The 72,089-nt window shown below is 41.5% G+C and overlaps 2 protein-coding genes across 2 annotated transcripts in view; one reads left to right on the top strand and one right to left on the bottom strand.

The window, feature by feature from the left end:
* Positions 1-17,571: 17,571 nt before the first annotated feature.
* LOC139383157 (solute carrier organic anion transporter family member 1C1-like) lies at positions 17,572-50,955 on the top strand. The gene is made up of 15 exons (XM_071127522.1): positions 17,572-17,635; positions 21,000-21,173; positions 35,258-35,399; positions 35,978-36,110; positions 36,682-36,803; positions 37,696-37,842; positions 37,987-38,085; positions 38,543-38,797; positions 39,437-39,601; positions 45,356-45,551; positions 45,816-45,981; positions 47,192-47,382; positions 47,584-47,648; positions 47,730-47,847; positions 50,721-50,955. The coding sequence occupies exons 2-15, from the start codon at positions 21,015-21,017 to the stop codon at positions 50,953-50,955; spliced, it is 2,193 nt and encodes a 730-aa protein (XP_070983623.1). The 5' UTR covers positions 17,572-17,635; positions 21,000-21,014.
* Positions 50,956-62,511: 11,556 nt separating this feature from the next.
* LOC139383147 (B cell receptor associated protein 29) overlaps positions 62,512-72,089 on the bottom strand; it is a 9,970-nt gene continuing 392 nt past the window's right edge. Inside the window, 7 exon segments of the mRNA XM_071127509.1 lie at positions 62,512-63,170; positions 64,709-64,809; positions 67,595-67,691; positions 68,016-68,151; positions 68,516-68,663; positions 69,594-69,694; positions 71,256-71,364. Coding sequence (XP_070983610.1) covers positions 63,132-63,170; positions 64,709-64,809; positions 67,595-67,691; positions 68,016-68,151; positions 68,516-68,663; positions 69,594-69,694; positions 71,256-71,364 — 731 coding nt within the window. The 3' untranslated portion in view covers positions 62,512-63,131.

The raw sequence follows: 72,089 nt of genomic DNA, 5'->3' as shown, positions 1-72,089 counted from the left end.
AGCACCATCCTCTACTAACTGAGTTACAGACTACAAGCACCATGCTCTACTATCTGAGTTACGGACTACAAACACCATGCTCTACTAACTGAGTTACAGACTACAAGCACCATGCTCTACTATCTGAGTTACGGACTACAAACACCATGCTCTACTATCTGAGTTACAGACTACAAGAACCATGCTCTACTAACTGAGTTACAGACTACAAACACCATGCTCTACTAACTGAGTTACGGACTACAAGCACCATGCTCTACTATCTGAGTTACAGACTACAAGCACCATGCTCTACTAACTGAGTTACAGACTACAAGCACCATCCTCTACTATCTGAGTTACAGACTACAAGCACCATGCTCTACTAACTGAGTTACAGACTACAAGCACCATCCTCTACTAACTGAGTTACAGACTACAAGCACCATGCTCTACTAACTGAGTTACAGACTACAAGCACCATACTGAAGCACCATCCTCTACTATCTGAGTTACAGACTACAAGCACCATCCTCTACTAACTGAGTTACAGACTACAAGCACCATCCTCTACTATCTGAGTTACAGACTACAAGCACCATGCTCTACTAACTGAGTTACAGACTACAAGCACCATCCTCTACTAACTGAGTTACAGACTACAAGCACCATGCTCTACTATCTGAGTTATGGCCTACAAACACCATGCTCTACTATCTGAGTTACAGACTACAAGCACCATGCTCTACTAACTGAGTTACAGACTACAAGCACCATCCTCTACTATCTGAGTTACGGACTACAAACACCATGCTCTACTAACTGAGTTACAGACTACAAGCACCATGCTCTACTAAATGAGTTATGGACTACAAGCACCATGCTCTACTAACTGAGTTACAGACTACAAGCACCATGCTCTACTAACTGAGTTACAGACTACAAGCACCATGCTCTACTAACTGAGTTACAGACTACAAGCACCATGCTCTACTAACTGAGTTACAGACTACAAGCACCATGCTCTACTAACTGAGTTACAGACTACAAGCACCATGCTCTACTAACTGAGTTACAGACTACAAGCACCATGCTCTACTATCTGAGTTACAGACTTCAAGCACCATGCTCTACTATCTGAGTTACAGACTACAAGCACCATGCTCTACTAACTGAGTTATGGACTACAAACACCATGCTCTTTTAACTGAGTTATGGACTACAAACACCATGCTCTACTAACTGAGTTACAGACTACAAACACCATGCTCTACTATCTGAGTTATGGACTACAAACACCATGCTCTTTTAACTGAGTTATGGACTACAAACACCATGCTCTACTAACTGAGTTACAGACTACAAGCACCATGCTCTACTAACTGAGTTATGGACTACAAGCACCATGCTCTACTATCTGAGTTACAGACTACAAGCACCATGCTCTACTAACTGAGTTACAGACTAAAAGCACCATGCTCTACTAACTGAGTTATGGACCACAAGCACCATGCTCTACTAACTGAGTTATGGACCACAAGCACCATGCTCTACTAACTGAGTTATGGACTACAAACACCATGCTCTACTAACTGAGTTACAGACTACAAGCACCATGCTCTACTAACTGAGTTATGGACTACAAGCACCATGCTCTACTATCTGAGTTACGGACTACAAGCACCATGCTCTACAAACTGAGTTATGGACTACAAACACCATGCTCTACTAACTGAGTTATGGACTACAAACACCATGCTCTACTAACTGAGTTACGGACTACAAGCACCATGCTCTACTATCTGAGATACAGACTACAAGCACCATGCTCTACTATCTGAGATACAGACTACAAGCACCATGCTCTACTAACTGAGTTACAGACTACAAGCACCATGCTCTACTAACTGAGATACAGACTACAAGCACCATGCTCTACTAACTGAGTTATGGACCACAAGCACCATGCTCTACTATCTGAGTTATGGACCACAAGCGCCATGCTCTACTAACTGAGTTATGGACTACAAGCACCATGCTCTACTATCTGAGTTACAGACTACAAGCACCATGCTCTACTAACTGAGTTACAGACTACAAGCACCATGCTCTACTAACTGAGTTATGGACTACAAACACCATGCTCTACTAACTGAGTTATGGACCACAAGCACCATGCTCTACTAACTGAGTTATGGACTACAAGCACCATGCTCTACTAACTGAGTTACAGACTACAAGCATCATGCTCTACTAACTGAGTTATGGACTACAAACACCATGCTCTACTAACTGAGTTACAGACTACAAGCACCATGCTCTACTAACTGAGTTATGGACTACAAACACCATGCTCTACTAACTGAGTTATGGACTACAAACACCATGCTCTACTAACTGAGTTATGGACTACAAACACCATCCTCTACTAACTGAGTTATGGAATACAAACACCATGCTCTACTATCTGAGTTATGGACTACAAGCACCATGCTCTACTATCTGAGTTACAGACTACAAACACCATGCTCTACTATCTGAGTTACAGACTACAAGCACCATGCTCTACTAACTGAGTTACAGACTACAAGCACCATGCTCTACTAACTGAGTTATGGACTACAAGCACCATGCTCTACTAACTGAGTTATGGACCACAAGCACCATGCTCTACTAACTGAGTTATGGACTACAAACACCATGCTCTACTAACTGAGTTATGGACTACAAACACCATGCTCTACTATCTGAGTTATGGACTACAAGCACCATGCTCTACTAACTGAGTTACAGACTACAAGCACCATGCTCTACTATCTGAGTTACAGACTACAAGCACCATGCTCTACTATCTGAGTTACAGACTACAAGCACCATGCACTACTAACTGAGTTACAGACTACAAGCACCATGCTCTACTATCTGAGTTACAGACTACAAGCACCATGCTCTACTAACTGAGTTACAGACTACAAGCACCATACTCTAATATCTGAGTTATGGACTACAAGCACCATGCTCTACTAACTGAGTTACAGACTACAAGCACCATGCTCTACTATCTGAGTTACAGACTACAAGCACCATGCTCTACTATCTGAGTTATGGACTACAAGCACCATGCTCTACTAACTGAGTTATGGACTACAAGCACCTTGCTCTACTATCTGAGTTACAGACTACAAGCACCATGCTCTACTATCTGAGTTACAGACTACAAACACCATGCTCTACTAACTGAGTTACGGACTACAAGCACCATGCTCTACTATCTGAGATACAGACTACAAGCACCATGCTCTACTAACTGAGTTACAGACTACAAGCACCATGCTCTACTAACTGAGATACAGACTACAAGCACCATGCTCTACTAACTGAGTTATGGACCACAAGCACCATGCTCTACTATCTGAGTTATGGACCACAAGCGCCATGCTCTACTAACTGAGTTATGGACTACACCAGCACCATTATGGACCACAAGCGCCATGCTCTACTAACTGAGTTATGGACTACAAGCACCATGCTCTACTATCTGAGTTACAGACTACAAGCACCATGCTCTACTAACTGAGTTACAGACTACAAGCACCATGCTCTACTAACTGAGTTATGGACTACAAACACCATGCTCTACTAACTGAGTTATGGACCACAAGCACCATGCTCTACTAACTGAGTTATGGACTACAAGCACCATGCTCTACTAACTGAGTTACAGACTACAAGCATCATGCTCTACTAACTGAGTTATGGACTACAAACACCATGCTCTACTAACTGAGTTACAGACTACAAGCACCATGCTCTACTAACTGAGTTATGGACTACAAACACCATGCTCTACTAACTGAGTTATGGACTATAAACACCATGCTCTACTAACTGAGTTATGGACTACAAACACCATCCTCTACTAACTGAGTTATGGACTACAAGCACCATGCTCTACTATCTGAGTTACAGACTACAAACACCATGCTCTACTATCTGAGTTACAGACTACAAGCACCATGCTCTACTAACTGAGTTACAGACTACAAGCACCATGCTCTACTAACTGAGTTATGGACTACAAGCACCATGCTCTACTAACTGAGTTATGGACCACAAGCACCATGCTCTACTAACTGAGTTATGGACTACAAACACCATGCTCTACTAACTGAGTTACAGACTACAAGCACCATGCTCTACTATCTGAGTTATGGACTACAAGCACCATGCTCTACTAACTGAGTTACAGACTACAAGCACCATGCTCTACTATCTGAGTTACAGACTACAAGCACCATGCTCTACTATCTGAGTTACAGACTACAAGCACCATGCTCTACTAACTGAGTTACAGACTACAAGCACCATGCTCTACTATCTGAGTTATGGACTACAAGCACCATGCTCTACTAACTGAGTTACAGACTACAAGCACCATGCTCTACTATCTGAGTTACAGACTACAAGCACCATGCTCTACTATCTGAGTTATGGACTACAAGCACCATGCTCTACTAACTGAGTTATGGACTACAAGCACCATGCTCTACTATCTGAGTTACAGACTACAAGCACCATGCTCTACTATCTGAGTTACAGACTACAAGCACCATGCTCTACTAACTGAGTTATTGACTACAAGCACCATGCTCTACTAACTGAGTTACAGACTACAAGCACCATGCTCTACTAACTGAGTTATTGACTACAAGCACCATGCTCTACTAACTGAGTTACAGACTACAAGCACCATGCTCTACTAACTGAGATACAGACTACAAGCACCATGCTCTACTAACTGAGTTATGGACTACAAGCACCATGCTCTACTATCTGAGTTATGGACTACAAACACCATGCTCTACTAACTGAGTTACAGACTACAAGCACCATGCTCTACTATCTGAGTTACAGACTACAAGCACCATGCTCTACTATCTGAGTTATGGACTACAAGCACCATGCTCTACTAACTGAGTTACAGACTACAAGCACCATGCTCTACTATCTGAGTTACAGACTACAAGCACCATGCTCTACTATCTGAGTTATGGACTACAATCACCATGCTCTACTAACTGAGTTATGGACTACAAGCACCATGCTCTACTATCTGAGTTACAGACTACAAGCACCATGCTCTACTATCTGAGTTACAGACTACAAACACCATGCTCTACTAACTGAGTTACGGACTACAAGCACCATGCTCTACTATCTGAGATACAGACTACAAGCACCATGCTCTACTAACTGAGTTACAGACTACAAGCACCATGCTCTACTAACTGAGATACAGACTACAAGCACCATGCTCTACTAACTGAGTTATGGACCACAAGCACCATGCTCTACTATCTGAGTTATGGACCACAAGCGCCATGCTCTACTAACTGAGTTATGGACTACAAGCACCATGCTCTACTATCTGAGTTACAGACTACAAGCACCATGCTCTACTAACTGAGTTACAGACTACAAGCACCATGCTCTACTAACTGAGTTATGGACTACAAACACCATGCTCTACTAACTGAGTTATGGACCACAAGCACCATGCTCTACTAACTGAGTTATGGACTACAAGCACCATGCTCTACTAACTGAGTTACAGACTACAAGCATCATGCTCTACTAACTGAGTTATGGACTACAAACACCATGCTCTACTAACTGAGTTACAGACTACAAGCACCATGCTCTACTAACTGAGTTATGGACTACAAACACTATGCTCTACTAACTGAGTTATGGACTACAAACACCATGCTCTACTAACTGAGTTATGGACTACAAACACCATCCTCTACTAACTGAGTTATGGAATACAAACACCATGCTCTACTATCTGAGTTATGGACTACAAGCACCATGCTCTACTAACTGAGTTACAGACTACAAGCACCATGCTCTACTAACTGAGTTATGGACTACAAACACCATGCTCTACTAACTGAGTTATGGACCACAAGCACCATGCTCTACTAACTGAGTTATGGACTACAAGCACCATGCTCTACTAACTGAGTTACAGACTACAAGCATCATGCTCTACTAACTGAGTTATGGACTACAAACACCATGCTCTACTAACTGAGTTACAGACTACAAGCACCATGCTCTACTAACTGAGTTATGGACTACAAACACTATGCTCTACTAACTGAGTTATGGACTACAAACACCATGCTCTACTAACTGAGTTATGGACTACAAACACCATCCTCTACTAACTGAGTTATGGAATACAAACACCATGCTCTACTATCTGAGTTATGGACTACAAGCACCATGCTCTACTATCTGAGTTACAGACTACAAACACCATGCTCTACTATCTGAGTTACAGACTACAAGCACCATGCTCTACTAACTGAGTTACAGACTACAAGCACCATGCTCTACTAACTGAGTTATGGACTACAAGCACCATGCTCTACTAACTGAGTTATGGACCACAAGCACCATGCTCTACTAACTGAGTTATGGACTACAAACACCATGCTCTACTAACTGAGTTATGGACTACAAACACCATGCTCTACTATCTGAGTTATGGACTACAAGCACCATGCTCTACTAACTGAGTTACAGACTACAAGCACCATGCTCTACTATCTGAGTTACAGACTACAAGCACCATGCTCTACTATCTGAGTTACAGACTACAAGCACCATGCTCTACTAACTGAGTTACAGACTACAAGCACCATGCTCTACTATCTGAGTTATGGACTACAAGCACCATGCTCTACTAACTGAGTTACAGACTACAAGCACCATGCTCTACTATCTGAGTTACAGACTACAAGCACCATGCTCTACTATCTGAGTTATGGACTACAAGCACCATGCTCTACTAACTGAGTTATGGACTACAAGCACCATGCTCTACTATCTGAGTTACAGACTACAAGCACCATGCTCTACTATCTGAGTTACAGACTACAAACACCATGCTCTACTAACTGAGTTATTGACTACAAGCACCATGCTCTACTAACTGAGTTACAGACTACAAGCACCATGCTCTACTAACTGAGTTATTGACTACAAGCACCATGCTCTACTAACTGAGTTACAGACTACAAGCACCATGCTCTACTAACTGAGTTATTGACTACAAGCACCATGCTCTACTAACTGAGTTACAGACTACAAGCACCATGCTCTACTAACTGAGATACAGACTACAAGCACCATGCTCTATTAACTGAGTTATGGACTACAAGCACCATGCTCTACTAACTGAGTTATGGACTACAAACACCATGCTCTACTAACTGAGTTACAGACTACAAGCACCATGCTCTACTATCTGAGTTACAGACTACAAGCACCATGCTCTACTATCTGAGTTATGGACTACAAACACCATGCTCTACTAACTGAGTTACAGACTACAAGCACCATGCTCTACTAACTGAGTTACAGACTACAAGCACCATGCTCTACTATCTGAGTTACAGACTACAAACACCATGCTCTACTAACTGAGTTACAGACTACAAGCACCATGCTCTACTAACTGAGTTACGGAGGACCACAAGTTAAGTTCCTCTTATACCTTAAACGTGTAATAATGTTGGACAACACTTAAAGTTACCCTTAAACCTATTCATTGCTGTGATTTAAGGTAAATAATTGTACTAAAGTTCTAATTTCCAAAGGACCATGGTTATACTCATGTGGCATATTTTATCTATCAGACCCCCCCAAAAAATCTCTCTCTCTCTCTCTCTCTCTCTCTCTCTCTCTCTCTCTCTCTCTCTCTCTCTCTCTCTCTCTCTCTCTCTCTCTCTCTCTCTCAATATGGATCAGTATATTAACAACATTATCAGTCCTTCCTCTCTCACAATAGGCGATCGATCATCACAGTTGATGATCGTGAGTGGTCGTGCCCAAGCTAGGTTTATTTAAAATTCACCTTAAATAGCAAAAACAGAAAACATCCTGGATGTAATGTGAAGCCATAATGTAATGTATATTCAGTACTGTAAGCTCTATATGTCATGCAGGCTTGGTATCTATCTCCATGGCAACAGGAAAACATGGGACATCAAGGATTGATCACCCAGTGAGGTACATACAGGACGAATTCCATCACTGGACCGCTCTGTTAGAATCTGTGTTAGATGTCTCACTAAATTTACCCCATATCATACTGTAATATTAATTTATTTGAATAGTCTTATGTATATCATTCAATCTGTATAGCAATGAAATAGTTCAGTTTTAAAATTGAGTGATGAAAATAAGAAATGTAACTGTACCCCTCATCACTGTCAAACGCTCCATAAAATACTTCTGCGAGCAGGCCTTTCTAATCGACCTGGCCCGAGTATCCTGGAAGGATATTGATCTCATCCCGTCAGTCGAGGATGCCTGGTCATTCTTTAAAAGTAATTTCCTCACCATCTTAAATAAGCATGCCCCTTTCAAAAAATGTAGAACTAATAACAGATATAGCCCTTGGTTCACTCCTGACCTGACTGCCCTTGACCAGCACAAAAACATCCTGTGGCGTTCTGCACTAGCATCGAATAGTCCCCACAATATGCAACTTTTCAGGGAAGTCAGGAACCAATACACACAGTCAGTTAGGAAAGCAAAGGCTAGCTTTTTCAAACAGAAATGTGCATCTTGTAGCTCTAACTACAAAAGGTTTTGGGACACTGGAAAGTAAAGACAATAAGAGTACCTCCTCCCAGATCCCCACTCTATCGAGGCTAGGAAACTCTGTCACTACCGATAAATCCACGATAATCGATCATTTCAATAAATATTTCTCTGGAAAGGTTGAAACAGAATACGGAACAAGCTAAACTGTGGTTGCGACAAACTGACTATGTGTGTTTAACTCTGCCTGTAAACACGCTGGATGATTCAGAATCCATTGAAGAGCTTGAACGATGAATTGACGAGAGATACTTACGAACTCAAAGAAACATGTCGCTGGTTTCGGAGGATTCAAGCATTGTTAAGGACAACAAACCCAATCAACAAAACAAAACAAAACCAGGTTGGCCAATAGGTATCAACGATGGAACCAAACCGTCCCCTAGTAAGAGGGCGCGTGTGGCGAGTGGGGAGAGGTTTACTGATATGGATGTTGACTTGTTAAAATCCATCAATGAAAGGCTTGCCAAACTTGATATCATGGATATATTACGAGAGGACATTAATGCATTATGTGCCCGTCTAGTATTTAGCCAACGTCAGATTGATGATCTAAGGAAAGAGAACACTGCGCTGGAAGGTACTGTAGACTCTTCATGGCAATGTGGAGGTGGTGCAAAGGGAGAACAAACAACTTATTAAAGAAACCTTGCTTGATGTGCAGTGTTGATCAATGCGGGACAATCTAATATTCTCAGGGATACCGGAGAAGGACAACCGCAGAGGCTGTGAGGACACAGTCCGAGACTTTATGTCAACTCAACTGAAACTGCCCACGGATGTTGTGCGTAACGCCACTTTCTCCAGAGTCCATAGAATAGGCAAGGCCTCTGGGAAATAGGCCACAGGCTATTATTGCATGTTTTGATAAATTTAAGCAAAAGGAAATGACGAAGAACACGGGGAGAGAACTCAGAAACACTGATTTTGGAATGAATGATCACTTCCCCACCGAGATCAATGAAAGGAGAAAAAAAAACTCTATCCCATCATGAAGGAAAAGTGTTGCCTGAATCAACGAGTCTCCATGGTGATGGATAAACTTTATATCAACGGGCAACTGTATCGGGACTCTGGAGTAACTCCCTGGCTATTTTAATGTAATGTTCAAATCTGAGTTTGTGTGTTGTAGTGTATCGTGACAACTTCAACTATAATGAATACATGACCTATTGATCTCCACTATAATGAATACATGACCTATTGATCTCCACTATAATGAATACATACTCTATTGATCTCCACTATAATGAATACATACTCTATTGATCTCCACTATAATGAATACATGACCTATTGATCTCCACTATAATGAATACATACTCTATTGATCTCCACTATAATGAATACATGACCTATTGATCTCCACTATAATGAATACATGACCTATTGATCTCCACTATAATGAATACATACTCTATTGATCTCCACTATAATGAATACATGACCTATTGATCTCCACTATAATGAATACATGACCTATTGATCTCCACTATAATGAATACATACTCTATTGATCTCCACTATAATGAATACATGCCCTATTGATCTCCACTATAATGAATACATGCCCTATTGATCTCCACTATAATGAATACATGCTCTATTGATCTCCAGTATAATGAATACATGACCTATTGATCTCCACTATAATGAATACATGCTCTATTGATCTCCACTATAATGAATACATGCCCTATTGATCTCCACTATAATGAATACATGCCCTATTGAGCTCCTCTTGATAAGGAAAGGGTTGCATATAGCTCAGATGAATGTATGTAGCCTTCCTAAGAAAATACATGAGGTTTTTAACTTGGTCAACATAAATATTCATATTTTGTCTTTGACCGAAACGCATTTAGATGCATCTGTAAATGATGGGCAAATGAACATTCATGGATATAGTCTACTTAGAAGGGACAGGAATCATAGATATAGTCTACTTAGAAGGGACATGAATCACAGATATAGTCTACTGAGAAGGGACAGGAATCATAGATATAGTCTACTTAGAAGGGACAGGAATCACAGATATAGTCTACTGAGAAGGGACAGGAATCATAGATATAGTCTACTTAGAAGGAACAGGAATCATAGATATAGTCTACTAAGAAGGGACAGGAACCCTAGATATAGTCTACTTAGAAGGGACAGGAATCATAGATATAGTCTACTGAGAAGGGACAGGAATCATAGATATAGTCTACTTAGAAGGGACAGGAATCATAGATATAGTCTACTTAGAAGGGACAGGAACCATAGATATAATCTACTTAGAAAGGACAGGAATCATAGATATAGTCCAATTAGAAGGGACAGGAATCATAGATATAGTCTACTTAGAAGGGACAGTAACCATAGATATAATCTACTTAGAAAGGACAGGAATCATAGATATAGTCCAATTAGAAGGGACAGGAATCATAGATATAGTCTACTTAGAAGGGACAGGAACCATATATATAATCTACTTAGAAAGGACAGGAATCATAGATATAGTCTACTTAGAAGGGACAGGAACCATAGATATAATCTACTTAGAAAGGACAGGAATCATAGATATAGTCCAATTAGAAGGGACAGGAATCATAGATATAGTCTACTTAGAAGGGACAGGAATAGGAATAGTGGGGGTAGCACTGTACATTCAGAATCATATACCTTTTAAGAGGAGGGGTGACCTTAATGTAGGTCAAATAGAGGCACTATGGACTCAAGTACATCTGCCTCACCAGGCACCCATATTGGTAGGATGTGTGTACTCCTAGCTCTAAGGTGTCCTATTTGGATGACGTATGTACTGGGTTTGACCAGGCCACAGATAGCAACAGAGATGTATTTATCTTGGGTGATTTTAATATAAATTGGAAGGATCACAATAATTTGAATAGATCAAAATTGATAAGATATGCCAAGAACTGTGGTTTGAAACAAATGGTTGCATTGAACCCAACATTGATCCCAACTTAAGCAGACACATGCATTGATCTGATTTTCTGTAATATACCATTGCAATGCTTAAAAGCCAGATCAATGCCAGTGGGCTGGACAGACCATAATATTGTGACCATAACCATGAACACCAAGGTTCCAAAGAAACCCCCTAGGATTGTGGTCAAGAGAAATTTTCAAACATTTAATCATGAGTTATTTCTAAATGATTTGGCTGCTGTACCCTGGGATCTGATTTATCTAGAGGATGATTTAAATCACGCTACAGAATGTTTTATTGATTTGCTCACTGAGGTAATGGACCATCATGCCCCTATAAGAAAGAGAACAGTTGGTGCCCGTCCATCTCCATGGATTGATGATGAACTGGGTGAGGCTTTTTCTCAAAGAAATATGGCAAAAGTCTTAGCAGCCAAGTCAAAATTAGAAATTGATGAACAGAATTATAGAACATTACGTAATTATGCAGTTAAATTGAATCGAAGGAAAAAAAAAGTAATTTTACAACAATGCTTTTATTGATTGTAAAAATGATTGTAAAAAGGTATGGAACACAGTTAAGGGCTTACTTGGTACATCTATCTCATCATGCCCATCTAGTGTGGAGGTTGGCGGGAGAATGATAACAAAACCAGTTGATATTGCCAATCATTTTGCAGATGATTTTACAAAGAAAATTCATTTACTGAGCAACAATGTAAACATACATTCTTCCAAACAAGCTATTGTCCAATGGATTGATGATCATATTACGAGCAATAAGATCTGCTCTTTTAGTCTACAAACGGTGTCAGTGGAGGAGGTGTTAAACCCATTGAAGTCATTACGTGATGGTAAATCTACAGGTTATGGTCTTATGGACAATGTTTTACTTCGCTGTGCTGCTCCCCAGATTGCAGTTCCACTGAGATACATATTTAATTGGTCACTGGAAAAGGGGGTGTTTGCAAATGTATGAAAGCATGCGAAACTGTGCCCTATTCCGGGAGACTGCAAAGAACCCATTACTCCTGCCAATAGTCAACCAATTAGTCTACTCCCTACACTCAGTAAGATATTGGAGGGTATTGTGAGTTGACAAATATGGGAGTACATGGAAAAGAATGATCTGATTACAGCCAATCAGCATGCTTATTGCAAAAACTATTCCACTACCACAGCATTGGTTGACATGACTGACCAGTGGCTCAATTCTATGGATAATGGCAGGTTTGTGGGTGTACTATTTTTAGATTGCAGTGCAGCATTTGATTTAGAGGATCATGAAATAAATTAATACATTATGGTTTTAAGGAGGTAGCATTGAATTGGGTACAGTCATATCTAACTGACAGGAAACAGTCCACCTATACAATATCAATGGTTAATTTTCTTCCCCTCATGTGTTAAACTGTGGAATACCGCAGGGCAGCTGCCTTGGGCCACGTCTTTATTTAATATATACCAACAACCTTCCCTATGCCTTAGCTGAAACTCAAGCTACTATATTTGCTGATGATACTACAATTTATGCAGCAAGACAATCGGTTCAACAGGTACAGCAAGCTTTACAAGGAGATTTGAAGAATATCAGGGAGTGGGTTTGCCAGAACAAACTTGTTTTAAACACCAAGAAAACCAAAGTTATGTTGGTCTGTTCCACTGGGGAAATGCCAAAACAGTTAAGTATAGGAGGAGTACAAATTGAGGAAGTGGCAGAAACCAAACTATTGGGAGTGCAGCTAGACAACTGCTTATCATGGTCGTCTCAAATAACTAATCTATGTATTAATTGAGAGTCAGGTGAACTACTGTTCTGTGGTCTGGGGAAATGCATCATCAAGTGAAGTTAGGAGACTGCAGATTGCACAGAACAAAGCAGCAAGGATTGTTTTAAGGTGGAGATATGGTCATTCTGTTGCAGTCATGCGCAGTGTTCTTGGTTGGTCATCAATCAACAAGATAATTGAAAAAAACATGCTTATTTTATTTCATAATATACATAATTTAAAACGGCCAAGTTCTATTCACAATGGTATTCAGTTGGTAAGAGACAGACATTCAGTAAATACTAGGAATAGATTGTCCACCATCTATGCGTTATCCAGACAGAAAAGAGAAATAGGCAAAAGAGCATTTTGATTTAGAGCAAAAAAGATATGGAATAAATGAACTGAGCAAACCAGAAACCTTTCAATATATAAATTTAAACATTATTTTACATAGAAATGTTGTCAGTCTATAGTAGATGAACAATCAATATTTTTTAGATTGAGTATTTATTGGGTCATTATGTTAGTAATAGTGTGTTATATTATTTTTTTTACCATTATTTAACTAGGCAAGTCAGTTAAGAACAAATTCTTATTTGGGTTAACAGTGGGTTAACTGCCTGTTCAGGGGCAGAACAACATATTTGTACATTGTCAGCTGGGGGATTTGAACTTTCAACCTTCCGGTTCCTAGTCCAGCACTCTAACCACTACGCTACCCTGCCACTCCAAAAAATGTGAAAATGTGTTCGTATTATAAATGGTATTTTAATGTTTAAGGATTCTTGGAAAATTGGTCCAAATGGTGACTAAAATCTCTACGCCTGGCCATGCTTTCCTCCTGGCTACCCCATCCCCGGCCAACAGCTCTGCATCCCCCGCAGCTACTTGGGCAAGCATCCCCAGCTTCTCCTTCACCCAAATCCAGATAGCAGATGTTCTGAAAGAGCTGCAAATCCTGGACCCGTATAAATCAGCTGGGCTAGACAATCTGGACCCTCTCTTTCTGAAATTATCCGCCAAAAATTGTTGCAACCCCTACTACTAGTCTGTTCAACCTCTCTTTCGTATCGTCCGAGATTCCTAAAGATTGGAAAGTTGCCAAAGGGGGTGACACTCTAGACCCAAACTGTTACAGACCTATATCTATCCTACCCTGTCTTTCTAAGGTCTTCGAAAGCCAAGTTAATAAACAGATCACTGACCATTTCGAGTCCCACCGTACCTTCTCCGCTGTGCTTTCCGGTTTCCGAGCTGGTCACAGGTGCACCTCAGCAAAGCTCAAAGTACTAAACTATATCATAACCACCATCAATAAAAGACAGTACTGTGCAGCCGTCTTCATCGACCTGGCCAAGGCTTTCGACTCTGTCAATCACCGTATTCTTGTCGGCACACTCAACAGCCTTGGTTTCTCAAATGACTGCCTCGCATGGTTCACCAACTACTTCTCAGACAGAGTTCAGTGTGTCAAATCGGAGGACCTGTTGTCCGAACCTCTGGCAGTCTCTATGGGGGTACCACACGGTTCAATTTTTGGGCCGACTCTTTTCTCTGTATACATCAATGATGTCGCTCTTGCTGCGGGTGATTCCTTGATCCACCTCTACGCACTGTGTTAACAAACTTCCAAATAAGCGTCAATGCCATAAAACACTCCTTCTGTGGCCTCCAACTGCTCTTAAACGCTAGTAAAACTAAATGCATGCTTTTCAACCGATCGCTTCCCACGCCCACCCGACTAGCATCACTTCTCTGGACAGTTCTGACTTAGAATATGTGGACAACTACAAATACCTAGGTATCTGGCTAGACTGTAATCGCTCCTTCCAGACTCACATTAAGCATCTCCAATCCAAAATTAAATCTAGAATCCGCTTCCTATTTCACAACCAAGCCTCCTTCACTCACGCTTCCAAACATACCCTCGTAAAACGGACTATCCTACCGATCCTCGACTTTGGCGATGTCATTTACAAAATAGCCTCCAACACTCTACTCAGGAAACTGAATGCAGTCTATCACAGTGCCATCCGTTTTGACACCAAAGCCCCATATACCACAAACCACTGTGACCTGTATGCTCTCGTTGGCTGGTCCTCGCTACATATTCGTCGCCAGACCCACTGGCTCCAGGTCATCTCTAAGTCTTTGCTAGGTAAAGCTCCGCCTTATCTCAGCTCACTGGTCACCATAACAACACCCACCCATAGCACACGCTCCAGCAGGTATATCTCACTGGTCATCCCCAAAACCAACACCTCCTTTGGCCGCCTTTCCTTACAGTTCTCTGCTGCCAATGACTGGAACGAATTGCAAAAATCGATGAAGTTGGAGACTTATATATCTCCCTCACTAACTTTAAGCATCAGCAATCTAAGCAGCTTACCGATCGCTGCAGCTGTACACAGCCCATCTGTAAATAGTCCAACCAACTACCTCATCCCCATATTGTTTTTATTTACTTTTTTGGTTCTTTTGCACTCCAGTATTTCTACTTCCACATCATCATCTGCACATCTATCATGTTCATTTTCTAAATTGTAATTACCTCGCTAGTATTGCTTATCTATTGCCTTACCTCCTTATGCCATTTCCACACTGTATATAGATTTTTCTATTGTGTTATTGACTGTACTTTTGTTTATGTGTAACTCTGTGTTGTTGTTTTTTGTCACACTGCTTTGCTTTATCTTGGCCAGGTCGCAGTTGTAAATGAGAACTTGTTCTCAACTGGCCAACCTGGTTAAATAAAGGTGAAATAAAAAATTAAGCTATGCTGCCAGTGTGTGGAATATTCACACCATGATAGAAGCAGAATTTTAAAGCCATAGGAATTACCAAGGGTCATTAAGTGTGCCCAATTAGTTTCAATTAGGCTTATTTTAAAGATGTGGCATGGGAACCATTTCAGGGTTAAACAGCCAGGTAACACCAGATCCAATATTATTTTATTTAACTAGACAGGTCAGTTTAGAACTAATTCTTATTTACAATGAAGGCCTACCAGAGAACAGTTAGTTAACTGCCTTGTTCAGTGGCAGAATGACAGATGGTCAGCTCAGGAATTCAATCCAGCAACCTTTCGGGTACTGGCCTATTGCTCGAACCACTGAGCTACCTGCCGCCCAAATAACTATTCCAGGTCCCTAGAATGTCCGGTGAGCGCTATTCCCATCAAGTAAGCTCGTGGCTTCCTAAGGCGTGCTACGGCTTGCTAAACCACGAGCTCTGGCTCAGAGGATCGCAGTTTCAATCCCAGTGGTGGGCAATTTAAAAAATCATAATTATATCCCAAACATTAACCTTTACCTTAACCAGTCGGAATTAATGCCTAAACTTAACCTTAAAAACTCGATGTTTGTGGACAAACGTCGAATGTTGCAGTAATACAATGAGATATTGTTGGCCTAACAGGTGCAAGTTTGAATAGTTATTGACACTGTATATCCCTGCGGGTAGAAGTGCTGTAAAACTGTTACAAACTCATATGGTACATATTAGGTACATATTAGGCATGTATAAATATAAACAAGTATAAATATGTTATACTTTACTGTTTTGAATTGTAACATGTTTCACATCAACATGTGAACCTGAGAAAGAAAATATGTTATGGCTTGTTATGTCGCAAAAAAAACTGTTTATGAGACGTGATCACCTGCAGCTAAATGAATGATTCACAGTACTTAGAGATTTGCTGATCATCACGTCATCAACCTCCCATCATCACGTTCCACACTCATCATCTGCCATCTAAGACATCTAAGGCTTATCTATTTTTTCTCTCTTTCGATGTTTAGGCTATTCCGATTTACCACACATGATATACTTTCCCTGCGTTAGCGGTGATGCTCTATAGCCTAGATTTAATGAACGGCTAAAATAATGGCATGAATTAAGTGTGCTTTTCTATAGTTCTACTCAGACGCGCATCACGTGTTTCGGTTCAATTCTCAGCGGTTTCCATGAACTGAACTATAGGCTTCAAGTGCTCAGATTGCTCCAATTCTCCGGGTATGTGGTCGATTGTCAAAGCCGGACTGAAATCCACAACCAAAAAAATGAAAATTCTTAGAAATTGATTGATTTGATTATTGAAGAAAGCGATATTGCTATTGGACAATAAAGAATATGGAAAACTGAAAAGTGGAAGCGGGGGTTCGTTCGGGCAAGGGTTCTGCTACGAAGAAGTTTCAGAGCGGATATAACGTCGACACGTCAAAGCTCTGCAGCCTCTGAGCTCCTTCAGTTCAGAAAAAAATACTTGGGTAAGTAGGAATCAATTACATATATTTATTGGCTATGGCAACATATTTAGCCTAAAGCCACAGTCCCTGAGATTTCCAGTGTATGAAAACATTAAAAAAAACGAATAACATATTAGGTTATATTATATTTTATCATGGTGGACTGTTAACCAATTATCTTTAGATCCTTTAAAAAAATTATGATGCTCTCGTCAAATGTCACTGCTTGAGAAATAGAGATCACAGACAATGTAGGAAGTGCAGCATTGCTGTGGCAACAGTTACATGTGACAATGTCATTGACTTTGTTTTGTTGTTCTCCCCTTTCTGAACGCCATACATACTGTGTGTTTATCCTGACACACAGAGTTTCTCTTGCAATGAAAAATCTGAAGAAAAAAACGACATCATATTCAGTATTTACAATGATTAAATGTGGACACTGGCGCATAAGGAGAAATGTGTAGCCTGTTGGACATTATTGGACAAAAGTACTGCTGCATCCACAGATTAGTTTAGGATCACTTGTAGGCCTGACTATTTTGTATTTTTTTGTAAAGGTTATTAGGCAAACAGTCTATAATGTTATTAGCTAAGATATGACCTATCAGATTGTCTATAATCAGAGACATTACCTTTAGCCGACCTACTGAGTAAATTACCTATTAATTAGACACTTGGGTTGCTGAGAGAGAGTGAGAGAGAGATGCGGAGAGAGAGAGGGAGAGAGAAAGAGAGAGATGGGGAGAGAGAGAAAGAGAGAGATATGGGGGAGAAAGAGAGAATAAGAAAATAATAAGATAATTACTTGACACATTGGAAAGAATTAACAAAAAAACAGAGCAAACTAGAATACAACATTGTGATACTCCCATATTTATTGGGTGAAATATAATTGTGTGCAATCATAGCAGCAATATTTGTGATCTGTTGCCACAAGAAAAGGACAATCAGTGAAGAACAAACACCATTGTAAATACAACCCATATTTATGTTAGTTTATTTTCACTTTTGTACTTTAACCATTTGTACATCGTTACAACACTATATATAGACATAATATGACATTTGAAATGTCTTTATTCTTTGGGAACTTGTGTGTAATGATTACTGTTCATTTTTTTTGTTTATTTCACTACAATTTATAATTTCTTGCACTTGTTTTAGTAATGTAAACATATGTTTCCCATGCTAATAAAGCCCCTTAAATTGAATTGGAATTGAGAGAGAGAGAGAGACAGAGAGAGACAGAGAGTGACAGACAGACAGACAGACAGACAGAGAGAGAGAGAAAGAGGGGGGGGGGGAGAGGGAGAGAGAGAGAGAGAGAGAGGGAGAGAGAGAGATAGAGAGAGGGAGGGAGGGAGATTGGTAGCGAGAGAGATAATGAGAGAGAAAGAGATTGGTAGAGGGAGAGAGAGATGGGGAGAGAGAGAGATGGGGAAGAGAGAGAGATGGTGAAGAGAGAGAGAGAAAGAAAGAAAGAAAGACAGAAAGAAAGAAAGAGAGAGAGCTCTCTGTCTTCTGTGTGCATTGTGTAATTCAGTCATAGTGTACCGTGTCATTCAGCTAGTTAGTTAAAGTGTGCCTGTGGTCTGTACTGGGATCAGAGACGGATGGTCTGTTTTACACCTTGACTGAGATTCATTCATGAAACCAAGTGATGAAAATTTCATTTTATTCACACAATGTAACATAAAAATAAAAAAAACTACGTTGACCCATTCTGTTCAAGAGTTGTTCAATTATTCAACTTTGAACATATTGGTTTCACTAGGCTGTTTGTGCAATTCTTTTGTCAAGATAATCCATCCAATTATCAAATCCAATTACCAAACTTTGGGCAGCAGGTAGCCTGGTGGTTAGACCGTTGGACTAGTAACCGAAAGGTTGCTAGGTCAAATTCCTGAGCTGACAAGGTACAAATCTGTCTCTCTTCCCCTGAACAAGGCAGTTGAGCCACTATTCCTAGGGGGTCATTGAAAATTAGATGTTGTTCTTAACTGACTTGCCTAGTTAAAATAACTAAAGAAACATTCAGCTACATGTATATGTGATTATTATTGAGCCTACATCTTGATTTATCAAGGAAACCATCACTTTTGATTTCTGTCAGCCCCCTCGTAGAATAGATCATGTTTAACATTTGGATGCCCAATGTTGTTATGAATGAACAATTAGGCTATCAAACAATGATAAATCATTGGATAATCAGATGAAGCCATAATAAAGGGTTATGAATTCAAGTAACACGTAAACAGTAGGCTATAGGCCCTTTTAGGCTATCTGTACTTTCTGTCTGTTTGCTCCAGTTAGAAAACAAAGGGTGCGTTGTTTACCGTGAGAAACCACTTGTGGCTTACACACATGATGTTTCGCCATCTCTTCTGTTACATGATTCAGTTGTTCAATAAGTTGTTCAGAAAATCCCCCTAAACATTTATACCACCAAGTTGCCACTGTCTTTTGATATTAGATTGTTTTGGTCAAACTTTGAAAGCTAAAGTAATATGTTAGCGACCTTGTAAACAAACGCAGCGCCATTTTGGTGGAAGTTGTGCTACTGTACCCTTGACTGGAGACGGCGTTTCCGGCAGAGAGAAAAGGGACATAGGCCTACAACTTGAGGCTTTTCTCATTTGGGCAAAAGTCTGTCCTCCGTCCTCCATCCTCTCTCCTCCGTGACCCAAAAGTCTGTCCACCGTCTTCCATCCTCTCCCCTCCGTGACCCCAACAGTCTGTCCTCCGTCCCCCATCCTCTCTCTTCCGTGACCCAAAAGTCTGTCCTCCGTCCTCCATCCTCTCTCCTCCGTGACCCAACAGTCTGTCCTCCGTCCTCCATCCTCTCTCCTCCGTGACCCAACAGTCTGTCCTCCGTCCTCCATCCTCTCTCCTCCGTGACCCAAAGTCTGTCCTCCGTCCTCCAGTCTGTCCTCCGTCCTCCATCCTCTCTCCTCCGTGACCCAAAAGTCTGTCCTCCGTCCTCCATCCTCCCTCCTCCGTGACCCAACAGTCTGTCCTCCGTCCTCCATCCTCTCTCCTCCGTGACCCAAAAGTCTGTCCTCCGTCCTCCATCCTCTCTCCTCCATGACCCCAAAAGTCTGTCCACCGTCCTCCATCCTCTCTCCTCCGTGACCCAACAGTCTGTCCACCATCCTCTCTCCTCCGTGACCCAACAGTCTGTCCTCCATCCTCTCTCCTCCGTGACCCAACAGTCTGTCCTCCCCGTGTAAATGTCATTTGGCTGATGAAGTGTGAGTCTCATTTCATTTCTCCAGCCTCCATCTAAACAAGTGGAAAAGAAAGGCACCATATAATCCCATATTTTTAGATGATGCCTGTAGACAGTAATTTACTTTCTTTGGAAAATAATATCTTCCAACAGGTGTGACTTGAACCAATGACGAAAGATTACAACAGAGAAACTCCTTCACCTGAAGAAACTATTATCTTCCTTAGAAAGATGGAGGTTCCATCTAAGGCGAGGTGGATCCCAGACGACGTCTCCTCTACCCCATCATCTTCAGGGATGCAGAGGTCCAGTTGCTCCAGTCTGAAGGTAACAGTGCTGGTCTCTTCTCAGATCACCTCATGGGAAATTAAAACCCTGTACCGATCTAGGATCAGGTCCCTGTTATTCATATAAACATATTCTTTAAGATCTAAAAGGCAGAACTGATCCTACTCTGTTCTGTTCGTCCGTCCGTCCGTCCGTCCGTCCGTCTGTCTGTCTGGTAGAGTTCTAGGATGAATTATTCTGTCGCATAAACACTCTTCAAAAAGGGTTTGTAAAGGGTTCCTCGGCTGTAGGAAAACACTGGTTAGTCTCCAGGTAAAACACTGTTTAGTTTCCAGGTAAAACACTGTTTAGTTTCCAGGTTAAACACTGTTTAGTTTCCAGGTAAAACACTGTTTAGTTTCCAGGTTAAACACTGTTTAGTTTCCAGGTTAAACACTGTTTAGTTTCCACTGTTTAGTTTCCAGGTTAAACACTGTTTAGTTTCCACTGTTTAGTTTCCAGGTAAAACACTGTTTAGTTTCCAGGTTAAACACTGTTTAGTTTCCACTGTTTAGTTTCCAGGTTAAACACTGTTTAGTTTCCACTGTTTAGTTTCCAGGTAAAACACTGTTTAGTTTCCAGGTTAAACACTGTTTAGTCTCCACTGTTTAGTTTCCAGGTTAAACACTGTTTAGTTTCCACTGTTTAGTTTCCAGGTAAAACACTGTTTAGTTTCCACTGTTTAGTTTCCAGGTAAAACACTGTTTAGTTTCCAGGTAAAACACTGGTTAGTTTCCACTGTTTAGTTTCCAGGTTAAACACTGTTTAGTTTCCAGGTTAAACACTGTTTAGTTTCCAGGTTAAACACTGTTTAGTTTCCACTGTTTAGTTTCCAGGTTAAACACTGTTTAGTTTCCACTGTTTAGTTTCCAGGTAAAACACTGTTTAGTTTCCAGGTTAAACACTGTTTAGTTTCCAGGTTAAACACTGTTTAGTTTCCAGGTAAAACACTGTTTAGTTTCCACTGTTTAGTTTCCAGGTAAAACACTGTTTAGTTTCCAGGTAAAACACTGTTTAGTTTCCAGGTTAAACACTGTTTAGTTTCCACTGTTTAGTTTCCAGGTAAAACACTGTTTAGTTTCCAGGTTAAACACTGTTTAGTTTCCACTGTTTAGTTTCCAGGTTAAACACTGTTTAGTTTCCACTGTTTAGTTTCCAAGTAAAACACTGTTTAGTTTCCAGGTTAAACACTGTTTAGTTTCCACTGTTTAGTTTCCAGGTTAAACACTGTTTAGTTTCCAGGTAAAACACTGTTTAGTTTCCAGGTTAAACACTGTTTAGTTTCCACTGTTTAGTTTCCAGGTAAAACACTGTTTAGTTTCCACTGTTTAGTTTCCACTGTTTAGTTTCCAGGTAAAACACTGTTTAGTTTCCAGGTTAAACACTGTTTAGTTTCCACTGTTTAGTTTCCAGGTAAAACACTGTTTAGTTTCCAGGTTAAACACTGTTTAGTCTCCACTGTTTAGTTTCCAGGTTAAACACTGTTTAGTTTCCACTGTTTAGTTTCCAGGTAAAACACTGTTTAGTTTCCACTGTTTAGTTTCCAGGTAAAACACTGTTTAGTTTCCAGGTAAAACACTGGTTAGTTTCCACTGTTTAGTTTCCAGGTTAAACACTGTTTAGTTTCCAGGTTAAACACTGTTTAGTTTCCAGGTTAAACACTGTTTAGTTTCCACTGTTTAGTTTCCAGGTTAAACACTGTTTAGTTTCCACTGTTTAGTTTCCAGGTAAAACACTGTTTAGTTTCCAGGTTAAACACTGTTTAGTTTCCAGGTTAAACACTGTTTAGTTTCAAGGTAAAACACTGTTTAGTTTCCACTGTTTAGTTTCCAGGTAAAACACTGTTTAGTTTCCAGGTAAAACACTGTTTAGTTTCCAGGTTAAACACTGTTTAGTTTCCACTGTTTAGTTTCCAGGTAAAACACTGTTTAGTTTCCAGGTTAAACACTGTTTAGTTTCCACTGTTTAGTTTCCAGGTTAAACACTGTTTAGTTTCCACTGTTTAGTTTCCAAGTAAAACACTGTTTAGTTTCCAGGTTAAACACTGTTTAGTTTCCACTGTTTAGTTTCCAGGTTAAACACTGTTTAGTTTCCAGGTAAAACACTGTTTAGTTTCCAGGTTAAACACTGTTTAGTTTCCACTGTTTAGTTTCCAGGTAAAACACTGTTTAGTTTCCACTGTTTAGTTTCCAGGTAAAACACTGTTTAGTTTCCACTGTTTAGTTTCCAGGTAAAACACTGGTTAGTTTCCACTGTTTAGTTTCCAGGTAAAACACTGTTTAGTTTCCAGGTAAAACACTGTTTAGTTTCCACTGTTTAGTTTCCAGGTAAAACACTGTTTAGTTTCCAGGTAAAACACTGTTTAGTTTCCACTGTTTAGTTTCCAGGTAAAACACTGTTTAGTTTCCAGGTTAAACACTGTTTAGTTTCCACTGTTTAGTTTCCAGGTAAAACACTGTTTAGTTTCCACTGTTTAGTTTCCAGGTTAAACACTGTTTAGTTTCCAGGTAAAATACTGTTTAGTCTCCAGGTAAAACACTGTTTAGTTTCCAGGTAAAACACTGTTTAGTCTCCAGGTAAAACACTGTTTAGTCTCCAGGTAAAACACTGTTTTGTTTCCAGGTAAAACACTGTTTAGTCTCCAGGTAAAACACTGTTTAGTCTCCAGGTAAAACACTGTTTAGTTTCCAGGTTAAACACTGTTTAGTTTCCAGGTAAAACACTGTTTAGTTTCCACTGTTTAGTTTCCAGGTAAAACAATGTTTAGTCTCCAGGTAAAACACTGTTTAGTCTCCAGGTAAAACACTGTTTAGTCTCCAGGTAAAACACTGTTTAGTCTCCAGGTAAAACACTGTTTAGTTTCCAGGTTAAACACTGTTTAGTTTCCAGGTAAAACACTGTTTAGTCTCCAGGTAAAACACTGTTTAGTCTCCAGGTAAAACACTGTTTAGTTTCCAGGTTAAACACTTGTTTAGTCTTCTCCCTTCCAGGTAAAACCCTTTCACCCACGAAAACACCCCCATTACTAACCTTTTGGTGAAAAGGTTCTACCTGTAACCCAAAGGGATTCTCTTATCAGGACAGTCATTCATCCAAATAACTATTTATGGCAGGTTACTTTTCAATAGGCGGCAGGGTAGCCTAGTGGTTAGAGTGGAGGGGCGGCAGGTAGCCTAGTGGTTAGAGTGGAGGGGCGGCAGGTAGCCTAGTGGTTAGAGTGGAGGGGCGGCAGGGTAGCCTAGTGGTTAGAGTGGGGGGTGGCAGGTAGCCTAGTGGTTAGAGTGGAGGGGCGGCAGGTAGCGTAGTGGTTAGAGTGGAGGGGCGGCAGGTAGCCTAGTGGTTAGAGTGGTGGGGCGGCAGGTAACCTAGTGGTTAGAGTGGGGGGTGGCAGGTAGCCTAGTGGTTAGAGTGGAGGGGCGGCAGGTAGCGTAGTGGTTAGAGTGGAGGGGCGGCAGGTAGCCTAGTGGTTAGAGTGGTGGGGCGGCAGGTAGCCTAGTGGTTAGAGTGGAGGGGCGGCAGGTAGCCTAGTGGTTAGAGTGGAGGGGTGGCAGGTAGCCTAGTGGTTAGAGTGGAGGGGCAGCAGGTAGCCTAGTGGTTAGAGTGGAGGGGCGGCAGGTAGCCTAGTGGTTAGAGTGGAGGGGCGGCAGGTAGCCTAGTGGTTAGAGTGGACGGGCGGCAGGTAGCCTAGTGGTTAGAGTGGAGGGGCGGCAGGTAGCCTAGTGGTTAGAGTGGAGGGGCGGCAGGGTAGCCTAGTGGTTAGAGTGGAGGGGCGGCAGGTAGCCTAGTGGTTAGAGTGGAGGGGCGGCAGGTAGCCTAGTGGTTAGAGTGGAGGGGCGGCAGGTAGCCTAGTGGTTAGAGTGGAGGGGCGGCAGGTAGCCTAGTGGTTAGAGTGGAGGGGCGGCAGGTAGCCTAGTGGTTAGAGTGGAGGGGCGGCAGGTAGCCTAGTGGTTATAGTGGAGGGGCGGCAGGTAGCCTAGTGGTTAGAGTGGAGGGGAGGCAGGGTAGCCTAGTGGTTAGAGTGGAGGGGAGGCAGGGTAGCCTAGTGGTTAGAGCGTCGGAATTGTAACCGGAAGGTTGCAAGTTCAAACCCCCGAGCTGACAAGGTCGTTGTTGTTGTTGTCGTTCTGCCCCTGAACAGGCAGTTAACCCACTGTTCCTAGGCCATCATTGAAAATAAGAATTTGTTCTTAACTGACTTGCCTAGTTAAATAAAGGTAAAAAAAAATAAGAGTGTAACCACACAGTGGTGATTTTAGCCTGTAAATCTTGGTGGGGCAAACAAATGTGTAATGTGGGATTCATGCCAGCAAAGCCACAGCACAACACAACACTGAACAATACATTAATTGCACTATAACAGTGACAAACGGTGCCCATTAAACTGTTAGGGCCTACATAAAGCTGTCCCAACAGCAGAGTCTCAACACCTTAACACTGGTTATCAGCGGAGCCTTGTCTGACAGCGAAACAGTTCATTCAGCCTCATTTACCGCCTTTAAAAAAATATGGCTGACTTGGTTAAACAAATGTGGTTTCTTCTGACAATTGAGATGTACTAACTATAGCATAAGGGGACGACAAACAAATGAGAGGCAATCCATCATTTTGATTAAGATATTGATGAGTGAGCTAGGACGGCCGTACAGCAGTCAGTATAACTATTTGTTCAGCACTTTTGAAATGTACAGCGACAGAATTCAGAACATGGGCCATTCTTACAGTATTCTCCCTGTACACTAAGTCAGAACAGCAGAATAAATAAAGGGGGCATATAAGCAGACAATGAAAGCTCTTACAACATTCGATGAATACATTTCTCTAAAACAGGCTATAGGCTACATGTGCACCACCAAGTCAGAACAGTAGTCGAAATTAAGAGCGGAAAAGGGACCCAATTATTAGGGTGAGGCACATGGGCTACTAACAGCTTATTACACAACATACACTTAGTATTACTTTCTTGGCTACAGTATACATTTCTCCCTGGCATAATACTTCATTAATGCAGCAGCATACAAGACATTTTTGGACTCACCTTGTTGTGCCATGCTCACTTGAACAGGAAGGTGGTGCGGCGGTCCATCGTGGGAAAGTTTTGTCATCAAAGTCTGGCATTATCAGGATTTATGGTGTTTTCAAGACAACTGGGAACCCGGAAAAAAAGCAAGGTTGAATCATAATGATGTCAGTGATCTTCAGTCGTAGCTCTAGAAAGAGGCCCGAGTTCTCGAGTTGGATGACCGTTCAAAACGTATTTTCCCAGTCGGAGCTTGTTTTTCCCGAGTTCCCAGTTGTCTTGAACTCACTGAAGTCAGATTTCACAGTTCCGAGTTAAACAGTTGTTTTGAGCGCGGAACAAATCATGCTTCATTGAAAGCATGGCCAATGTTGAATGTTTATAATTTTAAACTAGGAAAAGAGACCCTTCATCTTTAACTTTGTCCCACACAGACACTCCACTGAATAACAAGCCAATGATTACTTTGCAATGCTTGCAGTTAGCCATTGATTCCTTCCAAACCATTCATTTTTGAATTTGCGAAGATCAACTTGTTTTGTAATGTTTATGTCCAATGGCTGATGAGCAACGATACGTTTTATCTATGATTTATCTATAAAAGGATTTGCCAGTAGATTGTCGACTTGATTCATGATGATGACTGCTAGCTAAGATTTGAAAGTATGATGTTGACATGATCAGTCCAATGAAGGCTACTGTAGATGTAATGTGATTAAACATAATTTTATCAGTGCTCAATGATCTTGAGCCTTCTTGGATGGGCACTTCTAATTTTACTCTATAGCAGCACCCAAGGAGCTTGAATTTTTGAGCTCTACGAATAGACTTGGCGGGGAAGTAGTGTTCCCATGATTGACAGAACACTGAGCCAATCACGGCGCAACTAGAGAACATTACCCACACCTACGCTCCGTATTTTCTAGGCTGAAACACCTGCATTTTGGAGCAAAAAAGAGACCATGTTTGTATGCGGTTTTATTTGTGTGTGTGTGTGTGTGTGTGTGTGTGTGTGTGTGTGTGTGTGTGTGAGCGCGAGCGCGGGGGGTCATCTGACTGAAAGTCATTTGACTGGCTTACAGGGAACATACTAAAAGCATCTCTTACAGGAATCTAGTGGCAGTGTAAGACAGTGTGTACTGTATAGCATGCTGTAAGACAGTGTGTATATCATGCTGTAAGACAGTGTGTACTGTATATCATGCTGTAAGACAGTGTGTATATCATGCCGTAAGACAGTGTGTAGATCATGCCATAAGACAGTGTGTATATCATGCCGTAAGACAGTGTGTATATCATGCCGTAAGACAGTGTGTATATCATGCCGTAAGACAGTGTGTATATCATGCCGTAAGACAGTGTGTATATCATGCCGTAAGACAGTGTGTAGATCATGCCGTAAGACAGTGTGTATATCATGCCGTAAGACAGTGTGTATATCATGCCGTAAGACAGTGTGTATATCATGCCGTAAGACAGTGTGTGTGTGTGTGTGTGTGTGTGTGTGTGTTTGTGTGTGTGTGTGTGTGTGTGTGTGTGTGTCTTTGTGTGCTGTAATACAGTGTGTGTGTGTGTGTGTCTGTGTGTGCTGTAAGACAGTGTGTGTGTGTGTGTGTGTGTGTGTCTGTGTGTGCTGTAAGACAGTGTGTGTGTGTGTATGTCTGTGTGTGCTGTAAGACAGTGTGTGTGTGTGTGTGTCTGTGTGTGCTGTAAGACAGTGTGTGTGTGTGTGTGTGCTGTAAGACAATGTGTGTGTGTGTGTGCTGTAAGACAGTGTGTGTGTGTGTGTGTGTGTCTGTGTGTGCTGTAAGACAGTGTGTGTGTGTGTGTGTGCTGTAAGACAGTGTGTGTGTGTGTGTGTGTGTGTGTGTGTCTGTGTGTGCTGTAAGACAGTGTGTGTGTGTGTGTGTGTGTGCTGTAAGACAGTGTGTGTGTGTGTGCTGTAAGACAGAGTGTGTGTGTGTGCTGTAAGACAGTGTGTGTGTGTGTGCTGTAGACAGTGTGTATGCAGTGTGTATGCAGTGTGTAAAGTATGATATACTGTACAATCTTTGGTTTCCCTAATTGATTATTGCAAAACTTGAGAGAACTTGACTTCAGTGGAACGTAGTGAATATTATCTAATAATGATCATTCAAGGTGTTACACTAAACAAAAATAACATGAAGCTTCTATACTGAACAAAACTATAAATGCAACATGCAACAATTTTAAAGATTTTACTGAGTTGCAGTTTATATAAGGAAAATAAATGTATTAGGCCCTAATCTATGTAATTCACATGACTGGGAATACAGATATGCATCTGTTGGTCACAGATACAGTGCCTTGCGAAAGTATTCGGCCCCCTTGAACTTTGCGACCTTTTGCCACATTTCAGGCTTCAAACATAAAGATATAAATCTGTATTTTTTTGTGAAGAATCAACAACAAGTGGGACACAATCATGAAGTGGAACGACATTTATTGGATATTTCAAACTTTTTTAACAAATCAAAAACTGAAAAATTGGGCGTGCAAAATTATTCAGCCCCTTTAAGTTAATACTTTGCAGCGCCACCTTTTGCTGCGATTACAGCTGTAAGTCGCTTGGGGTATGTCTCTATCAGTTTTGCACATCGAGAGACTGAAATGTTTTCCCATTCCTCCTTGCAAAACAGCTCGAGCTCAGTGAGGTTGGATGGAGAGCATTTGTGAACAGCAGTTTTCAGTTCTTTCACAGATTCTCGATTGGATTCAGGTCTGGACTTTGACTTGGCCATTCTAACACCTGGATATGTTTATTTTTGAACCATTCCATTGTAGATTTCGCTTTATGTTTTGGATCATTGTCTTGTTGGAAGACAAACCAGTCATTATCTGATGTGACCACCATTTGCCTCATGCAGCGCGACACGTCTCTCAAAGGTGATCAGCATGTACAGCTCTGGTGGACATTCCTGCAGTCAGCATGTAAATTGAGATATCTGTGGCATTGTGTTGTGTGTCTCAAAACTGCACATTTTATAGTGGCCTTTTATTTTCCCCAGTACAAGGTGCACCTATGTAATGATTATGCTGTTTATTCAGCTACTTGAAATGCAACACCTGTCAGGTGGATGGATTATCTTAGCAAAGGAGAAATGCTCACTATGGGCCCTCAACACTTAGCCCTTAGTGCCCTTTGAACTGCAACCCCCCTCCCTCCCCCATACCCTGCAGGGTATTATAAAGTGGGAAAAAAATGTCCTGACCCAGGGCTGCTGTGTGTGTGTGTGTGTGTGTGTGTGTGTGTGTGTGTGTGTGTGTGTGTGTGTGTGTGTGTGTGTGTGTGTGTGTGTGTGTGTGTGTGTGTGTGTGTGTGTGTGTGTGTGTGTGTGTGTGAGAGAGAGAGAGAGAGAGAGAGACTGTTTGTATGTCTGTGTACTGTTTGCCAGTAGCTTGTGTACTGTGTGTGTACAGTAGTTGTCTTGGTATATGATTAGTGCAGCAGATGACGACTTTACTGTGCATTAGCTTTACACATTGTATAAAAAAGCACTGTATCTGTAAAATGAGTGAGGTAGCCCTCAGCAGCAAGTGACTTACTGTAACAGAGTTTAGGGCCTGTCCTTGTCCTGATCTGGGCTCAAACAAGGGACCTTCATGGTCCTGTGTTGCTCAGTTTGCGAGAGCCTGATGCAACGCCAGGGTGGTGGGTCCAATGGCCACCCATACGAAAAAAAGTAAGTTGCTAAAAGCTTCTGCTAAATGGCATGTATTTACGTATGTCAAGCAGCACCGTCAACACCAGTGACCCAGAAAAGCCCAGGCGTTTCTATGTCTTGGGCTACAGTACTTCTAGGTCTTGTGCGATGGACCCTACTACTGCACTGCGCACACAGCTAACTACTTCCCAGTGCCACATCAGCTACAGGGTCATTAAATTATTCTCTTTTGGGTATTGTAATTTACTGGACAAATCCATTAATTAAATCATTGTTTCTTCTTTCATGAAGAGCACATATTCAACTTAATACAAATATATGCTTTCCCATTTTTTTATTTTTTATTTTACCTTTATTTAACCAGGCAAGTCAGTTAAGAACAAATTCTTATTTTCAATGACGGCCTAGGAACAGTGGGTTAACTGCCTGTTCAGGGGCAGAACGACAGATTTCAAGAGGTTAAATGACTATAGTAAGTGCCTATTAAGTACCAGATGAAGTAACAGGGTTGATGATTTCTTCTTAAATCCGCCATACATCTCCTTGTGCCCCCCTAGCCCCAACAGGTTTTAAATCAGCCATACATCTCCTTGTGCCCCCCTAGCCCCAACAGGTTTTAAATCAGCCATACATCTCCTTGTGCCCCCCTAGCCCCAACAGCTTTTAAATCAGCCATACATCTCCTTGTGCCCCCCTAGCCCCAACAGGTTTTAAATCCGCCATACATCTCCTTGTGCCCCCCTAGCCCCAACAGGTTTTAAATCAGCCATACATCTCCTTGTGCCCCCCTAGCCCCAACAGGTTTTAAATCAGCCATACATCTCCTTGTGCCCCCCTAGCCCCAACAGGTTTTAAATCAGCCATACATCTCCTTGTGCCCCCCTAGCCCCAACAGGTTTTAAATCCGCCATACATCTCCTTGTGCCCCCCTAGCCCCAACAGGTTTTAAATCAGCCATACATCTCCTTGTGCCCCCCTAGCCCCAACAGCTTTTAAATCAGCCATACATCTCCTTGTGCCCCTCTAGCCCCAACAGGTTTTAAATCAGCCATACATCTCCTTGTGCCCCCCTAGCCCCAACAGCTTTTAAATCAGCCATACATCTCCGTGTGACAGGGGGAACGGAAGCTTGATGTGTGTAACAGGGAGTGGCAGTTGAATGCAAGCTTTAACCCTCAAAAATTATATTGTAAAAAAAAAATGTCTCAACGGTCTGTGGGTAGCAAGGTTGACGTGCTATGCTTCTTCCCGGCACAGCCAGAAGAGGACTGGCCACCCCACATAGCCTGGTTCCTCTCTAGGTTTCTTCCTAGGTTTTGGCCTTTCTAGGGAGTTTTTCCTAGCCACCGTGCTTCTACACCTGCATTGCTTGCTGTTTGGGGTTTTAGGCTGGGTTTCTGTACAGCACTTTGAGATATCAGCTGATGTACAAAGGGCTATATAAATAAATTTGATTTGATTTGATTTGATTTGATGTTCTGTCACGTTCTGACCTTAGTTCCTTTGTTTTGTCTTTGTTTTTGTATGGTCAGGGCGTGAGTTGGGGTGGGCAGTCTGTTTGTTTTTCTATGTTGTTTTTTGTGTTCTGCCTAGTATGGTTCTCAATCAGAGGCAGGTGTCGTTAGTTGTCTCTGATTGAGAATCATACTTAGGTAGCCTTTTTTCCTCCTGAGTTTTGTGGGTGTTTGTTTCCGTGTTAGTATTTTGGCCACACGGTACTGTTTCGGTTTTCGTTTTCTTCACATCGTTTATTGTTTTGTATTGCAGTGTTCAGTTCGTTTCTATTAAAAATCATCATGAACTCAGACGAAGAATATTGTTACAGAAACACCCACTACCAGAGGACTAAGCAGTGTGGTAACAGGCAGCAGCAGCAGGAGAGGCAGCGTTATTTGGAGAACTGGACTTGGGAGGAGATTCTGGACGGTAAAGGACCCTGGAAACAGCCAGGGGAATATCGCCTCCCCAAAGCAGAGCTGGAGGCAGCGAAAGCAGAGAGGCGACATTATGAAGAGCTAGCACGGCAGCGCAGCTGGAAGCCCGAGAGGCAGCCCCAAAAATGTATTGGGAGGGGGCACACAGGGTGTGTGGCGAGTTCAGGTAGGAGACCTACGGCAACTTCCCGTGCTTACCGGAGAGAGAGAGAGAGGGACCGGGCAGACACCGTGTTTTGCGGTGGAGCGCACAGTTTCCCCAGTGCGTGTGCATAGCCCGGTGCGGTACATCGTACTGGCCGGGCTAGAGTGGGCATCGAGCCAGGTGCCATGAAGCCGGCTTTACGCATCTGGTCTCCAGTGCGTCTCCTCGGGCCGGCTTACATGGCACCAGCCTTACGCATGGTGTCCCCGGTTCGCCAGCACAGCCCAGTGCGGGCTATTCCACCTCGCCACACTGGCCTGGCTACGGGGAGCATTCAACCAGGTAAGGTTGGGCAGGCTCGGTGCTCAAGAGCTCCAGTGCGCCTGCACGGTCCGATCTATCCAGCTCCACGCACCAGGCTGTCTCTCCGTCTTCTGCCTGCAGGTGTTTCCGCCTGTCCAGCGCTGCTAGAGCCTTCCTCCTCTCCAGCGCCACCAGAGTCTCCCGTCTGTCCTGAGCCGCCAGAGTCTCCCGTCTGTCCTGAGCCGCCAGAGCCGCCAGTCTGTCCTGAGCCGCCAGAGCCGCCAGTCTGTCCTGAGCCGCCAGTCTGTCCTGAGCCGCCAGTCTGTCCTGAGCCGCCAGACTGTCCTGAGCCGCCAGAGCCGTCAGTCAGCCAGGAGCCGCCAGAGCCGCCTGTCACGCCGGGATGTACTCTGATTGAGCTTGTAGACTCGGTCACGGTTTCTCAGTGTATTTGGGATGTACTCTGATTGAGCTTGTAGACTCGGTCACGGTTTCTCAGTGTATTTGGGATGTACTCTGATTGAGCTTGTAGACTCGGTCACGGTTTCTCAGTGTATTTGGGATGTACTCTGATTGAGCTTGTAGACTCGGTCACGGTTTCTCAGTGTATTTGGGATGTACTCTGATTGAGCTTGTAGACTCGGTCACGGTTTCTCAGTGTATTTGGGATGTACTCTGATTGAGCTTGTAGACTCGGTCACGGTTTCTCAGTGTATTTGGGATGTACTCTGATTGAGCTTGTAGACTCGGTCACGGTTTCTCAGTGTATTTTGTTTCCTTTTAATTTATTTTATAAAAGTGAAGAAAATGTGCATGTACTTTTATCCTCATTTTCAGTATTTTACATTTTAACTCTTACAACTGTCAAATCGGTGTTCCATTAAGTATGACACGATTTCATGGAGTAGAAAAGAGATTCAGAAACTCTTGGAGGATGATGGAATTTTTTTTTTTTTTTACATTATTAAAAGTACAAACAATTAATTTCAAGATTTATGTAAGTGAAATGTTAATTTATGATGCTGAGGCCTGCTGTGTTCTGGAAGTTAATTTCCTGAGTGTATTACTTTGACCCCAGATCAAGGTATGGTCATGTGCAAGCATTCTAGCCAGTCACACAGGGTTGCCACACAGACATATAACATGAGCTAAATCACAGCTCCTAGGAATTCAGTTTGTGAGATTCAGGGAATCTGGACTTTTTATACATGGTCAAATCTTTCTCAGGAAGTCTCCCCATGGCCTCTGTCCCACATGGGTTCAAATAATATTCGAAATCATTTCAAATACTCAATTGAGGCTTGATTGAGCTTGCCTGGTGCACTGGAATTATAGATAATAGAATAGATGTATGAGAAAATCCTGCCCATCTGGCACTACCAGGAAGGCTAAAGCAAACGCTCAAAATTATTTTCAAGATTTCCAATCATTTGAATCCAGGTCTGGCCTATGTTCTGGCGTAAAACTGCATTTACACAGTCAGCCCAATTCGGATAATTTATTCACTAAATTGTATTTGGACCAATCAGATCAACTCTGAAAAAGATTGGTGAAAATATCTGGGATCGGTCAAATGACCCAATTAGTGGTAAAAATATAATAATTGGGCTTCCTGTGTTAACACAGCCTTGGAGACATAATGTGGGGGACCCCTATACCTTGACAGCAGAACCCAGTACCTTATGTTGTAGCTCCTACGTGTATTCAGCTGAAAGCTACATCAGATATTTTTCAGAGCTGATCTGATTAGTCAAAAGACCAATTAGCGGGGGGAAAAAAAGATCAGAATAAACACAGCCTCAATGGAAAACAATGGGGCGAGGCGATGATGAGCTATCGTGTTGTTCTGAACTGTGACCCAGTTTGGTGCTGAACGTTTTACAGAAACAAAGGGGCTATTCTATTCTACTGAAGTCCCCTCCTGCCCAACCCACCAAGCCTAATTACTCAGTGATGTAACGACTGTATTCTAAAATCCACCCGCATCATTCCAATTTTGGCTGACTGACTGAGATGGACTAGTGTGAGGAAAATTTTAAATGATCTGTTGTGTGTGTTGGATTTGAAATTAATACATTCATTCAACCAATTTAGACCCATCAGACTAATGGTATCTGAGGTGTTGCTGGATCTGTAAACAGCTTCTCCATTATCTATGTGAATGATTGAATAAATAAATGAATGAATGAATGAACTGGCCTCGTTCCCAGGAAGACTGTTGCTGAAATGTAATTTGTCTCAGGCCGAACTTAGAAAGGTCTTATTGTAAAAAGCTAAGGAATCAACATAAGTTGATGACAACATACTGTATGTTAATGACATTGATGAAAGCATAAATTAATGGCATGGAAATCATTTCAAGTGACGTCTCAGTTACGACTTTGCCGGAAACATTTTCCCAGAAGCAGAATCTCTGCATCGCAAGGCCAGTGTCATATCGTCAGCGTTCAGAGAAACACAGTACATCTGAGGTCAAGTTGCTACTGTTGAAAATATTTGAATAGAAATATGAATGATGTATGCCATACTGAACCACTGATAACTCAGATGAGTGTCTTTGTGCTTCTTCTCTGATGGACAGAAATAGAGATGTCCTGGTCTATCTGAGGTGAAGTCTTTGTGTCCAACTCTGCCTTTTGAAGAAAGGATCTCACTGATGACAACACCCCCCGATCACTGCTGGGCTATTTTCATCCCGATCAATTTTCATCCCTAACAATGTAGTCCGGAGACTGATGCTGACACTCACCTGTTTCCCATTAACTGTCCTGAGTTATTGCCATGAGGCTGAATATGTCAGAGTCATGAGATTATGACTCATGAGATTGAAGACCTCTTTTAATCCTGTTTTTGTGAAGACTGCCTACGGAGATCAACAACGAGCGAGGACTCTGCATTCTTAGACCAGGCACTTATTAGTCTGATTTTGTTGTAAAATAAATAAAAAATATTTTGTTGACCTCTTTTTCTCTCTCTCTTCTTCTTCTCCATCTCTTTAGATGTTCCTGGCTGCCCTGTCCTTTGCCTACTTCTCTAAGGCCTTGTCTGGGAGTTACATGAAAAGTACGATAACCCAGCTGGAGAGGAGATTTGATATCCCAAGTTATTTAATAGGTGTTATCGACGGGAGCTTTGAAATAGGTAAATACTGTACCCGCATACCTACAGTACATGTTTTGTTTGCTTCTCTACCTAGCTAGGCGTTCGTGTTTCTTATTCTTCTTCCTTCTTCCTCCTTCTCTTCTTCTTCTTCTTCCTCCTCTTCTTCTTCTTCTTCTTCCTCCTTCTCTTCTTCTTCTACCGACTTAGCTATTCATACTGTATGTTTCACGGAAATGTTAGGGTGCATCAGTTGGATGAGCCACGATTACGTCTTCCCGTGCGTGCAAACGTTGGCTATTAAATTATTGCATCTGAGCTCCTAGAGTGTGAGGCTCTCCTTCTTTCAGCTTTTGGTACACTATATGTGCCGTTGTCAATGTTGATAGTTCCGTAAGCACTTTTGGATAAAAGTGTCTGCTAAATGACCATCATAAAGTCATATCAGAATAACATCCTGACGCTCTACATTTTCTCTGGTATAAAAACAGAATCACATCTGTGGTTCAGATGTAAACGTCCAATAGTGTTGCCGTTCTGAAAGTGTGACCCCCTGTAACTGTCAGATGGGCCCAACCATATCTCCTTCCCCACCCCTTCCCCTCATCCCTGTATTGTAGGTAACCTATTGGTGATAGCCTTTGTGAGTTATTTTGGTGCCAAGCTTCACCGACCTAAGATCATAGCGATCGGATGTGTCCTGATGTCGTTTGGGACGTTCCTCATCGCCATGCCTCATTTTATTTTAGGACGGTAAGTAGTAAGACGAGTGCACAACTTGTCATCAGAACATGAGAATGTATTGACCTCCCTGTGTTTTGCAGGGTGGCTCACATTTCAGTTGTGTTTTTACAGTGAGATAGTAGTTTAATCTTAAATTTAGGTTAACATGTTGCACAAAGATTTATCGTCACTGACAAAGTAACTGTGCTGTAGACGCTGGGAGTCGAGCAGACGTGACAGTAACATTACCATGACAGTAACATTACCATGACATGGGTTGGATAACAAATCAAGGGGAGCAATTTGATTTATTTTATTTTATTTTTTATTTCACCTTTATTTAACCAGGTAGGCTAGTTGCGAACAAGTTCTCATTTGCAACTGCGACCTGGCCAAGATAAAGCATAGCAGTGTGACACAGACAACACAGAGTTACACATGGAGTAAACAATTATGGCCAATATACTGCTTTCCTTTTTTTTTTAAATGAATGTTTAGATTATTTTATTTGTTGAGGAATTACACGTTTAAATCTAATGACACCTAATGTATACTTTACCCATCGCCTAGCCTAACAGTCACATTGGTATTTTGTACTCAGCTATAAGTTCCAATCGTCAGTTAGAGGGTCCATGAATTCAACCACTACCTTCGGTCCATGTCCAGCAAGCTCAGCTGAGTCCACACAGGCAGGTGACAAGGCCTCTATACTGCCGTCTGTAGGTAAGACATGGTAACTAAACCATATACACAGACATGCGGTACTTATTCAATCCCTACCACCTCCCCTTGACCCTAACTCTTCACTGTTTATAGATCTGTAAGATGGAAGAAGTAATATAGTGGGAGCTCCAACACTACACTGCTTATATCTACTCAGACCCTACATATTTTCTAACATTGAAGGGTTAAGACCAATGGGAGGTTGTACGGAAGGAATTCAGACTGGCTGATGTCCAGGATACTAGAACATTGATAGGTTAAGACCAATGGGAGGGGTACGGAGGGAATTCAGACTGGCTGATGTCCAGGATACTAGAACATTGATAGGCTAAGACCAACGGGAGGGGTAAGGAAGGAATTCAGACTGGCTGATGTCCAGGATACTAGAACATTGATAGGTTAAGACCAACGGGAAGGGTACGGAAGGAATTCAGACTGGCTGATGTCCAGGATACTAGAACATTGATAGGTTAAGACCAATGGGAGGGGTAAGGAGGGAATTCAGACTGGCTGATGTCCAGGATACTAGAACATCGATAGGTTAAGACCAACGGGAAGGGTACGGAAGGAATTCAGACTGGGTGATGTCCAGGATACTAGAACATCGATAGGTTAAGACCAACGGGAAGGGTACGGAAGGAATTCAGACTGGGTGATGTCCAGGATACTAGAACATTGATAGGTTAAGACCAACGGGAAGGGTACGGAAGGAATTCAGACTGGGTGATGTCCAGGATACTAGAACATTGATAGGTTAAGACCAACGGGAGGGGTACGGAGGGAATTGTGACCGGCAGTTTTTCATCCATTAAATCATTAAATTCTACTATGATATTGTGGCATCTAATGCTGTATTTAAGCATGTTTTTTCTTTCTTTCTTCTAAATGACAGGCTGTGAGCAAGAGTCCAGTGTGTCTATGTGGATCTATGTGTTCCTGGGTAATGTGTTAAGAGGGATAGGAGAGACTCCTGTACATCCGCTGGGAATCTCCTATATAGACGACTACGCCAGGTCTGAGAATGCAGCCCTTTACATTAGTAAGATAACATGTTTTTTCCGTCTCACAAAAAAAGAAAACGTATATTCATTATAACTTTCAGAAACATTTGTTTAAAGTAGGATAGGTCATCTATCATGTCGCTAAATTAAGTTTGTGTCTTTTCTATGTTTGAATGTTTCAGGCTGTGTCCAGACCATATCAATCATAGGTCCCGTCTTTGGCTACTTACTAGGATCCTTGTGTGCCAAGATATACGTTGACATAGGATACGTGAACATGGGTGAGTCGATTCAGACAACTACCATATTACTGGCGTCGTATATACAGCCACGGTGGTGTCATTACGTAATGACATAAATCCAGTTCAGTTGCTATATACTCATGGTGCTGCTTTTATCCAGAGCAACTACCAGTCAGATACGTCACGCGTCTATACTTACAGTCATGCGTCTATACTTACAGTCACGCGTCTATACTTACAGTCACGCGTCTATACTTACAGTCACGCCCCAGCACGCCCCAGCGGAAATCGAACTCACGACCGTTGGTGTTGCTAGCACTATGCTCTATAGCAGGTCCCCCCCCCCCCGGCACTACACAGCTAATTAACCAACTCAGGACTGAGAATAGGAAACCCTGGATTGTTCTCTGTTCACATACTGATTTAACTGAATCCTAAATGGCTTTGAGCCCAACCCTGTTGGTTATATGATCCTAATACACCTGTCCTTCTCCAGAGACTATCACCATCACCCCAGGCGATGCCCGCTGGGTGGGGGCGTGGTGGCTGGGGTACCTCATAGCCGGGGCTATCACCCTCATGTCTGCTGTACCCTTCTGGTTCCTGCCCAAGTCGTTGCCTATTCCCGTGGATAAGCAACTTAATGCCAACTTCACCCCAGAACAGACCCGGTTCATCAAGGACTCTCCCTCAGCCATGGAACATAAGTTTAGACCAGAGGAACCAGCCAACTTCCATCAAATGGCTAAAGGTACCTTAATATCCCCTGGCCTGGCTTTTGAGAAGACCCATAACAACATACAGTACAGGCCTAATAATCAGATGAGTGTATACTTCAGGCAGGGTAAAATTAGGTTGGGGATACAGTAACGCATTGGAGAGGATCTACTACTCCCTTAAACATAAAAACGTGTTCCGGAAGGTTTCTTTGGCTGTGCCCATGGGAGAACCCTCTGAAGAACCATTTTATGTTCTAGGTAGAACCCTTTTGGGTTCCGTGTAGAACTCAAAAGTGGAAAGGGTTCTAACTGGAATCCAAAAAGGGTTCTTCAAAGGGCTCTCCTATGGGCACAGCCAAAGAAACCTAGGTTCTAGATAAAAACACGTTTTTTCTAAGAGGGCTCTACTTCAGAGGGCTCAGGGAGTACACTCTGGACTATCTGAGCCCTCTGAAGAAGTAGATATGGTCGTCTCTAATAGCATTATTCATTCGCTTTCCATCTGTATGTCAATGCAGTTTTATACGGAGGTGAATGGGACATTATCTATTTTTTTTACCTTTATTTAACAAGGCAAGTCAGTTAAGAACAAATTCTCATTTAAAATGACGGCCAAACCCGTACGAAACAAGGAACAATAATCGCTGTTGTTTGTTGTTGTATTTTCACAGAATTTGTTCCAACATTGAAGAGCCTACTGGGAAGTCCAGTCTATATAACCTACCTCTGCGTGACTATTATTCAATTCAACTCTCTCATCGGCATGGTAACCTACAAGCCCAAATACATTGAGCAACATTACGGAAAGTCAGCATCAAAAGCCAACTTCCTAATGGGTGAGTGCTGCGTCGTTTTATGATCATGTGTTTAATGTGTCTTTAAAATCATACATCATCAAAAATAACATTGCTAATATTGTGTAATGGTGTAATAAAGTGTTTTTCTTCAGTTAGCTGGTTTTGTCTGGAGAGTTTCATGATCTGTCTTTTAGCCATATTTCCATGGCAGTATGGTTCTTTCATATAAAAAAACAGCTGCTCGAAAGATAGCTCTGACTTCTCTGTAATAAACACTGACATGATGAGACGGACTCTGACTTCTCTGTAATAAACACTGACATGATGAGACGGACTCTGACTTCTCTGTAATAAACACTGACATGATGAGACGGACTCTGACTTCTCTGTAATAAACACTGACATGATGAGACGGACTCTGACTTCTCTGTAATAAACACTGACATGATGAGACGGACTCTGACTTCTCTGTAATAAACACTGACATGATGAGACGGACTCTGACTTCTCTGTAATAAACACTGACATGATGAGACGGACTCTGACTTCTCTGTAATAAACACTGACATGATGAGACGGACTCTGACTTCTCTGTAATAAACACTGACATGATGAGACGGACTCTGACTTCTCTGTAATAAACACTGACATGATGAGACGGACTCTGACTTCTCTGTAATAAACACTGACATGAGAAGACGGACTCTGACTTCTCTGTAATAAACACTGACATGATGAGACGGACTCTGACTTCTCTGTAATAAACACTAACATGAGAAGACGGACTCTGACTTCTCTGTAATAAACACTGACATGATGAGACGGACTCTGACTTCTCTGTAATAAACACTGACATGAGAAGACGGACTCTGACTTCTCTGTAATAAACACTGACATGAGAAGACGGACTCTGACTTCTCTGTAATAAACACTGACATGATGAGACGGACTCTGACTTCTCTGTAATAAACACTGACATGAGAAGACGGACTCTGACTTCTCTGTAATAAACACTGACATGATGAGACGGACTCTGACTTCTCTGTAATAAACACTGACATGAGAAGACGGACTCTGACTTCTCTGTAATAAACACTGACATGAGAAGACGAACTCTGACTTCTCTGTAATTAAGCACTGACATGAGAAGACGGACTCTGACTTCTCTGTGATAAACACTGACATGAGAAGACGAACTCTGACTTCTCTGTAATAAACACTGACATGAGAAGACGGACTCTGACTTCTCTGTAATAAACACTGACATGAGAAGACGGACTCTGACTTCTCTATAATAAACACTGGCATGATGAGACGGGACTCGATAAAAGCGAGATAGACTTGAAATTAATAGAAAATAATATTGAATAATGTAAATAATAAATAGCCGGTCTTGATATTAAATTATATTCAAGTTAAATTATATTTAAAGTGCTGTTGATGACCACATAATAATAATAATAATAATAATAATATGCTTTTATTCTGTACTCAATTAGAGAAGAGTGGTTTAGTAGGGAGTGGAGAGGAGGTTGGGGGCTCAGCCAGAAATACATTCAGCATTCCCCCTGTCCTTTCAACCATCAAAGACAGTTTCATCTCTCATGACCACTTCACATGAAATATGGATGAACGACTTTGATATGAATGAGGCTATTCCTTCCTTTGATCTCTTCTGGGAAGAAGGATTGCGCTAGATACAGTCGCATCTCTGCCTCACTGTAAAACCCAGTGAGTGATTCCCAATACAGTTTCCTCCCCCTCTGTAAGAACCTGGGTCCTTTCTCAATTCGTCTTTCTGTGACTCGCCACACCCTATCTCCTTGCCCGCTTCTCAACCCTATTGGAGGAGAAGATCATTATGAGGAGGAGGTGATGAGACAAAGATGATAATTGAGAAAGATCCCTTTTGTCTTGTGATGTCTGTATTGTACGTGCCTGGCTACCCAGACTCCTTGCTCCTGCCAAATGTTACACTGCACCCACGGACATTAGTTTTGTTCTCTGCAATGAGTCTGGATCTGAGTACCTCCCCGACCCTTCAACGAATGCGAACACATTTTTGGGGCTGTCTGATTGGTCCAGATTCAGAATACACGTGGGCAAACCGCCGGTTTGAAAGTTCGTCATTGGCTTTGATACTCAGATGGGTTAGAGATGATCCAATCGATGATGAATTTGTTTTGTACAACACCTCTCTTGCCCCTCTTCACCACAAACGACTTCAGACTAAAGTATGTAGCGAACAACAGAGTAACGGAATCATTTATTGTGAGTTGTCAGGTTAGTATTGTATTGCAGGCATAATCACCATCCCAGCTAGGAAGAGTGGATTGTGCTAGATCTTTCCCTGTAAAATGGCTATAGACAAGCCCGGCTCTAAACTTTTGGGGGGGACCCCTCACCACCATGCTGGCAAAACATTTTAGTGGCCCCCTTCTTGACGGTGGAGAGATTTTTGATTTTGATTTAGAGTTAATTTCGTGCAATTCTACACTTTGCCATTAGGCACAGAGAAAATGCTGCCATTTTTAAACAATTCCACACATTTTGCCATGGGGCCATTTAGGGGCATTTTTTGTCGTTGCCGTTTTTACAGCTAATTTCCTGTAATTCCACACATTTTTTGTTGTTGCCGTTTTTACAGCTAATTTCCTGTAATTCCACACATTTTTTGTTGTTGCCGTTTTTACAGCTAATTTCCTGTAATTCCACACATTTTGCCCAGCCCATTGTGAGCCTGAAAACTTCATCCTGACACGTTTTTGCAAAAAAGGTTAAAAAAAAAAAAAGGTCAAATGTCACAGTAGCTGATGTTTTTTCTCAATACATTGCAGTCAATGGGAAAAGATGTCACAGTGTTGATGTTTACAATATGTCAATACATTCCAACTAATGGGAAAAGATGAGTGTCACAAGATTGATGCTTATGTCAATACATACAGTAGCAGTCAATGGGAAAAGATAAGAGACAACCGATTGGGTTGAGCCAAGATGTTGAGATGAAGCGAGGGTTAGGGTTAGGCTTAGAATTGAGCTGGAAGTTGATATGAAGCTAGGGTTAGGAATGAGGTTAGGTTTAAGGTTGAGCAGGGTTGAGCTTTGAGTGGACATGAAGTTAGGGCCTCAACACTAGACATAACCCTAGCCTTAATCCAATTGAATAAATCATTAATTTGCCCCTCCCCCTCTACATGGCTCCCAAGTGGCACCGCGGTCAAAGGCACTGCATCTCAGTGCAAGAGGCGTCACTACAGTCCCTGGTTCTGTATCCAGGCTGTATCACATTCGACCGTGATTGTGGGTCCCTTAGGGCGGCGCACAATTGGCCCATTGTCGTCTGTGTTAGGCCGGGGTAGGCCGTCATTGTAAATAAGAATTTGTTCTTAACTGACTTGCCTAGTTAAACAAAGGTGACATAAAAACATTTTAAAAAAGGGTAGGCCTCACCTGACCTAGAGTTAATGTGCTTTTGAGTGACATCGGCAGAACGGTTGAGAAATAGAATCAATATTCACACATGGGACCGTTCAACAGACGCTCCCGATGAACGCAAGCATACATCTGACCATGTGAAATGAACTCTTCACAGTGAAAACTCGGTCTCTCAAGAGAACAAGGCATTTCTTCCATAGAAAAGCATTGTCTACAGTCCTCACATAACCACGACACTCCCGTTGACTGCGTCGGCACTGAACTAGTTGACCGTCTTTGCACACAACCTTGCCCTGTGTTGAGGTTCAGCTTCCTGTGACAACAACGTAAAAACCTGAGGACTTTATTAAAGTGGGTTCCCAGGAGGGAACCCGGCATATAAAATGTAAAGTGGGTTCCCAGGAGGGAACCCGGCATATAAAATGTAAAGTCAATAGACCCAAAAGCATTTTTGACCTCCATTGGACACAATGGTCTTGCAGTTCTAGAAACTAAGACCATTATTATGAATTATTGAATTCATTCTGAAAAGGATATTTTAAAGTTAGATTGACTTTAAACTTTAAAACTGTGTGTCTGCCTTCCTGCCTGTCTGCTTGCCTATCTGGCTGTCGGCCTGTCTGTGGGAGAGAGGAAGGAGAGAGCGAGGTGAGAGGAGGGGAAGGCAGGGAAAGGAGAGAGAGAAAGAGAGAGAAATGGAGGGGGAAGAGGGAGGGGGGAGAGGGGTGAAGGGGGGATGGGGAGAGAGGGAGGGAGAGAGACAGATGAGAGGAGGTGGAGGGAGAGAATGGATGAGGGAGAGAGCGAGAGAGAGAGAGAGAGATGAGAGAGAGAGAGAGAGAGACTGAGACAGAGACAGAGACAGAGACAGAGAGGGGGAGGGGAGAGAGGTGAGAGCGAGACGGAGAGGGTGGAGCATGAGAGATGTGAGAGGGCGAGAGAGACAGAGGGGGAGGGTGAGAGAGAGAGAGACAGAGAGGGGGAGGGGAGAGAGGTGAGAGAGAGACGGAGTGGGTGGAGGATGAGAGATGTGAGAGGATGAGAGGGTGAGAGAGATAGAGAGGGTGGAGGATGAGAGATGAGAAGCAAAAATTCTCGCAATTCTACACATTTTGCCATGATTTATGCATGCCATGTTAACATAATATCTACAGTAAGTGTGAGTGACTAACAAAATCAATGGAGACCACCTGGAGGTCAGGGGACCCTGGGCTTGTTTACTACAAGTTTAGATAGCTGGCTTGACTAACTTACCAATCTAAAAAATGTTAGCTGAAATGAGCTAATTGAGTGACTGTCAGGGACTGACATGAGATAATAACTGTTGATGCACCTTGTGTATTTTAGTATTCTAAAAGGTCAGTCTGACATCTGCATTGGCCATGCAGCATTTAAGGTGATACGGCCTCTGCAGAAGTCAGGGCTTCTTTCGCCTTCGCGGAGCAGCGCAGAGCTGTTGTCAAGGAAGTTGTCAAGGAAGTGAGTTTGTGTTGTTTTTTTTCGGGACCTCCCGACCCCCTCTACCGTCAACCAATCATGTCAATGTAGAGCTAAATGGAGCCCTCCGCATTGTTACAAAATTTGGGAGGCGCACGGTGATGCAGTACGGAGCTCAATTTGGTCTTCGCGTGCCTTCGTAATTGCATCACAACATCCACACGGAGCCTTTGACCACATTCCCCGGATCAAGCATGCACAAATACCACTCCGAGGTTCATTGCTAAATTGTAATTACTTCGCTACTATGGTCTATTTATTGCCTTACGTCCTTACTCCATTTCCACACTGTATATAGACTTTTCTATTGTTATTGACTGTACTTTTGTTTATCCCATGTGTAACTCTGTTGTTTTTTGTCGCAGTGCTTTGCTTTATCTTGACCAGGTCGCAGTTGTAAATGAGAACTTGTTCTCAACTGGCCTACCTGGTTAAATAAAGGTGAAAAAAATAAAAATAATTGTCTTTAACTCTTAACAGTAAGTTGACACCCTGGCTGAGTTCCTAAACATTTATTTTTTTTTTTGGGGGGGGGGGAGCTGTAGCCCTAAATGGTCTCCTATGGCACATATGCCAAGGGCCAGGCCTGGCTATACCCCTAATCCCACACTTCCCCTTCCTGTGGTATAAACTTGTTGTTCGTATGATGTCTGTAGAGATCCCATGGGGAAATCTGTTTGGGAATGAGCTGGCAACCGGAGGGTTGATGGTATCAGTATCGTAGATGCCTGACGTTGTGCCCTTGAAAGACACTTAACCGTCAAAACTGCTTCAGGGGAGCTGTACTACGATTAGAACGGTTCTTTCAACTTCCCTCTATGTGCTGTGCATGCATGGCTGATGTCTATTTCTGCTATACAGGCATGGTCAACATCCCTGCAGTGGCTCTGGGGATGTTCTCAGGGGGTGTGCTCATGAAGAAGTTCAAGCTGGGCGTCATGGGAGCTGCTAAGTTCGCCTTCGGGACCTCCCTGCTGGGGTACTTCCTGTCCCTCTTCTTCTTCGCCATGGGCTGTGACAACGCCAAGGTGGCTGGGATAACCATGTCATACACAGGGTAAGTCTCCACGCTGGATACAAACCTCCCCCATCGTCTTTTATGTATTCAACTAAACTCTATTGGGAACGAGGAGCTATTCTTAGTCACTCAGAATAGAGAAAAAAACATGTCAGTCAAAACAGAGTCGCTATGAACTGACCTAGAAAACAGTCTGTGTAAATGAGTGAACACTGATCATTGATGTTGTGACAGATCTTTCTAGAATCTAATACACACTGTACCTTTTCAGTCGTTTCTGCATCCGTCTCTGTGTTTGTCCAGGGTGGAGGGTTTGTCGTACCAGCAGCCATCTCTGTTCTCTGAGTGTAACTCCGGTTGCCTGTGCTCCGGGAGTGACTGGGACCCTGTCTGTGGAGAGAACGGGATCACTTATGTGTCCCCCTGTTTGGCTGGCTGTACATCCTCTACCGGAGCAGGCAAAAACACGGTGAGATGATATCCTAGCGTTCCCCTTGGGCCTATACACGGACTATACAAAACATTAAGAACGGCTCTTTCCATGACATAGACTGACCAGGTGGATCCAGTGGGAAGCTATTATCTCTTACTGATGTCACTTGTTAAATCCACTTTAATCAGAGTAGATGAAGAGGAGGAGACGGGTTGATGATGGACTATTAAGCCTTCCGACGATTGAGACCTATGGATTGTGTGCCATTCAGAGAGTGAATGGACAAGACCACCGGTTTGTGTCAAGAACTGCAACGCTGCTGGGTTTTTCCACGCTCAACAGTTTCCTGTGTGTATCAAGAATGGTCCACCACCCAAAGGACGTCCAGCCAACTTGACACAACTGTGGGAAGCATTGGAGTCAACATGAGCCAGCATCACTTAAGCCAGCAACACTTTCGACACCTTGTAGATTCAATGCCCCAATGAATTGAGTCTGTTCTGAGGGCAAAAGAGAGGGGTGCAACTCAATATTAGGAAGGTGTTCTTAATGTTTGGTATACTCAGTGTATGTGAAGTCATCAGGTGGAGACAAATATATCGAACTCCTGCCTCTAGGGGCCTTATGTAGACTAGAGTAGGTAGTACTCACCACTAGTCGGGCAGCAGGGTAGCCTAGTGGTTAGAGCGTTGGACTAGTAACCGGAAGGTTGCAAGTTCAAACCCCCGAGCTGACAAGGTACAAATCTGTTGTTCTGCCCCTGAACAGTCAGTTAACCCACTAGGCCATCATTGAAAATAAGAATTTGTTCTAAACTGGTTGCCTGTGCCTAGTTAAATAAAGGTAAAATAAAAAAATAGTCCAGACTCCTTAGACATACCTTATGCAGACTCCCTAGACTGCTAGTCCAGACTCCCCAGACCGCTAGTCCAGACTCCCCAGACCGCTAGTCCAGACTCTCCTGACCGCTAGTCCAGACTCCCCAGACTGCTAGTCCAGACCACTAGTCCAGACTCCCCAGACCGCTAGTCCAGACTCTCCTGACTGCTAGTCCAGACTCCCCAGACCTCTAGTCCAGACTCCCCAGACCTCTAGTCCAGACTCTCCTGACAGCTAGTCCAGACTCCCCAGACCGCTAGTCCAGACTCCCCAGACCACTAGTACAGACTCCCCAGACCACTAGTACAGACTCTCATATTATTGTAATGTTTTACTCAGTAATCCCTCCCCATGTCCTCTCCTCCAGGTGTTTAACCAGTGCAGGTGTGTGGCGGTGACAGGGGCAGGTTCTCAGCCCAGTAACCTGACTGCCTCCCTGGGTCACTGTCCAATCAGAGACAGCTGTGACACAATGTTCCCCTACTTCCTCTTCTTGTCTGTCATCACTTCCTTCATCATCTCTCTGGGGGGAACGCCAGGCTTCATGCTTCTCATCAGGTCAGTGAGGCCATCTAGTGGATGGCCTGGAGAAATGCTACAATACAAAATGGGTTGTATCTTAACATGTTCAACTTGGGCAAACCGTTTTGTAAAAATCATGCTTTGATGTCACTCAAGTTCAAGTTAATCACAACAGTTAGGATTAAGTTTAGTTGGCCTTAAAGGACTTCCCTTAACTCCCTAATATTTTTTTTATAGGTGCATTAAGCCTGAGTTTAAATCCCTTGCTCTTGGAGTCCACACGTTGGCCACCCGGACCCTGGGTGAGTATTACTTATGTCCTCGGTTGACTGATTGATTGAGTTAGTCAATGATTGATTGATTGATTGATTGATTGATTTTAGCTGGCATCCCTGCACCTATCTACTTCGGAGCCGTCATAGACACTACCTGTTTAAAGTGGGGAAACACAAAATGCGGAAGAAGAGGAGCGTGTAGAATCTACAACACAACAGCCTACAGGTAAAACACCTAGGTGGTCAATTCAGACTTAGGAAACTATGCCTTCCACTATTCACTTCTCTGTAGTTGGTATTCATCAGGAACTTAAACTACACTGTTGCCCGTTGCCTCCCTCCTTAGGAACATTCATATTGCACAATAAAATATTTGAACAGAATATGAATTTTCTGCCCTTCCGCTTGTCTCACTCAGTAACTTTCCATGTCACTCAGTAACTTTCAACACACCTAGTTCCTCTTGACCCTTGACCCCGAACATATGCATTCTTTATACATGTAAAGTAATCAACAAGTCCTGGTATGGTAACATGAATAAGTATATTTCAAGCTAGAATCCAAATCCATACTGTTCAACATTATAGAAACTTTGAAATGACTTAGAAATGAACAGAAAATAAAACATTATTTAATATTCCCACAATTAATTTGTATGTTCACACCTGCAAGACTTATGGGCTCTGATTATGTAATCTGCTTCCATGGCATAAGGCCCTGGTCTGAATTTATAATCACACTAAGAACACTCTACCCCCTCTTACCTGCCATTACCCGTCCCATTGAACTACTGATCGTTGGAGTTGGATTTGGAGCGTTTGACTTCCTCCCTCAGGCTCCTAAGAGAGTGAGGGACTTGAAAAGAACAAGAAAACAAAAGAAGATGACAAGTGTTAGTAATGCGTTATTAACCTATGCATAATCATTTATGGCAATAACCGAAGTTTGATAACATGACGACTGCCAATCTCCCTTTTAGTCTGACTAAGGGACACCACTAGGATACCGTTCTGTTGGGTTCCACAGAAATGCTTTTGTACCCAGACTTCTTCCTCAGTTAAAAGTCTATAATTCAAATCATAAATCAACTCAGTAGGTTTGTACTGTCTCTTACGCATGGCTAAAGAAGTCTATAGCTTGGCTCTCCGAATGTCATTCTAGCAGGTTATAAAGCCAGTATTTTATAAATTTGACTGTGAAAAAAAATGATTCAATATATATATTCCACGTTGGTTCAGCGTAATTGAATTGAAATGAGGTTGAAACATCGTTGATTCAACCAGTGTGTGCCCAGTGGGATGTTGATATGTTTCAGTTTGATACCATATGACTGGTTTTACATTTTTCTCCAGCGATCAAAACATAAAACCCTCCCACTTGATGGCCAACAGATTATCTCTTGCGGCTTTCATTCAATAGGATTTTCAGTCCATTTATCTCCAGGGCATCCCTTTAAATACACCTTTGTAGTTCGATTTCGTTCGACCAATGAAAGAAAGGCATCTAAATATATGCATATTCTTCTCCGTTTCAGAACCAATTTTTTGAAAAATTCTCAGAGGGTTTGGGGTTTTAGGGTTAGGAAAGTACTTATGAATCATAAACAGGTTTGGAGAGCATGAAATAAATTAAACTGTGGTTTGATTAATTCAGAAAATTGCCACATTCATTTCTTCAGCTCATGGTAATGTCTGAAGATATAGTGTACATAGAATTATAATAGAGAGAATTATAATAGAGAGATTAGTGTACATAGAATTATAATAGAGAGATTAGTGTACAATGGTTGGCTATAGCCTGTTCTATTGCCTGCACTAACCACAGAACTGTACTAATACAAGGCCAAGTATTACGCCATGTGTCGGTTCAAACTGTTACGACTGTGTGTGTATATATATATATTTTTTATTTTTTACCTTTACTTAACTAGGCAAGTCAGTTAAGAACAAATTCTTATTTTCAATGACGGCCTAGGAACAGTGGGTTAACTGCATGTTCAGGGGCAGAACGACAGATTTGTACCTTGTTATTTGAACTTGCAACCTTTTGGGTCCAACCACTAGGATACCCTGCCGCCCCAATATATATATATATATATATATATATATATATATATATATATATATATATATATATATATACATACATACATACATACATACATACATACATACACATATATATATATATATATACATATATATATGTATATATATATATATATATATGTATAATCAACTTTTACTAATTATCGTCAGCAACAACCACACAACCGTGAACTGTGAGAGCACTTACAGAGGAACCAAATTAAGATAAATTAAACAATTTAATTAAACGGAATGATGATGTAGGCTATAAATACTTATATTCTTGTTTTACCGTGCCATGTTTTTAGTATTCGTGCTCTCTGCTCTATTTTAGGGCAACAGTTAACATTAATGTACACTAATTGTAAGGTGTTACTTTAGAATAGTCTACTTCAAACGCTTTCATGTTAAGTGTAACCTATTTTAGTTTATTCTGAGGATTTTTATTTGTTAACCAGACAAGTCAGTTAAGAACAAATTCTTATTTTCAATGACGGCCTAGAAACAGTGGGTTAACTTCCTTGTTCAGGGGCAGAATGACAGATTTGTATCTTGTCAGCTTGGGGATTCGATCTTCCAACCTTTAGGTTACTAGTCCAACGCTACCTGCCGCCCCGATTCACTCTCTCCTTGGATCTGTTCTAGGATAGTATACCTGGGTCTGACTCGGGTCCTAAGGACGGGAAAGGGGATACCGACTGTAGTCAGCTGTACAACTGAATGCATTCAACCGACATGTTTTTTCCGCGTTTAACCCACCCCTCTGATTCCGAGAGATGCAGGGGGCTGCCTAAACTACGTCATCAGCGCCCGAGGAAAGTTCTTGTTGGATAACTGCCTTGCTCAAGGGCAGAACAGCAGATCTTTCCACATTGACTGTGCAGGGATTCGAACCAGGGACCTTTCGGTTACAGGCCCAAAACTCTTAACCGCTCTTGCTTCCTGTGTATACTGGCTTTCCCTATCCATAACTCTGAACCTATCCCTAACTCTCTCCTCTGTTCTGTTCTAGGGTAGTATACCTGGGTCTGACTATGGGCCTAAGGACTGTCTCTTTCTTCCTGTGTATACTGGGCTTCGCTCTACTCAGGAGGCACGTCAAGCAGGAAGAGAAAATAGCATTGACCAATGGGAATGTAGAGATGGAGTTCGAGTCTCTCAGGAAAGAGGAAAGCAACAACTCTATCCACTCTGACCAGTTTGTAAGAGCGCTGGACTGTAACCCTGACAGGGAGACACGGCTTTGATGGTCCTCAATATCTCAACATAGCTCGACTCCAAGACAGAATGAAACAGGTGTCGGGGGAGCAACTTTTGCCTACATAAAGCTAGTTGTGATCTCCCCCAAGTGGGTTAACCCTGTCGGAGTAGACTGTGTTTAGCAAGTTAGCCAACAGTCTAAGAAGCCCATGTTTTCCTTGTCACCGTTCACTACAACGCTAATCATTTTCGACAGTACCAGTGTTAATTATTTTTGGGGTGAATATTCAACAAATATTTTTTGTGAAAGGTGTCAGTACCCTGCGCTGGTACTCCGTACCATTGTGTACCTGCTCCACTGACCCAATACATGCCCTGACATCTCCTTTTACGGTATTTTTCCACCCTGAATAAAAGTGATTTAGCGAGGAGAGAAGAGCATGAAGTATATTTGTACTGTACTCCTGTAGATGATGTGAAAATAAATTGATGTTTTTTTGTTTATACAGTACCAAGTGAAAGTATACACACCCCTTGCAGAGTATTCACATTTTGCTACATTACATTTTTTATCTAAAAAGGGATTACATTAGATATTTTTCCTCCAGAACTATACAACTCCATATTTTCAAAAAGTGAACAAAAGTTATTTCAAAGATTTTACTGAGTTAAAGTTCATATGAGGAAATTGAAATGAATTAGACCCTAATCTATGGATTTCACATGACTGGGAATACAGAACTGAATCTGTTGGTCACAGATACCTTTTAAAAAAGGGGCGTGGATCAGAAAAACAGTATCTGGTGTGACCACCATTTGCCTCATGCAGCTAGACACATCTCCTTCGCAATCATTCCCACTCCTCTTCGATGGCTGTGCGAAGTTCCTGGATATTGGCGGGAACCAGAGCATCCCAAACATGCTCAATGGGTTACATGTCTGAGTATGCAGGCCATAGAAGAACTGGGCCATTTTCAGCTTCCAGGAATTGTGTACATGTCCTTGCAACATGGGACCGTGCATTATCATGCTGAAACATGAGGTGATGGCGGCGGACGAATGGCACGACAATGGGCCTCAGGATGTTGTCACTGCAATTGTGTTGTTTGTCCGTGGTTTATACCTGCCCATACCATAACCACACCGGAACCAATGGGCACTTTGTTCACAATGTTGGCATCAGAAAACCGCTCGCCCACACGACGCCATACACGTGGTCTGTGCTTGTAAGGCCGGGTGCACGTACTGCCAACTTCTCTAAAACAACATTCACCTCTGGCAACAAATTCTGGTGGACATTCCTTCAGAAAGCATGCCAATTGCACGCTCCCTCAACTTGAGACATCTGTGGCATCTTGTTGTGTGACAAAACTGCACATTTTTGAGTGGCCTTTTATTGTCCCCAGCATCTGTGTATCATGCAGTTTAATCAGCTTATTGGTAGGCCACACCTGTGAGGTGGATGGATTATCATGGCAAAGGAGAAATGCTCACTAACAGCGATGTAAAAAAATGTTGCTCAACATTTGAGAGAAATACACTTTTTGTGCATATGGAACATTTCTTAGATCTTTTATTTCAGCTCATGAAACATGTTCAGTGTAAATATTTACTGAACTTGAGCCATTTTTACAACAACAATAGATAAATGTTGCCCTAAGAGTTTGGAAGGTTGGTAGAATCTTATTTTGTTTTTAAAATCACAACATCCTCATTTTATATTTCTTAGTCATTTGTTTCACTTATAAATTTGAAGTAGGTTGTGTAGATCGATAGGGGGAAACCATCTGATTTCATCCATTTTGTTTTGTATTTTTAGGCAGCAAAAGAAGACTGCTTGCGGTGTGTAGACTCATGACTGTATGGAACAAAAATACATTTCTTGAATGTCAACATTTGTGTTTTACAGTGCCTTATTCATCCCCTCTTGGCGTTTTTCCTATTTTGTTGCATTGCAACCTGTAATTTAAATTTAATTGATTTTTATTTGGAGTTCATGTTAATTGACATACACAAAATAGTCCAAATTGGTGAAGTGAAATGAAAAAAATAAGTTATTTAAAAAAATAAAAAATAAAAAATTGAATAGTGATGCGTACATATGTATTCACCCCCTTTTGCTATGAAGCCCCTAAATAACATCTGGTGCAACCAATTACCCCCAGAAGTCACATAATTAGTTAGATTGCACACAGGTGAACTTTATTTAAGTGTCACGTGATCTGTCATATGATCTCAGTATATAGACACCTGTTCTGAAAGGCCCCAGAGTCTGCAACACCACTAAGCAAGTGGCATCACCAAGCAAGCAGCACCATGAAGACCAAGGAACTCTCCAAACAGGTCAGGGACAAAGTTGTGGAGAAGTACAGATCAGGGTTGGGTTATAAAAAAAGATCAAACTTTGAACATCCCACGGAGCACTATAAAATCCATGATTATAAAATGGAAAGAACCTGCCAAGAGAGGGCCGCCCACCAAAACTCACTGACCAGGCAAGGAGGGCATTAATCAGAGAGGCAACAAAGAGACCAAAGATAACCCTGAAGGAGCTGCAAAGCTCCACAGCGGAGATTTGGAGTATCTGTCCATAGGACCACTTTATGCCGTACACTCCACAGAGCTGGGCTTTACGGAAGAGTGGCCAGAAAAAAAGCCATTGCTTAAAGAAAAAAAAATAAGAAAACATGTTTGGTGTTTGCCAAAAGGCATGTGGGAAACTCCAAAAAACATATGGAGACTAAAATGAAGCTTTTTGGCCATCAAGGAAAACGCTATGTCTGGCGCAAACCCAACACCTCACATCACCCCGAGAACACCATCCCCACAGTGAAGCATGGTGGTGGAGGCATCATGCTGTGGCAATGTTTTTCATCAGCAGGGACTAGGAAATTGGTCAAAATTGAAGGAGAGATGGATTGTGCTAAATACAGGGAAATTCTCGAGGGAAACCTGTTTCAGTCTTCCAGAGCTTTGAGACTGGGACGGAGGTTCACCTTCCAATGACCCTAAGCATACTGCTAAAGCAACACTCGAGTGGTTTAAGGGGAAACATTTTAAATGTATTGGAATGGCCTAGTCAAAGCCCAGACCTCAATACAATTGAGAATCTGTGGTATGACTTAAAGATTGCTGTACACCTGCGGAACCCATCCAACTTGAAGGAGCTGGAGCAGTTTTGCCTTGAAGAATGGGCAAAAATCCCAGTGGCTAGATGTGCCAAGCTTATAGAGACATACCCCAAGAGACTTGCAGCTGTAATTGCTGCAAAAGATGGCTCTGCAAAGTATTGACTTTGGGGGGTGAATAGTTATGCACGCTCAAGTTTTAATTTTTTTTGTCTTATTTTTTGTTTGTGTCACAATAACAAATATTTTGCATCTTCAAAGTGGTAGGCATGTTGTGTAAATTAAATGATACAAACCCCATAAAATGTATTTTAATTCCAGGTTGAAAGGCAACAAAATAGGAAAAATGCCAAGGGGGGGTGAATATTTTTGCAAGCCACTGTACTTAAATGGAACCAGTTTTGTTTTGTAGAAAATAATGTTGTTTTTAGTTTGTTAATGGTTTATGTAGAAATTGTTGTTTTATGTCTGTATTTTAAATGGGATCTACGGGTTGGTGCGGTTTTTCATTTCTTGGCTTTGGTTTAAAATCTGAACAACATGACTGTGTCAGTATTATCTAGTATTTTCTATTTATTGAATGTAAAAATTTGTGAGAACAGTTCCAGTTCGGCTTCCATAGATTAGTTCCATAGATTATTTCCATACATTAGTTCCATACTTTAGTTCCATACATTAGTTCCATACTTTAGTTCCATACATTAGTTCCATACATTAGTTCCATACATTAGTACCATACTTTAGTTCCATACACTAGTTCCATACTTTAGTTCCATACATTAGTTCCATACTTTAGTTCCATAGATTAGTTCCATACTTTAGTTCCATACATTAGTTCCATACTTTAGTTCCATACATTAGTACCATACTTTAGTTCCATACATTAGTACCATACATTAGTACCATACATTAGTTCCATATATTAGTACCATACTTTAGTTCCATACATTAGTACCATACATTAGTACCATACATTAGTTCCATATATTAGTACCATACTTTAGTTCCGTACACTAGTTCCGTACATTAGTTCCATACATTAGTTCCATACACTAGTTCCATACACTAGTTCCATACACTAGTTCCGTACATAGACTGATCACTTCAGGTGTGCAATGACCAGATAAAATGCAATGACCTCACGCACAAAAGTTACATTTTAAGTCCATACCTTAACTTGATTCTAGCCTGCCCCAGATCTGTTTACCACAACGATCATAGGAGTTGGCCAGAAAGCACACCAATACCTCACTGTATTATTACCCTATCTGATTGTAGACCTGGGATAACTGCCGTTCTTAACATGCTTCGCGGAAAGTATCTCTTTTTAGGGGGAGGGGGGGATAAATTGTTACTTTGGATGTGACTATTTGAATACAAATCCCCCCCCAAAATTACTACTTCAACAAATATATTTGAATACAGATCTCTGGAAGTGACAACTTTTCAAAAAATGATTGGATTGGCTGCCGTTGACTAAAGGGAGGGTTGTGTCTGGAACAGAAACTATTGGATTGGTTGCCTTCAACTAAAGGGAGGGCTGTATCTGGAACAGAAATGATTGGATTGGCTGCCTTCAGCTAAAGGGAGGGTTGTATCTGAAACATAAACTATTGGATTAGTTGCCTTCAACTAAAGGCAGGGCTGTATCAGGAACTGCATGTTGCAGATAGAAATAGAATGAATAGAGCAAACTCAATCTCCTATTCTATTCCAATCTATCTGACAGTCATATTTGATCTACACAATACATTTCTATCGGAACATTCTGTAAATATCCATTCTCCTGAACATACCACAGGTGTACATAGCACAGACTTTGTACCACAGGTGTACAAAGTCAAACCAACCAACCAACAATATTTTGTACAGATAAATATGAATAGGTTATGACAATTAATTACTGCATGGCTCTTTCAACATGCCACTGATAAGGTTGAAAGTTGCAGTTCATATTATGACACCTGAAAATACTGCAGAGTAATTAAAAGCCATTTGTAAAAACTGCAAACAGAAAGTTGGATGCTTAGCAAAAAAAAACAACACATTTAAACCTATTTGTCCATGTCAATGTTCTTGTTTCAAAACACACACTGTACTATCTTTTAAAGGGATAGTTTACTTAGAATACAAATTAACATGATTTTCCAACTATTTGGCTGTCATTGATTTCAAGAAGGCAGTTTTGGGATATTTAGTCCCCTTACACTTAATAGCCATAATTCAACAGTTGTTGTTAGCTTTCTCAGTAATATTAAACTGTTATTGAGCCTGTGTAACAGCACTGTCATTATTTTTTTAGAGCAACATTTTATTAGCATGATGCGTAATACTTTGGTAATCACATTTAAATTGCATAGCAATGAGCTGAGTGGTTTTGTAACTACTGTACACAAAAGCAATCGTGACTGTTCCTTATTCCATTTGTGTAATAAACTCCATTATCTCTAAAGTCCTATCCTATGTATCAACCATGTTGCTATCGTTGTAATGATCACAAAGTTACTACATGTTTATAAGAACTTGATGTCAAGTGTTACTGCATTACCTTATGTCACTCATTATGAAAATGTATTAAGAGTTATTTTGAAAATGAAAAAGTGTTTCTACTCTAATGTTGAGAAGTTGAGTCCCTTATATATAAAAAAATGCCTAGATCTAGCTAAATACCTAGATCTAGCTAAATACCTAGATCTAGATAAATACCTAGATCTAGCTAAATGCCTAGATCTAGCGAAATACCTAGATCTAGCGAAATTCCTAGATCTAGCAAAATACCTAGATCTAGCGAAATACCTAGATCTAGCGAAATACCTAGATCTAGCTAAATACCTTTGGTTTGGTTTACATTACTTCCATTATTTAGATCGATACATGTTAATGTTTTAGAATCTTAAAATGTATTTTTCTCCAGTTCATCTGCTAATGATCTAATTCAACTAACTGTTGTAGTTTTTGGTTCTTCATAAAATATGCCAGACCTTAAAAAAAAATGTTTTTTTTGTTGTTTTCAAATAACTTTCATATATTCAAATACTTTCAAGAATTCATTGTTTTCTGAGACTTGTGTTTGAATATCAAAATAAACAATTGTCTTTAGTTTTATATTTTAAATAAACAATTGCCTATATTTGACTACCTTGAGTATTTGAAAAGTTGGTATTTCAAATAAACAAAAAAGTGACTAGTGTTCGTTCTACATTCCCTGTCCTGTCTTTCTACATTCCCTGTCCTGTCTTCCCACATCTCATCTACAATACCTGTCCTGTCTTTCTACATTACCTGTCCTGTCTTCCCACATCTCATCTACAATACCTGTCCTGTCTATCTACATTACCTGTCCTGTCTTCCCACATCTCATCTACAATACCTGTCCTGTCTATCTACATTACCTGTCCTGTCTTCCCACATCTCATCTACAATACCTGTCCTGTCTTTCTACATTCCCTGTCCTGTCTTCCCACATCTCATCTACAATACCTGTCCTGTCTTTCTACATTCCCTGTCCTGTCTTCCCACATCTCATCTACATTCCCTGTCCTGTCTTCCCACATCTCATCTACATTACCTGTCCTGTCTTCCCACATCTCATCTACATTACCTGTCCTGTCTTTCTACATTACCTGTCCTGTCTTCCCACATCTCATCTACAATACCTGTCCTGTCTTTCTACATTCCCTGTCCTGTCTTCCCACATCTCATCTACATTCCCTGTCCTGTCTTCCCACATCTCATCTACATTCCCTGTCCTGTCTTCCACCATCTCATCTACATTACCTGTCCTGTCTTCCTACATTCCCTGTCCTGTCTTCCTACATCTCATCTACAATGTCCTGTCTTCCTACATCTCATCTACATTACCTGTCCTGTCTTCCTACATCTCATCTACATTCCCTGTCCTGTCTTCCTACATCTCATCTACATTACCTGTCCTGTCTTCCTACATCTCATCTACATTCCCTGTCCTGTCTTCCTACATCTCATCTACATTCCCTGTCCTGTCTTCCTACATCTCATCTACATTACCTGTCCTGTCTTCCTACATCTCATCTACATTACCTGTCCTGTCTTCCTACATCTCATCTACATTACATGTCCTGTCTTCCCACATCTCATCTACATTCCCTGTCCTGTCTTCCTACATCTCATCTACATTCCCTGTCCTGTCTTCCTACATCTCATCTACATTACCTGTCCTGTCTTCCTACATCTCATCTACATTCCCTGTCCTGTCTTCCTACATCTCATCTACATTACCTGTCCTGTCTTCCTACATCTCATCTACATTACCTGTCCTGTCTTCCTACATCTCATCTACATTACCTGTCCTGTCTTCCTACATCTCATCTACATTCCCTGTCCTGTCTTCCCACATCTCATCTACATTCCCTGTCCTGTCTTCCTACATCTCATCTACATTCCCTGTCCTGTCTTCCCACATCTCATCTACAATACCTGTCCTGTCTTTCTACATTCCCTGTCCTGTCTTCCCACATCTCATCTACAATACCTGTCCTGTCTTCCCACATCTCATCTACAATACCTGTCCTGCCTTTCTACATCTCATCTACAATACCTGTCCTGTCTTTCTACATTACCTGTCCTGTCTTCCCACATCTCATCTACATTACCTGTCCTGTCTTCCCACATCTCATCTACATTACCTGTCCTGTCTTCCCACATCTCATCTACAATACCTGTCCTGTCTTTCTACATTCCCTGTCCTGTCTTCCCACATCTCATCTACATTACCTGTCCTGTCTTTCTACATTACCTGTCCTGTCTTCCCACATCTCATCTACATTACCTGTCCTGTCTTCCCACATCTCATCTACAATACCTGTCCTGTCTATCTACATTACCTGTCCTGTCTTCCCACATCTCATCTACAATACCTGTCCTGTCTTCCCACATCTCATCTACAATACCTGTCCTGTCTTTCTACATTACCTGTCCTGTCTTCCCACATCTCATCTACAATACCTGTCCTGTCTTCCCACATCTCATCTACAATACCTGTCCTGTCTTTCTACATTACCTGTCCTGTCTTCCCACATCTCATCTACAATACCTGTCCTGTCTTTCTACATTACCTGTCCTGTCTTCCCACATCTCATCTACAATACCTGTCCTGTCTTTCTACATTACCTGTCCTGTCTTCCCACATCTCATCTACATTACCTGTTCTGTCTTCCCACATCTCACCTACATTACCTGTCCTGTCTTTCTACATTACCTGTCCTGTCTTCCCACATCTCATCTACAATACCTGTCCTGTCTTTCTACATTACCTGTCCTGTCTTCCCACATCTCATCTACAATACCTGTCCTGATTTTCTACATTACCTGTCCTGTCTTCCCACATCTCATCTACATTACCTGTCCTGTCTTCCCACATCTCATCTACAATACCTGTCCTGTCTTCCCACATCTCATCTACAATACCTGTCCTGTCTTCCCACATCTCATCTACATTACCTGTCCTGTCTTCCCACATCTCATCTACAATACCTGTCCTGTCTTCCCACATCTCATCTACAATACCTGTCCTGTCTTTCTACATTCCCTGTCCTGTCTTCCCACATCTCATCTACAATACCTGTCCTGTCTTCCCACATCTCATCTACAATACCTGTCCTGTCTTTCTACATTACCTGTCCTGTCTTCCCACATCTCATCTACATTACCTGTCCTGTCTTCCCACATCTCATCTACAATACCTGTCCTGTCTTTCTACATTACCTGTCCTGTCTTCCCACATCTCATCTACAATACCTGTCCTGTCTTTCTACATTCCCTGTCCTGTCTTACCACATCTCATCTACATTCCCTGTCCTGTCCTACACATCTCATCTACAATACCTGTCCTGTCTTTCTACATTACCTGTCCTGTCTTCCCACATCTCATCTACAATACCTGTCCTGTCTTTCTACATTACCTGTCCTGTCTTCCCACATCTCATCTACATTACCTGTTCTGTCTTCCCACATCTCACCTACATTACCTGTCCTGTCTTTCTACATTACCTGTCCTGTCTTCCCACATCTCATCTACAATACCTGTCCTGTCTTTCTACATTACCTGTCCTGTCTTCCCACATCTCATCTACAATACCTGTCCTGATTTTCTACATTACCTGTCCTGTCTTCCCACATCTCATCTACATTACCTGTCCTGTCTTCCCACATCTCATCTACAATACCTGTCCTGTCTTCCCACATCTCATCTACAATACCTGTCCTGTCTTCCCACATCTCATCTACATTACCTGTCCTGTCTTCCCACATCTCATCTACATTCCCTGTCCTGTCTTCCCACATCTCATCTACAATACCTGTCCTGTCTTCCCACATCTCATCTACAATACCTGTCCTGTCTTTCTACATTACCTGTCCTGTCTTCCCACATCTCATCTACATTACCTACATCTCATCTACAATACCTGTCCTGTCTTTCTACATTACCTGTCCTGTCTTCCCACATCTCATCTACAATACCTGTCCTGTCTTTCTACATTCCCTGTCCTGTCTTCCCACATCTCATGTCCTGTCTTTCTACATTACCATCTCATCTACAATACCTGTCCTGTCTTCCCACATCTCATCTACAATACCTGTCCTGTCTTTCTACATTACCTGTCCTGTCTTCCCACATCTCATCTACAATACCTGTCCTGTCTTTCTACATTACCTGTCCTGTCTTCCCACATCTCATCTACAATACCTGTCCTGTCTTTCTACACACATCTCATCTACAATACCTGTCCTGTCTTTCTACATTACCTGTCCTGTCTTTCTACATTCATCCAATACCTGTCCTGTCTTCCCCTGTCCTGTCTTCCCACATCTCATCTACAATACCTGTCCTGTCCTGTCTTCCCACATCTCACACAATTACCTGTCCTGTCTTCCCACATCTCATCTACATTACCTGTTCTGTCTTCCCACATCTCACCTACATTACCTGTCCTGTCTTTCTACATACCCGTCCTGTCTTCCCACATCTCATCTACAATACCTGTCCTGTCTTTCTACATTACCTGTCCTGTCTTCCCACATCTCATCTACATTACCTGTTCTGTCTTCCCACATCTCACCTACATTACCTGTCCTGTCTTTCTACATTACCCGTCCTGTCCTGTCTTCTTTCCATTACATCTCATCTACAATACCTGTCCTCTCTTTCTACATTACCTGTCCTGTCTTCCCACATCTCATCTACATTTCCTGTTCTGTCTTCCCACATCTCACCTACATTACCTGTCCTGTCTTTCTACATTACCCGTCATGTCTTCCCACATCTCATCTACAATACCTGTCCTGTCTTTCTACATTACCTGTCCTGTCTTCCCACATCTCATCTACAATACCTGTTCTGTCTTCCCACATCTCATCTACATTACCTGTCCTGTCTTTCTACATTACCTGTCCTGTCTTCCCACATCTCATCTACAATACCTGTTCTGTCTTCCCACATCTCATCTACATTACCTGTCCTGTCTTTCTCATCTACATTGTCCTGTCTCTCACCTACCTGTCCTGTCTTCCCCTGTCTTCCCACATCTCATCTACATTACCTGTCCTGTCTTTCTACCCTGTCCTGTCTTCCCACATCTCATCTACAATACCTGTTCTGTCTTCCCACCTCATCTACAATACCTGTCCTGTCTTTCTACATTACCTGTCCTGTCTTCCCACATCTCATCTACAATACCTGTTCTGTCTTCCCACATCTCATCTACATTACCTGTCCTGTCTTTCTACAATACCTGTTCTGTCTTCCCATTACCTGTCCTGTCTTTCAACATTACCTGTCCTGTCTTCCCACATCTCATCTACAATACCTGTCCTGTCTTCCCACATCTCATCTACATTACCTGTCCTGTCTTTCTACATTACCTGTCCTGTCTTCCCACATCTCATCTACAATACCTGTTCTGTCTTCCCACATCTCATCTACAATACCTGTCCTGTCTTTCTACATTACCTGTCCTGTCTTCCCACATCTGTCCTGCCTTCCCACATCTCACCTACATTACCTGTCCTGTCTTTCTACATTACCTGTCCTGTCTTCCCACATCTCATCTACAATACCTGTTCTGTCTTCCCACATCTCATCTACATTACCTGTCCTGTCTTTCTACATTACCTGTCCTGTCTTCCCACATCTCATCTACAATACCTGTTCTGTCTTCCCACATCTCATCTACATTACCTGTCCTGTCTTTCTACATTACCTGTCCTGTCTTCCCACATCTCACCTACAATACCTGTCCTGTCTTCCCACATCTCATCTACAATACCTGTCCTGTCTTCTTACATTGCCTGTCCTGTCTTCCCACACCTCATCTACAATACATGTCCTGTCTTCCCACATTTCATCTACATTACCTGTCCTGTCTTCCCACATCTCATCTACAATACCTCTTAAGTTTGTGCTTTCCTTATACTGTACATAATGCCTCAAGTGTCAGATTTGTTCAAATGTTTGTATTTTAATCATTGAACACAAGAGGATCATGCCACTTCATGGTACACAGCAAAAACATATTCACAGTTGATCTGAGGGTATACCCTCCACGTAACCAGTTCTGCTTGTAAACTGTGACATTATTTCAACCCATTTTGCCCCCTGGATACAGATGTAAAACAGGATGTTGCATTTCATAAGCCGAAAGCTCTGCATATTAGCATAATGTACTTTGAGTATATACGACACAAGTATTATACTTTTAAAGTACTAATGTACTATATACTATGACTTAAAACGGCAAAGCAAACCAAGGACATTACACGAGCTCCAGAGAAGGAAGACTATACGTTTACAGACGCAAAAATCCTCGGTTCCTTCTTCAAACATGACACAATTTTAGCTCTCTATCTTAGTTACAATACAAATACAATGTGGAAACATTGAATAACAAGTGTTGAATAACTGCACCTTTTCCCATGCACAGTACAGTATACATAAGACAGAGATGAATGAAGAGTTGCTCAGCTGAAAAGCTGGTCTCCATGTGAAGTCATAACAGCTGTGGCTGGCTACCTTCTGTCTTTGACACTAGTCATCTGGATCAACGATTTGGATCTAGTCATTATTGCCCCTTCTTGTCTCCAGCTCCAGCCTGAAGATTCTGCGTTTCAAATAGTCATAAACAGAATACAGTATAAATGAATAAATATCAATAAAAATAGACAGTCAAGTGATGAAATCAGTCCTACCAATGTTGGTGAAAAGTTATTTGCGATTCATTTATTGGGGGTAGATTAGGGTCAAATGAATTGAAAACCAATCACAAATATGCCTACCATGATGCATTGACATGTGTGTCACGTTCTGACCATCGTTCGTGTGTGTTTTCCTTGTTTTAGTGTTGGTCAGGACGTGAGCTGGGTGGGCATTCTATGTTGGATGTCTTGTTTGTCTATTTCTATGTCTGGCCTGATATGGTTCTCAATCAGAGGCAGGTGTTAGTCATTGTCTTTGATTGGGAACCATATTTAGGTAGCCTGGGTTTCACTGTGTGTCTGTGGGTGATTGTCCTTAGTGTCCTGATGTCCTTGTTCAGTGTTAGTTTACACAAGTATAGGTTGTTTCGGTTTTCGTTACGTTTATTGTTTTGGTAGTGTTTGTATTTAGATTCGTGTTGCTTCTGTTTAAATAAACATGGATCGCAATTTACACGCTGCATTTTGGTCCGACTCTCCTTTGCCTACAGAAAACCGTGACAGTGTGTGTGTGTGTGTGTGTGTGTGTGTGTGTGTGTGTGCGCGGGTGTGTTTTGTGTGTGTGGACCAGAAGTCCCCACAAGAATAGTAAATGAACAAACATTTTACCAACTGGGGATATTTTATTGGTCCCCAGAAGGAGGTTTAGGGTTACGGTTAGAATTAGTGTTAAGGTTAGAATTAGGCTTAAGGTTAGAGTTAGGTTTAAGGTTAGAATTAGGCTTAAGGTTAGAATTAGGTTTAAGGTTAGAATTAGGTTTAAGGTTAGAATTAGGTTTAGGGTTAGAATTAGGTTTAGGGTTAGAATTAGGCTTAAGGTTAGAATTAGGCTTAAGGTTAGAATTAGGTTTAAGGTTAGAATTAGGCTTAATTAGGTTTAAGGTTAGAATTAGGCTTAAGGTTAGAATTAGGTTTAAGGTTAGAATTAGGCTTAATTAGGTTTAAGGTTAGAATTAGGTTTAAGGTTAGAATTAGGTTTAAGGTTAGAATTAGGTTTAAGGTTAGAATTAGGTTTAGGGTTAGAATTAGGCTTAAGGTTAGAATTAGGCTTAAGGTTAGAATTAGGTTTAAGGTTAGAATTAGGCTTAATTAGGTTTAAGGTTAGAATTAGGTTTAAGGTTAGAATTAGGCTTAAGGTTAGAATTAGGCTTAAGGTTTTGGTTAGGGATAGGAGCTAGGGTTAGAGTTAAGGTTGGGTTAGGTTAAGGTTAGGGTTAAGGTTAAGGTTAAGGTTAGGGTTAGGTTAAGGGTACGGGTTAGGATTTTTAATGGGACTGAATTGTGTGTCCCCACAAGGTTAGTTCTACAAGACTGTGTGTGTGTGCGTGTGTGTGTGTGTGTGTGTGTGTGTGTGTGTGTGTGTGTGTGTGTGTGTGTGTGTGTGTGTGTGTGTGTGTGTGTGTGTGTGTGTGTGTGTGTGTGTGTGTGTGTGTGTGTGTATTACCTGTAGTTCGTTGTGCTTTGTCAAGAGTCTGTCATACTCCTTTGTCAGACCGTTAGCCTGCCTCTTCATGGCCTCCACCTCAGCATTAGACTTACGCACAGCTGCACAGACAACATACACTTCACTCACGCATACTGACATATAGATTTTTTTATACATAACAACTGTCTTTGAAACTGGATACAACAGCATACATGTGCAGAAGTTAAGCTATTATTCTGATGTGTTAGACTAGGGCTATTTAGGTCACAAAATTTCGTCAGCCTGGTGATTGTCAATCAAATAACTGTCAGTCTCACGGTAATTGACAGTTAATTAACATAAACACATTTAGCATCTCCTGGCTTCCACACATAGCCTACAAGCCACTGTTGCAGACTTGTGGAACATCTACATTTAAACAAGTCTAATAAATCCATGTGATACAGCCTCCATCTTTACAATAAATAAAACAAATTTAGACAGGTCTAAAGATACATGATATGAATATAAGGTAGTCTGTTTTAGAAGAACAGAATAGCCTACTCTGAGTTGTCCTTATGTTAGGTCCTGATCTGGCCATGCTATACGGCTGTGGGCTACACTAGTTCATTTAGCAGACAAGATTTAGTTAGAATTCCGTGGTATTATTTTATAATGTTTTATAGTATGAAGAATACAATTGAACAAAGCTGTATAAAAAAGAAAGGATATTTTCTCTAAACGATTTGAGGGAGTGTTGCTCATGCAGCTTTTCTGTGTTGAGCGGTTGACAAAGACACAGATATGCTTCATTTAGAGTTATTAATGTAACGTTAGTCGTTCTATAAACGCTGGGCTATATATATAGATATATATGTTTTAGATGTTTAATACATTGTAAGGCTGCATAATGCAACTCTGTTGATGATTTGAAAATAGTTTCTTGAGAAAGGCATTGAAAGGCATTGAAAGGCATTGAAAGGCATTGAAAGGCATTGAAAGGCATTGAAAGGCATTGAAAGCTCTGCTTTGTTTGTTTTTTTGCGGATGTTGTACAAACTTCATCAGTCTCTCATTCACAATTTGACAAGCACTTGATAATGCCTCGAATTTCCTGGCGTCATCCCCTTTTTCCGTCCATAATGTACCATTAAAACATTTCCTTTGTTCCCTTCTCCCTGAGTGCTGTGTGCTCTGAAGGACCTCTCACTCACATGGCTCTCCACAGGCTAAAGGGGAAGACAGACACTTTGGGAAGTGAAGTGCTAATATACAATTCACATTATTCTTGATTTAATATTGTCTTTACATATACTAAATAATATAGTATGAGTGACATTTGTTTTTATTTTAGAATGGACCATTATCATGCACCTGTCTTGAAACAGAGGCAGGGGAAAAATACATGTCATCTCTGGATTTAAATAGCAAATGGAGAACCCTTTTCCCATGGATCATTTTCATGTCAGCCAGGTAGGCTATACTCCTGTTGAAAAGATAAGCAATGTGCTTAGTATTAGGAAAGTTGAGAAATAAATGTAGTCGGCCTAGCCTATAGAAAGCTGATAGGATCCTCCTCTTTTTAATAGAGGCCATCACTCTGTTTTCTCACGCAATTGCAAAGCCTATAGAAATGTTGCACAACATGAGCTCATGGGCTCTCGTGAAGTGTTTGATTACATTTTGAAAACATTTACATTGATGTCAGAGTGATTAGAGGGACAATGGAGTGCTGAGTACCAGGAAGTTAGCACGTTTGGTAGGCTACTAATGAGCACCAGTAGCATCAGAGCTTGGAGAAACCTAATTATCGTGACTAAATGGTCATGTGGAATTTAACAGCCTTCATGACTCGAGATCACTGGTGTGGTGGTAATACAATCATCACAACAGCCCTATGCGAGACCCCTACCTATATGTACATATCTACCTCAATCTACCTCAATTACCTCGTACCCCTGCACATCGACTCAGTACTGGTACCTTGTGTATATAGCCAAGTTATTACCTCGTACCCCTGCACATCGACTCAGTACTGGTACCTTGTGTATATAGCCAAGTTATTACCAAGTTATTGTCATTGTTTATTTATTCCTCGTCTATATTAAAGTACTTAAGTAAAAATACTTTAAAGTACTACTTAAGTAGTTTTTGGGGGTATCTGTACTTTACTTGACTATTTATATTTTTTGACAACTTTTACTTTTACCTCACTACATTCCTGAAGAAATATTGTACTTTTTACTCCATACATTTTCCCTGACACCCAAAAGTACTCGTTACATTTTGAATGCTTAGCAGGACAAGAAAAGGGTCCAATTTACACACTTATCAAGAGAATAACCCCATGTCATCCCTACTGACTCTGATCTGGCGGACTCACTAAACAGAGAACATCCCTGGTCATCTCTACTGCCTCTGATCTGGTGGACTCACTAAACAGACATGCTTCTTTTGTAAATTATGTCTGAGTGTTGGAGTGTGCCCCTGGCTTTCTGAAATAAATAAAAAAACAAGAAAACGGCACCATCTGGTTTGCTTAATATAAGTAATTCAAAATGATGTGTAATTTGACTTTGACTTTGGATACTTAAGTATATTTTAGCAATTCAATTTACTTTTGATAGTTCAGTATATTTAAAACCAAATACTTTTACTCAAGTAGTATTTTACTGGGTGACTTTCACTTTTACTTTTTCTATTAAGATATCGTTCCTTTTACTCAAGTATGACAATTGAATACTTTTTCCACCACTGCCCGTAAGTAAGCATTTCACTGTTAGTCTATGAAGCATGTGACACATAAAACTTGATTTGAAGACAGGTTCGGAGGTCAATTCCATATAAATTCAGTTAATAAAAAAAAAAAAACGTAAAGTAAACATTAAACAGTTTAATTCTTGATTCACTTCCTGATTTACCCACCATCCTCTGCAGTCTTCAGTTCCTCCATCAACTTCTCTGCCTCCTTCCTCAGTAGCCGTTTGCCTGCAGTTGTGTTTTTCTCCTCATCCAGCAGAGCCTGAGCAGACAGCACTTTCTTATATTAGTTATTTTATTGTGAGGTAAAGGTTCTCATGAATGAATGGTTTATATGTCAGTTAGGAAAACAATTTCGTACATCACATGGTGACATAATGGTGCAATAAAGTGCACACAAACAAGAAACACAACAATGACATCATCTGACAAAAATACCCTTCACAACTCCTTGGCTAGCTTAACTCTGTTAAACTTTTCTAACTATGTTTTAAGTCTTCCACGAGAGATGACTATCGACTCTCTACTGTACATATAAAGTCAGATAATGCCCCTTCCAGGCCCTCTTCCTGACGCTGGTGTTCACCTGTTTCAGAAGCAGGTTATCCTCCTGGTACTTCTTGGCTGCCTGATTGGCGCTCTCCGCCTGGGTTTGCAGGCTGGTCCCTGTTACCGTCGCGACGGCCACGTGGTTTATCAGAGTCACCACACGCCGCATCACACTACAGGGGCAAGAAGTGATAAATGCGTGACACACTAACCCGAACTAACCCTAGCCTCAACCATAACAAGGGTTAAAACATTCTGGGAACTTTCCCAAAAGTCCTTAGTTTTCCAGAAATCCCGGTTGGAAGATTTGTGGAATCAGGAAGGAATGAGCAGAACATTCAGGAATCCTCCACCTGGATTTCTGGAAAACCTTTTGCAACCCTGACCACAACCCTGACCATAACCCTAACTTAATGGTCACATCCCAGTTCAACCCTAACTAGCTTCAACCACAGCCCTAACCCCAGGAAGTTGTTGCATGTCATCTATGATAAACCAACCTGACTTTCCTGTGTGATAATATAAAGTAGGACTCACAGCCAGAGGAAGAGGGAGAAGCCAGAGATGTAGAGGTTCCTCTGGGCTCTGAACAGCTTCATGTGGAGGTGGTCAAACAGGTTGGGGTTCAGCTTGGCTTCTCCCATGGGCTCTGCATTGGAGTACTTCCTCACCTCTCTCAGAGCATCTTAGGAGGGAGGTACAGGGCACAGTTGTATTAGTGTCTATAGCTACGCTCTTTAAAAAAAAAAGGTTATTCAAAGGGTTCTCACATGGGAACAGTGTATTTTTATTTATTTATTTATTTAAGTAGGCAAGTCAGTTAAGAACAAATTCTAATTTTCAATGTAGGCCTAGGAACAGTGTTCAGGGGCAGAACGACAGATTTGTACCATGACAGCTTGGGGGTTTGAACTTACTAGTCCAACGCTCTAACCACTAGGCTACCTGCCGCCATACGGAGCATAGAGGACTGATTACTAGTGTAACAACAGGCAGAAGTTAATACGCTGGCCGTTTCCCACGGTGCACTGCTCTGGAGCACTGCCTCACCTCTCTCAGAGCATCTTAGGGTGGAAACAGGGAACAGGTGTAACAGTGACGTGTAGCAACTATAGCACATTACAGCAGGGATCATCACTAGATTCAGCTGCCGATGGTCAGGGGGCCGCAAAATAATTCCAAACAATTTGACTCTGATAAACCAGGTGGCCATCGCTACGGTAACAGGGACCAGCCTGCAATTGACTGCATGAAGCCCAGACAGATGTAATATTTGACAAAAACATAATAATTTCAGACCTTGTTTACATTTGTATAAGATCACATACTGTAAATCTCCCTAGAACGCTTGGGAATACTTTGGAACACATTTCCAAAATTTAAATCCCTTGGAGCTGGTTTTCTGGTCTTTTATGTCCAACAATAAAAAGTTGTATGTCTTCTAATGTGTATAATATGTCACTAGACTATGAGATGAAACTATAGAACAAGGAGAATAACCCACAATCCTATAAAAAGGTGCCATTATGGAAAACTTTCTGACTATCTATCTACAACAGATTCAGTGTTGCCATACCAAACACCCATTCAATATACTTCAAGTATGATGACTTACCACAGAAGAGAATGATGAGGATGAGTATCATGGTAAAGAATCCCCTGTTCCAATACGGAGCGAACCAGTTCCATATACTCAGGTTGAACAGTGATCGCCATCTGCAAAAGCGCAAGTAAGAGTTAGAAACTTAGAGAATGAGTGGTTATAGACAACAAGGGATTGTACCAAAGTTACTTGGTTCTTTGTATATGTCTGTGTAAATAAGTTCCAGAGGGTCAAAGATCATACCCCCAAGAAATGCTGACCTGGTGAGAGGTTAGCATATCTTGGGGGATGATCTTTCATTCTCTGTAACTTTCTCACTCATCAATATTCCCGATTCCCGATGTTCCCGATTCCCGATATTCCCGATATTCCCGATATTCCCGATATTCCCGATTCCCGATATTCCCGATATTCCCGATATTCCCGATGTTCCCGATATTCCATAGTCATGGTAGCATCCACATGAATATAGAAGTGTTTAGAAACATATTCTATTGACAATAAAAGTGACTGCAAAATGACACAATACATTATTTATCATTCATTTCTATTGGGCACAAAATCATCTGAAACACAACCAAAACAAACTGCAAATGCATCCAACAAGTTTGTAGAGTCACAAGCTTGATGTGGTCATTGCGTGCTGGGAATATGGGACCAAATACTCAACATTTGACTACTTTATTTATAAGAATGTTTAGGGGTATCAATAATTTTGACCCCTAACTTTTTGAGACAAAAACTGGTGACTTGTTTAATAAAATGTCTTTCTCTGATCAATTCTATTAGTATAAAATAATATAATTACCCAATTTGTTTGCTACATTATAGCTCAGCATTTGAATTGTATATACAGTTGAAGTCAGAAGTTTACATACACCTTAGCCAAAACTCAGTTTTTCACAATTCCTGACATGTAATCCTAGTAAAAATTCGCTGTTTTAGGTCAGTTAGGATCACCACTTTATTTTAAGAATGTGAAATGTCAGAATAATAGTAGAGAGAATGATTTATTTCATCTTTTATTTCTTTTATCACATTCCCTGTGTGTCAGAAGTTTACTTACACTCAATTAGTATTTGGCAGCATTGCCTTTAAATTGCTTAACTTGGGTCAAACGTTTCGGATAACCTTCCACAAGCTTCCCACAATTAGTTGGGTGAATTTTGGCCCATTCCTCCTGACAGAGCTGGTGTAACTGAGTCAGGTTTGTAGGTCTCCTTGCTCGCACACACTTTTTCAGTTCTGCCCACAAGTGTTCTTTAGGATTGAGGTCAGGGCTTTGTGATGGCCACTCCAATACCTTGACTTTGTTGTCCTCATTTTGCCACAACTTTGGAAGTCTGCTTGTTTTACACCATAATTTGCAAATAAATTCATAAAAAATCCTACAATGTGATTTTCTGGATTTTTTTTTCTCTCATTTTGTCTGTCATAGTTGAAGTGTACCTATGATGAAAATTACAGGCCTCTCTCATCTTTTTAAGTGGGAGAACTTGCACAATTGGTGGCTGACTAAATACTTTTTTGCCCCACTGTATATTGCTAAAAAAACATCAAAGGTGCCAATAATTTGGGATTGGACTGTAAATGTTACAGTTTTGGCCAAATGTCACAAGAGAAGGCTTGACACTTCAATCTGGTTAAATTCTAGGATATGATTCCCCACAGTACCTCTTGGCAGATATAAAAGGCAGACAAAGGATCAGAATGACAGCTATCTCCACATAAAGGAAGATCGCCACCACAGTCCACTGGAGAGTCATCTTATGCTGGGAGTCCACTGTGGATAAACAACAACGCTGTAAATACATACATAAAATGCACAATTCAATATACAGCAGGCAAAACTGAGCTATATTTTTTTGGTTCTTATGTACAAAACATCACAAGTCTCCTGAATCTGTGTTTGTGTCATATGGTTCTGACAGAAAAAGACTGCGAGGGACGATAGACCAACAATACACTGACTATTCACTTCTTATCAATCTATACTAGGTAACAGTGATGTGATGATTACAAGTTATTACAGAGGGATAACATAACATACCTGTTACCTTAATATATTTTACTTTTGTTTTTGTTTAGTGTTTACTTTTTTGACTTTCTTATTTCCTATCACTGAGTCCATGTTGAAATATGAATGGAATTTGAACCAAATGCAAACAATGCCAAACCTTTACGAGTTCCTTTAAACATCTAATCAACTGAGTAAATTTCCCTAATCTGACCAGTAGAGAAACTACTGGTTATTTATCTACGTAACAGTGTGGGCACTGTGGAGCTATCATAACAATGTATACCAAAACGTTGGTGTTGGTAAGACAATAGAGACACCAGAAATAGTCTATAACTATGGGGCGGCAGCGTAGCCTAGTGGTTAGAGCGTTGGACTAGTAACCGGAAGGTTGCGAGTTCAAACCCCCGAGCTGACAAGGTACAAATCTGTCGTTCTGCCCCTGAACAGGCAGTTAACCCACTGTTCCCAGGCCGTCATTGAAAATAAGA

This window comes from Oncorhynchus clarkii, chromosome 2 (assembly GCF_045791955.1).
Source record: "Oncorhynchus clarkii lewisi isolate Uvic-CL-2024 chromosome 2, UVic_Ocla_1.0, whole genome shotgun sequence".
Lineage (NCBI taxonomy): Eukaryota > Metazoa > Chordata > Actinopteri > Salmoniformes > Salmonidae > Oncorhynchus > Oncorhynchus clarkii.
The sequence above is the reverse complement of the archived record's forward strand: the minus strand, read 5'-3'. Positions and strand labels throughout refer to the sequence as shown.

Excerpts from the sequence above, each read along its gene's own strand:
- LOC139383157 (XM_071127522.1), top strand. The coding sequence starts at position 21,015 with ATGACGAAAGATTACAACAGAGAAACTCCTTCACCTGAAGAAACTATT. Across the intron at positions 47,383-47,583 it reads GGCTTCATGCTTCTCATCAG|GTGCATTAAGCCTGAGTTTA; the intron begins GTCAGTGAGGCC and ends TTTTTTTTATAG. Across the intron at positions 47,649-47,729 it reads GTTGGCCACCCGGACCCTGG|CTGGCATCCCTGCACCTATC; the intron begins GTGAGTATTACT and ends GATTGATTTTAG.